The sequence below is a fragment of the Meles meles genome, chromosome 1 (genome assembly GCF_922984935.1).
Source record: "Meles meles chromosome 1, mMelMel3.1 paternal haplotype, whole genome shotgun sequence".
Lineage (NCBI taxonomy): Eukaryota > Metazoa > Chordata > Mammalia > Carnivora > Mustelidae > Meles > Meles meles.
Genome location: NC_060066.1, coordinates 120,913,472 through 120,985,560, shown reverse-complemented (window position 1 = coordinate 120,985,560; position 72,089 = coordinate 120,913,472). Strand labels below are relative to the sequence as shown.

At 42.9% G+C, this 72,089-nt stretch overlaps 1 protein-coding gene across 4 annotated transcripts; it reads right to left on the bottom strand.

Moving 5' to 3' along the window:
- Positions 1-26,936: 26,936 nt before the first annotated feature.
- Positions 26,937-47,833, bottom strand: KCNA3 (potassium voltage-gated channel subfamily A member 3). Of its 4 annotated transcripts, none has more exons than XM_046010494.1 (3): positions 44,378-47,833; positions 41,067-41,193; positions 26,937-32,541 (listed from the first exon to the last, which is right to left on the bottom strand). In XM_046010494.1, the coding sequence occupies exon 1, from the start codon at positions 47,703-47,705 to the stop codon at positions 45,969-45,971; it is 1,737 nt and encodes a 578-aa protein (XP_045866450.1). In that variant the 5' UTR covers positions 47,706-47,833; the 3' UTR covers positions 26,937-32,541; positions 41,067-41,193; positions 44,378-45,968. The 4 variants fall into 4 exon arrangements, with proteins under 4 accessions (XP_045866450.1, XP_045866451.1, XP_045866449.1 ...); XM_046010495.1 differs by having other exon boundaries at positions 41,067-41,190; XM_046010497.1 differs by lacking the exon at positions 26,937-32,541 and adding an exon at positions 40,521-40,888.
- Positions 47,834-72,089: the final 24,256 nt, after the last annotated feature.

The window sequence follows — 72,089 nt, the reverse complement described above, 5'->3', positions numbered from 1 at the left end:
TTTGACAGAGAGAGGTCATAAGCAGGCAGAGAGGCAGGCAGAGAGAGAGGAGGAAGCAGGCTCCCTGCTGAGCAGAGAGCCCAATGTGGGGCTCCATCCTAGGACCCTGGAATCATGATCCGAGCTGAAGGCAGAGGCTTTAACCCACTGAGACACCCAGGCACCTCCGGCCCCACCCACCTTTTAAAGTTTGCTGCAAAGGATCCTTCAAGATGTCGGAGCTGACCTGGCCATCCTCCATGTTCCACAGCTTGTTTTTCTACTCTGTGACAGGGTTTACCCCAAACTGTTTCCTGTGAGAGGAATGAAAGAGAAAGACTTTTCTCTCTCGTCTGTGAACACTTTGAGGGGAGGAATCTATCCTCTTCATCCTTGTACTGCCTCAGGGACCTCATCCCCTGCCTGGCATCCCCTGTATATTTGTATGGGTCGAGTTCTCTCTGTAGAGGGCTGGAAAATAGCGGATGATGTAAAGGACAGGGAGCCCAGATTAGATGCCCCACCATAGTATCCCTGTGGCACCCTGGACATCCAGGATCTTTTCAGCAATCATACAAGATTCTCTTGTATGTTTTAGAGCCATGTCCCCACACCAGATCCTTGAGAGCAGAGATGGACTGGCTTGGGCTCAAGGCAGCACCAGGTGAGTGAAGAATGACCGTTGAATGATTGCTCAATGTTGGACATCCAATGACTTAGAGCCCAGCAGAGCCGCTTCCTCTGGGAGTCGTGGTCCTGCCCTTCAACCCAGGAATGAGTCCCTGGCAGCAGGACCTCACTGGCTCTCCTCAGACTCCCATCTCATTTCATCCACCTTCCAGGCCAGATCCATGTCGACCTGCAAGAGTGGTTCCCAAACTTGTGTACTGGAACCTCCTGGGGGAGTTTTAAAAATTCCTGGTATCTCAGCTGCATTTCAGATCAACTAAATAAGAATGTTTGGGATGGGGGCACCTGGGTGGCTCAGTGGGTTAAAGCCTCTGCCTTTGGCTTAGGTCATGATCTCAGGGTCCTGGGATCGAGCCCCACGTCAGGCTCTCTGCTCAATAGGAAGCCTGCATCCTCCTCTCTCTGCCTGCCTCTCTGCCTACTTGTGATCTCTGTCAAATAAATAAATAAAATCTTTTTTTTAAAAGATTTTATTTATTTATTTATTTGACAGCCAGAGAGAGAGAGATCACAAGTAGGCAGAGAGGCAGGCAGAGAGAGAGAGAGAGAGAGGGAAGCAGGCTCCCTGCCGAGCAGAGAGCCCGATGTGGGACTCGATCCCAGGACCCCTAAGATCATGACCTGAGCCAAAGGCAGTGGCTTAACCCACTGAGCCACCCAGGCGCCCCAATAAATAAAATCTTAAAAAAAAAAAAAAGAATGTTTGGGATGGGTAAGAGTCTGGCATCAGTGATTTTTAAAGATTCCCAGGTGATCTCAAGTGCCTCTAAATTTTGGAACCACTTGTTTGGGAGGTATTTCTGTAAAGTAGAAAGTTAAATTAAGAAGGACACCCAGACCTCTGGCACAACATAAATGGGTAACCATCCTAGGACATTTATCAAAGAGGAAAGCATCTGCTATGACAGCCAGAAATTACAGATCACTAGAGAAGGCTCAGGCACCTCAGCTGCTCTCTTTTTCCTGCGTTCTTATTTAGTCCTGTGATTGTTTCTTGCCATGTTTTTGCTGTCACTCGATCGTGAGCAACTCGAGAGCAGGACCCATGTCTTTATAAGCACACCAAGCGCCTGACCCGTGTTGGATGAGTGAAACGTGTTTGTGCAATCATCATGTCCTTGAGCTCATTCATTAATTCATTGACTAATTCATTCATTTATGCAGGCACACAGTCACCAAATGGTAATAATGACAGACAGAAGGTATAGCATGGGCAGAGAAGTGGATTTAATTAGGAAGGGAGAGAGAAAACAATACAGATTCCATGAGGAGTAGGGGAGCAAGAGCCAAAGAAGAAAGAAGAAAAGAGCATTCATTCATGTAACGCAGCAGCCTGCAAGCCAGGCGTGAAGACGCTTACATTTTTTAATCAAATGGACTCAAAAGTTAGTTACCATCTGAAAGTACTCTGTACTTTTTCTCCTTTTTAGTCTATTAATCACAGTAACATCTATTAATTACTATGGTGCTATTTGCATAATGTCTTTTTCCTCCTCCAGGCTGTTAACTTCAGGAAGGCAGACCTTACACATGGCACTCAACCCCGTGTCCCCAGTGCCTAGCTCAGTATGACTACGGCGGTGCTCAGTAAATATTTACCAAGTGACTCAGCAGATTGGTCATGGCTTCAGTTCTTTCTTCTATTAAAAAAATCATAATATACTCACCTCAGGATTGTTAAAAGGAATCATTAAGATAATAATATATCTAAGTGTCTGGTGCATGGTAGAATTCCATAATTGTTAATTCATAATTATTATTAAGAAATAGAAAATGCCTACTCTGTGCCAGCCACTGTGCTAAATAATGGCCAGAAAGAGATAACTCAAAGAGCAAAGCAATTGCACCTTTTAGAAAGAGTAAGGATTTGAGGACCCCTATGTCACCACCTTCATAGCTCAAAGAACATCAGCAAACTCCAGCATCAACACCTTCCCTGGCCCCCCCCCCGCCCCCCCCCCGCCCCCCCCCCCCGCCCCCCCCCCCCCGCCCCCCGACTCCAGGAACCACGGAGACTGTTCTTCCACTCCACCACCACCAGATGGCAGCACAAAACCCACTGACTGCTGGGCCCAAGGCAGGCCAGGTATGGGTCCACGCCTGCACATGGTCTCCTTCTGAAACCCCGGAGAAGGAGGGGACTAACCCTTGCCCCTCTGTTCTTGCCGCTCTGTTTGGGAGTTACAATCGAGGCTGTGGTATTGGCCTCTTCCTTTCAATTTTCAATCCCCAAATCCCAGCCTATTGCCCTGAGGTCACCTTTTATCTGTAGGATCTTTATTCAGAACCCCTCCCAGAGCTCATTCCTTTCACCTTCATTCCACTACAAGTCCACATAATGATTTTCATGAAGGCTCAGAAAACCCTTTTTGGCCCTGAAGATGTGTCCCCGTCAAAGTTCGTTATCTTATGCCTTTCGCTCTTCAATATGGCTCCTGAGGCCTCTCCCATCCTCTCTGTACTTGCTCATATCGTTCCTTGTTTGTTAATACGCACCTGTCATGCTCATATTTGCTGCCCCATCAGCATTTCCTTTCTTGGTAAGTGCCCTCTGGGTTTCAGGTTTGGTGGTTTGACCCGGTTGCATGATATTTTACCAACAATCTCCAGGTGTTTCCTGTCACCTGGAGGGCAAGAGTAAGTCATTCTCCTCAAAGGAAAACAAGTCCTTTTACCCTCCTCTGGCCTGTTCCCTGCATTCATCAAGCCCTTAATCATCACAGATGAGCTGATGAGAGAAAGAAGGAGGTCTGTGAATGATGTGTGGGAGATGAGAGCAGAGGGTACCCTGGAAAGAAGCTTTGGGGAAACCATCCAGATCCCCTGGGATCCCAAAGCTCCTTGGTGAACAGGATGGGAAGGACACTGTAGAAGCAAAGAATCCCAGGGAAACTGGATTTTTTTCTTCTTGGAAATCTAGTACCTTCTGAGGCTCACTGAGAAAATGCCATCTCCTCGTTCATTGATTCATTTATTCAGAACAACGTGTTGTGCACGGACTGGCCTGTAGGTACTAGGAACACACAGATAAGACCCAGTGACTGTCCTGAAAACTCTCAAAGACTAAGGGGGACACAGGCTAGTGAACAGCGAATTACTGTGGAGCAGAAGTGCCTTGAGGGAAGAAAGTGCAGGGTGCTGTGGGAGCACAGAAAGTGAGGGGCTGGGTGAGGCCATGGAAGGTTCAGTGACTAGGCGTTGAGCACCAAAGGGCTAGTAGGAGCTAGTTAGCCAGGGGAAGAATCAGGAAGATGAATCAGCACTTGGGAAACCACGAGGGGAGACAATACGGAAGGGCCAGGGATCTATAAGCAATTCATTATGACCAGACTATCCCATGCAGGAAATCACAGAGAGGCGCACGGAGAGGGTAGCAGGAGCCAGATCTCACTGTGTCTGTCTGGAAGGCTCTGCAAAGGCCATTGGGACTTTTCATTGGAGGTAGATAGCCTGGAGGGATTTTAAGCGGAGGGGTGACACGATTGGATTTTCCTGTTAAGGACATTCGCTCTGGCTGCAGACAGACAGACGGGAATGAGTGGTGCAGGGGTGGGGAGGTCAGTGGGGAAGCTACTGCTTATCCCCACAGACACCATGTGGGCATGAACTGACAGGTGCAGAGGTGGGTCACTGGCTCAGTGACCTGGGTGGACCTTGCCGAGTCTGAGGGGTCCATGGCAGGCCGGAGTGGGGCTTGCAGTGGGATTTAGAGGTTGGCTGGAGCTTGGGGGCCGGATCCCCAGAGATCTGGAGTCTTCACGGATGAGGCCTCCGGTATGGATGAGAAGACATTAGGAGCAGTGGTGCCCTAGCGAGGGAAGCAGGGACATTCAGAGATCTGGAAGAGGAGCTGCCGGGGGAATGGAGAAGGCAGGTCCAGAGATTCGGAAGGTAAGTTGGGGGCAGTGATGATGGAGAAGACAGGCATGGAAATTTGGACAGCAAAGTCAAAAGCGGCTGAGCTGAGTCATTTGGAGACAGTAACACAGAGGTGGTGGTTTCAGTGGGACCGTGTGGGGCAGAGGCCTCGGCGGTGGGCCAGGGGCTGAGTGGGCTATGTGGAGGCAGGGAAAAGGACTCAGAGCTACCCTTGCAAGAAACCTGAATATAAAAGAAAAAATTTAAATGGCAGTGGTAGAAGGGGATGTCAGAGTCAAGAGGAGTCTTGTTTGTTTGAGGCTTTTGGGTTGGGATGGAAGAAATGTATGGAGGGAAATGGCTACAGAATGAGCAGTTAGGAGTGCAGGAGAATAAGGAGAGAAAATTCCCAGAGGGAGGCCAAGGGGAGGGAGAGCCATCAGGTGAGGCCGGGGGCACTTGCTGAGAGAGAGAGGGCGGTGGGCTTTGTTGAGAGGCAGGCTGGATGGAGTCAGGATCTGGAGCCTGGAGCTGAAAGCTGTTCACTGAGGCAGACTCAGTTCTGTCCATAGCATGGTTGGAGGGAAGTCCTCTACCCTCATGGTGACATCTTTTAGTCTGGGGAAAGGAGTCAGGAAGCCTCCGTGGCCTCCATTCAGTTCCAGCGTGTGATTTGCTGGGGAGGGAGGGCGAGAGCAGTACAATGAGGGTGCTTAGAGTTGACAGTTCAGCAAGAAAGTACTTAAAGCAATGATCAAGGGCTCTGGGCCACCTCTTGGTGGGAGTGAAGACAGGAGGAGGTGGGTAGGATGGGGGAAAAGAGAGTGATCAAAGGTGGGAGGTGCGGGTGAGGTGTCCAAGCCAAGCAGAGGGAGTCGGGAGAGCTTGAAGCCTGGGTGAGATGAGGTGTGAGAGTTTAAAATTCCCAAGAAGTAGCAGGTCTCACCAAAGTCCTGGATGTGACCCTGGGTGGGAACCCAAGTGGAATCAGGATGTGGGATCTTGGAGTGGAAGAGGGAGAGGAGCTGGATGGACAGAGCACAGGAGGCTGATGTCAAGGAGAGGGGCCATGTTGTTGACAGACACCAATGAGGAGGGGAAACTGGTGCTGCAGTCAGGTCCTAGGATCCTCATAGAGCAGGGATTTTATAGAAGGGTAGGGGTAGTGGCTTTGAGAAGAGGGGCATGGGGGACAATGAACCATCGCTATCTGAAAGGGCTGCAGACTACGTGGCCACAGGGGAGAGTGAGGTTTCCTTCAGGTGAGGAGTGCAGGCAGCGCTGGATCTAGCCGCAGCCTCAGGCCTGCTGAGATGCAGTGTCTTGCCTGAGGACAGGCAGCTAGAAAGTGGCTGAGACAAAATTAAAATGAACCTAAAATGATGTGTGTATTCACTTACTTTTCCCACCCGCACGAGCGGTCCATTTGTACAGCTGTTTTGATTCACTGAAAGCGTGGTCTGGCTGAATTTGTAACATGGATCTACCATGTGACCTTGGGAAATGCATGACATGCTCTGTGGACCTCTGTACAATGAGGGCTTGAACCACGGGTTCTCAGCTATGTCATGTGGAGCCCCAGTGACTCAGTGGAGGAGGCTGAGGGGCCCCCAGGCACAGGATTGCAGGGAGTCTGAGTGGGGATGGGCTCTACCCTGGTGTCCAACCATGCAGTTAACCATGGATCTGCCTGAATACTGTGGTTCTTGCATGAGATTTTGTTCAGAGTGAGGATTCAGCTGTGCAAAATCATGTTAAGATCCATGATCTCACTTGGGCCTTACCCTGCAGGAACCTTTCACAGTCTGGTGCTGTAGGGCATGTCCTTGGTCATGTACCCTTATCTTGGGGCCATTGTCAGTTTGAGTGGTGGGCAACTGGGCAGCTCCTTGACCTCTGCACCGAGCTCACTGAAAAGCCAGTGCTCTTCTTCGGTGGTCGTGATGCCCTTCCAGAAATCTGGTTTTACTAAAGTATTTGTGTTGGCCTGAGGGCTTGAGAGCTTCACAGTAAGCTCGATGATGAATTACATCCTGAGTCGAGCAAGTGGGACAGACAGGTCCCATAGCCAAGGGACAAAGCCTGGACCTGTTCTTCGTCACCTAGCACCAGCTGGAATCCCTTGTCGCCAAGCTGGCAGCTGTGAGGGATCACTTGGCCACCAGGAAAACTTCCCAGCTGGGACCTTTGCGAGAGTCTGTGCCAGACAAATGACATCTGAGTCACTGCTCGGGGGAGGTGGGGGGAACCCAGCTGCTCTCTTCAGTTCCGGCCCCAGTGGCCATGGGGAAGGGCCAGCAGGCAGAGCAAGAGTAGAAGATGGGCCCCTTTGCTTTCCTCAGTTTTCTCAGCAGACTGCCGGATTTGCATTTCCCGATCTCAGAAGGGAAGTTGGGAGGTGGGACTAGAAGCAAAGAGGCCCCCCACCCTGTGGTGGATGGGAAAGCCCACAGCTATTGAGGGAGGAGGGTTTGGGCAGAGCTGTTGGAATTATTCCTCGGACCCACGGGCTTCTCACCGTGGACTCACCCACTTGTTTCTGACTGCATGTGGTATGTTCTGGACAGTGAGTGTCAGGAAATGGGGGTGCATCTTGGGGTGGGCATGCTGAGTCATGCAAAAGTCCCCCCAGATATCAGGGGAGAGGAACTGGGAAGGAGGGGGAGGTTTGCATCACAACACAGAGGGATGGATTCTTGGTGCCGTGCACAGTTTTCGCTGAAAGGAAAGTCATCCTGGTGTGGGCCCGACAGCCAGAGGCGTTAGCTTGGCAACCCTGGAGCAGACCCTGCAAGGACTGAGGTCTTGTTTAGGACCTGGTTAATCCCCTGTCATCTGGGAGACTGAGAATCCCTTCACAGGCATGAGGACCGGAGTCTCTTCACTTGAGGCAAATCCTTAGCTCCCAACAAGCCAAGGGGCCTTGGGTTCCATTCTTGGATGAGTCTTCATGGGGTAAGGAGCCTGCCTTGCTCTACAGGGCACACATAGACCTCAAACACAGGGCTCGGTTCCAAGCAGTGGATCTGGGGAGTCGTGTGAGGGGGTGGGAATGGCCCTGGGGCATGCCTGGAGGAGCAGCCAGCGTGCAAAGATCCTGCAAACCAACCGGGAGGGGAATGCTTGAAGCTTTGGGGGACATTTAGTCTAGAGAGGAGGACAGGAGAAGAGTGCAAACCAAAAGGAATCCCTGTTGCTTCAGATGGCAGAACTGAGGCCAGCAGATGGAAATAACAGGATGAAATGCTGCAAATCACCAGGAATAGACCAATTTAATCATTTTAACACAGTAAAGCCCAGGGGTTAAGACCCTGGGCTCAATGGGCATGGTCATGAACATGCTCACAAATGTGGTTACAGGATCCATTCAGTGTTGAACTGCACCGTGATTTTTAAAAAGTTGCATTGGTAACCAATACAAAGTGGGAACTTGTGCTTATAAATCTACATTTATAACCTCTCTTGAAAAAGCTGAAGGGCTAATCCCCCATATTTTGTCCTGGAACAATAAACTGGAATAAGGCGGTTGCACTCCAGCTCATCATAGGTGCCACCTGCTCCCACCTTCCTTACACCTGTATGGCTTCACTGATCCACTGGGGCCCAGCCCCTTGGAGGGACTTAACCCTGTTCTAGTTGAGAGCTCAGGGTTTGAATCCTGCCTTTGCCATTTTCAAGCATTCGTGATCTTAAACAAGTGAGCCAACCTCTCCAAACCACCATTTCCTTTTCTGAATATGGGAGTCATAGCGATACTGACCTGGCCGAGTTAGAGACATGGAGTTAGGGACGTGGACTAACACAGTGGCTAACACAGTGGGACCCTTGGTGAGAGCTTGCCAACACTTAGTTGCCTGGGACCTCTCCAGCCATGGAGGGGACAGTCTCATAAAGCCTTGGGGCTCCATCCCCAACACCAGGCCTGCAGAAACCAAGGACTGCGGGAGGGGAAAGCCACCAAAGATCTCTGGAATAAATGGGTCATGCGTCAGTTCTCTCCTTCGGCCCTCCCCAAAGACCGAGTCAGAAACATTGGTTTAGGGCTGCCTTTGACGCTCATTCAAATCAGATTTTGTCTGAAAGGAACTTCGAGGAGCAGGAAAGAATGTGTTACCTTGGGACGCCTGGGTGACTCAGTCGGTTAAGCGTCTGCCTTCGGCACAGGTCATGGTCCCAGCGTCCTGGGATCGGGCTCCTTGCTTGGCAGGGAGCCTGCTTCTCCCTCTGCCTGCTGCTCCTCCTGCTCTTTCTCTCTCTCTCTCTCTGACAAATAAATAAATAAATTCTTTAGAAAAAAAAATGTGCTACCTTGAGAAACTTGCACCTGCTCGGGCGGCTGCGGAATGCTCCGAGTGAGGCAGGGTTCCGGCCTTGGCTGCCACTTCCTTTTCTGCTGCAGAATTACTTTGTATTCACTGGCAGCATTTCCTCCCTCAGTAGCTGGCACAGGCTCCTCAGTCAGCTCTGCAGACTGAGCTGTCCCAGAACAGCCAAACCCATCCATATCCCTTAGCTCTGTCACGGAGCTTTCAGGACATCAGGACCTGCCTGGGACCTGGTTCTGCCTCCGGGTTGCGCCTAAACACTACAGTTCAGGAGCACAGAAGTACAAGGGAGACATCCCACGTGTACCCCATACGTCTGGGCAGGAGCTTGGGAGAGATGGGGAGGGACCTCCAGGTCTGGAGCACACAGGAAGTCAGCCTGTCAGAATTAGAGGACGGCGGCTGCAGACCTGGGTGCCAGGGATGGCAGGTGAAGTGGGCTGAGTTGAAGGAGTGGGGCATTCAGTCTCTGAATCTCTTTCCTCCATTGCTTCTCCGCTCCTCCATTCTTCTTCCCCTCTCCTCTTCAGCACTCATGGTGGCCTCAAAACCTACAGATTGTTACAGCCAGAGAGTAGCCGTTGGGAACCTGCCAACTTGCTTCAGCCCTAGGGGGCCCTTCCTGTGCTAGGATCTCCCTTCTGGCTGGCCTGAAGGGCAGGGAGCAGCAGGAGACTGATGCTGGTCCAGAGCCTGGCCACCTGCAGAATCTTTAGGCCAAGCCCTGACCTGCAGCCCGACTTATCCCGGTGTCAGGACTCAGACTCTGGTTCCTGTGCTTGAGCTAATCGGTCTGGTTGGAGAAACATTTCAGACTCTGCCCTCTGGGCACACAGGGAAGCTGTCCCTCATTCCACCTTGGCCTTTGCACTGGGCCTCCATAGCTGCTGAGTTATCATTCTAAGCCACATCTGATGGCCTCTGGCTTGAAATTGAAAGGTGAAAATTTGTTCAGACAGTAGAGTCTAAATTACGTATTAGATCTGAGAGGGTTTCACATACTTCATAGCATGACCTCATTGGGGTATTTGTTTGCTGTTCTCCTGGTTCTCCCAAAGAAATAATTGTGTAAACTCCTGTTTGGACATCCAGAGCTGATTTGCTTGCATTCTGCTGAAGGGCACCTGCTCTGTCGAGAGGCTGTGTGTCAGGAGGCTGGGAGAAATGGGGGCAGACAACAGAAGCTTTAACAGAGATGCATGACGTGAGCATTTGATACCTAAAAATACAATTTGGCCCTAAAATTTTGGGTCACCTACTATATGACAAGCCCTAGATTAGACTCCAGTGGCAGAATAAAGACACGGATGGGACTCTCTTCTCTTAGGAAGTTTCTGTGGGACATACAATAGCAAATACACAGGCATCAGCCGAAAGCAGAATATGAGGACAGACATAGCCCTCCTTCCAGTGCACACACACTCATAATCAGCTACACATCTGTACATATTGGGCCACACATGGGAAGACCTCCCCCGGCTGTGGATTTTGAGATTTGGACCATCAAAACCTACAAGCAAAATCTCCCCTTTTTTTTTTTTTTTTTGTTTTTTTTTTCCATTTTATTTATTTTTTCAGCGTAACAGTATTCATTCTTTTTGCACAACACCCAGTGCTCCATGCAAAACGTGCCCTCCCCATTACCCACCACCTGTTCCCCCAACCTCCCACCCCTGACCCTTCAAAACCCTCAGGTTGTTTTTCAGAGTCCATAGTCTCTTATGGTTTGCCTCCCCTCCCCAATGTCCATAGCCCGCTCCCCCTCTCCCAATCCCACCTCCCCCCAGCAACCCCCAGTTTGTTTTGTGAGATTAAGAGTCATTTATGGTTTGTCTCCCTTCCAAATCGGCATTTCATTATAGGGTTGTGGTCTGAGATGGGCTCTGGAGACAGAGGGTTTGGATGAGAATCTGGCTCCCTCCATGCTAGCTGTTTGAATTTAGACACACCACACAACCTCTCTCTGCTTCAGGTTCCTTGTCTGTAAAATAGAGATTCCAGCGTCTACTCACAGGGCTGCTCAGAAGGTTAAAGGAGGGAAAACAGGAGCATGCTTAGAAAAGCAGGAGACACATGAGCAGTGCTCAGGCCATGGTGGGGAAAAAGGAGGTTCATTTCTAGGATGGGGACAACTCAGAGAATATTTGCCTTGTTTTAGGAGAGGAGAGGGTTCTGGCAACTTGGTGCTTTCCACATAGACACTGAGTCCCAACTCAGTTCCACTCATCCAACCTATATGGGAACCTCCCATGCATATGTTATGTAGGGTTGTGGGAAAACAGAGATAGTTGAGGCGTGGAATCCACAGTCTACTTTAGGACGTGAAACAAACAAACAGGTAAAAACAAAGAGTAGGGGGCACCTGGGTGGCTCAGTGGGTTAAAGCCTCTGCCTTCGACTCAGGTCATGATCCCAGGGTACTGGGATCGAGCCCCGCATTGGGCTCTCTGCTCCTTGGGGAGCCGCTTCCTCCTTTCTCTGACTGCCTCTCTGCCTAATTGTGATCTTTGTCTGTCAAATAAATAAAATCTTTAAAAAAAAACAAAAACGAAAACAAAGAGTAGGCCATGAAAAATTCCGCAGAAACTTAGGAAGACTCCTTAAGTGGTGGGGAGGGAGGTCAGGAAAGACTTGTTTGTATTGGAGAAAGCTGCTGCAGGTGTTAAGAACAGCAGAGATCAGAGGAGGCAGGAAAATTTGACATGTATTTAAGAACAGGGCAGAATCGAATTTGGTTCTGGAATAAGAAGGGTTGGTTTGGGCTACCCATGGAGAGAGAAAATGCAAAGCCGCGGTTGAGACTAGGCACTTTGTCAACAGGCAACAGAGGGCCATTCGACAGGGCAGTAATAAGAGATATTGGAGGTCGAGTCTTTCTCTATTTTAAAACTAATAGCATATAGTGGGTCAGGAAGATGAAAGAATCAAAGATTACAGCATAATTTTCTACCCGGGTGACTGAAGGGCATGGCGATATATGCTAGAAATGGGGAAGTCAGAAGAAGGCGCCGGTTTAGTAAAAGGCAGAAATGGCTCTGCATAGACAGTTTGGGTTGGAAGTGCTGGTGAGTCACCCCAGTGGCAGTGACCTCCAGAACCCTGGAAATGGAGGCACTGAAGAGAGAGCCTAAGGATAGGGAGATGGATTTGGGAGCTAGCTCCAAAGAGAGTCACACCCATGGGAATGAATTATGGCCCAGGAAAGGACTATAGGACAAGGAGAGGACTAAGGCTGGACCTTGATGACAGAACACTGATGGGACAGGTGGATGAAGAGAAGCCATGAGGAAGACTGCAGAGGGATAATCCTAATGAGGAGAAGCAAAGTGGTTCGGTGTATGGAAACAAACAAACAAACAAAAATGGAGAAGTCAAGGGGATAAGACCAGAGAAAATGCTCATTGGAGGCTGCTGCTGACCTCTGAGAGCCATCTACATACAGTTCTGGGAAGGGGCCATATTGACAGGGTCCGAATAATTGTTGGTTATTGAAAAAGAACAGACTCTGTGAGGACCGAACATTTAAGAGGAAGGGAAAGTGAGGAGTGAGAGAGTAAGGTAGTGCAAGGAAGAGTCGGTTCAAGGCGTTGTGGGAAACCTGAGAGGCTTTGTAGACTCAAGGAAGAAATGCACTGCTGAGCTCACCCTGTCCCACCTACCTTTCTAATACAGGAAATTAAGATCAGGAAAGAAAAAAGAGAAGATGGCTTGATGATTGCTGGACACCAGACTATGAAGAAATTGATGTGAGTGGCAGAAATGGAGAGTGGGAGACTGCGTTTACAAACTCATCATTGCGAAAATAGAGATTACGTACAAAATAGAATTGCCCAATTATGAACTGAATATTGAATCAGTTAGAATACTTTAATATAAACATTTATTCTGAAGGAACACAACTTAGATGATATCAAATATATTTAGAATGACAGACAGGCAAAGGGGAAGCATTTCATGTTTCTCCAACCCTGTCCTTGACCAGCGCTGTAATTTTGGGCTACCTATGGAGAGAGGAAATGCAAAGCCAAGGTTGAAACAGATTTTCATCCGTATAATAGAGAAGGTAACATTCCCCAAGGTCGTTGCATTGTTGTAAGGACTGGATGAGATATTCAGGAATCCAAATGTGTGAGAGCTATTACCCCCGTGCTTTCCACATTGTGAGCAGGTGCTCCATAAATACCGGTTATCATTACTGTAAGCTTTTCTTGGCAGTCTTGTAGGGAATAGTTGGGCAGTCGGGATCCTGGGGTTTAGCTGGACAGATGCTAACACTTGCCCTGGGTAGATAAATGCAGCTGATGTAGAGGGGAAAGATTGCATGTGACTTCACAGAAGGAAGAGAAGGGGGAGATTGGGGAAATAACAGAAGTACACGTGTGTGTGTGTGTGTGTGTGTGTGTGTGTGTGTGTGTGTGTGTGTTTAGATAGAGATGACAAAACTAGGGACAGGCAGCATTTCATGACTGGTAGAAATGGATTCCACTGCACCACTGCATGCCTGAATTTAGTACAGGCAACTCATCAAGTGGGGCTTCCCAGTTTGCACTTGTGAATATTGGTGCCCCTTTTCAACTCCCCAGCCAAGCCTGCAAATTTATGGTCCAGAGCTACAGGGTTCTCTCATTTTGACTTTGTAGCAATGCTGTTCTTATCAATGATTATCTATTTCCCTCCTCCCCAGTCCCTACCGTAAGAAATGAAAGGACTACTGAGAGTATCAGACCCAAAGATTTGGGTCTCCTCTCTGATGATGGCCTACTATGCACCATTTTGAATGTCTATGAACTTAACAACACTTAAGTCTCCAAGTATTTGGTTCAGGTGGGTGCTCTTCTAGGATATGGTGCTCAAGTGTGCATTGATGTCACCTAGAACCTTCGCTTTCATGCATCATTTTTTCTTTTTTAAAAAATTTCTATTTATTTATTTATTTATTTATTTATTCAACATAACAGTATTTATTGTTTTTGCACAACACCCAGTGCTCCATGCAATACGTGCCCTCCCTGTTACCCACCACCTGGTTCCCCCAACCTCCCACCCCCCGCCCCTTCAAAACTCTCAGGTTCTTTTTCAGAGTCCATAGTCTCTCATGGTTCACCTCCCCTTCCAATTTCCCTCAACTTCCTTCTCCTCTCCATCTCACAATGTCCTCCATGTCATTTGTTATGCTCCACAAATAAGTGAAACTATATGATACTTGACTCTGTCTGCTTGACTTATTTCACTCAGCATAATCTTTTCCAGTCCCTTCCATGTTGCTACAAAAGTTGGGTATTCATCCTTTCTGATGGAGGCATAATACTCCATCATGTTTATGGACCACATCTTCCTTATCCATTCATCCGTTGAAGGGCATCTTGGTTCTTTCCACAGTTTGGCAACCGTGGCCATTGCTGCTATAAACATTGGGGTACAGATGGTCCTTCTTTTCACTACATCTGTATCTTTGGGGTAAATACCCAGCAGTGCAATTGCAGGGTCATAGGGAAGCTCTATTTTTAATTTCTTAAGGAATCTCCACACTGTTCTCCAAAGTGGCTGCACCAACTTGCATTCCCACCAACAGTGTAAGAGGGTTCCCCTTTCCCCACATCCTCTCCAACACATGTTGTTTCCTGTCTTGCTAATTTTGGCTATTCTAACTGGTGTAAGGTGGTATCTCAATGTATCCAAATTGGCAATGAAGAAGTCAAACTATCTCTCTTCGCTGATGACATGATTCTTTATATGGAAAACCCAAAGGACTCCACCCCCAAACTACTAGAACTCATACAGCAATTCAGTAACGTGGCAGGATACAAAGTCAATGTACAGAAATCAGTGGCTTTCTTATACACTAACAATGAAAACACAGAAAGGGAAATTAGAGAATCGATTCCATTTACTATAGCACCAAGAACCATAAGATACCTGGGAATAAACCTAACCAAAGAGGTAAAGGATCTGTACTCAAGGAACTACAGAACACTCATGAAAGAAATTGAAGAAGACACAAAAAATGGAAGGCCATTCCATGCTCTTGGATTGGAAGAATAAACATTGTTAAAATGTCTATACTGCCTAGAGCAATCTATACTTTTAATGTGATTCTGATCAAAATTCCACTGGTATTTTTCAAAGAGCTGGAGCAAATAATCCTAAAATTTGTATGGAATCAGAAGAGACTCCGAATTGCTAAGGAAATGTTGAAAAACAAAAACAAAACTGGTGGCATCACGTTACCTGATTTCAAGCTTTACTACAAAGCTGTGATCACCAAGACAGTATGGTACTGGCATAAAAACAGACACATAGACCAGTGGAACAGAGTAGAGAGCCCAGATATGGACCCTCAACTCTATGGTGAAATAATCTTCGACAAAACAGGAAAAAATATGCAATGGAAAAAAGACAGTCTCTTCAATAAATGGTGCTGGGAAAACTGGACAGCGATATGTAGAAGAATGAAACTCGACCATTCTCTTATACCGTACACAAAGATAAACTCGAAATGGATAAAAGACCTCAACGTGAGACAGGAATCTATCAGAATCCTAGAGGAGAACATAGGCAGTAACCTCTTCGATATCAGCCACAGCAACTTCTCTCAAGATATGTCTCCAAAGGCCAAGGAAACAAAAGCAAAAATGAACTTTTGGGACTTCATCAAGATCAAAAGCTTCTGCACAGCAAAGGAAACAGTCAACAAAACAAAAAGGCAACCCATAGAATGGGAGAAGATATTTGCAAATGACAGTACAGACAAAAGGTGGATATCCAGGATCTATAAAGAACTCCTCAAACTCAACACACACAAAACAGATAATCATATCAAAAAATGGGCAGAAGATATGAACAGACACTTTTCCAATGAAGACTACAAATGGCTATCAGACACATGAAAAAATGTTCATCATCACTAGCCATCAGGGAGATTCAAATTAAAATCACATTAAGATACCACCTTACACCAGTGCATCATTTTTTCCAGTCTGAGGATCCCTTACTCTGTCTGGGGAGACAGCTTTACCGTCCCGCAACCTTCCTCCCTTCAGTCACAATATTGAAGTTCCTGAGCCCTGCCCCATGCATGCACGGGCTGACCAATGAGAAGGTGGTAGAATGAATACTGTACCCCAGTGGTATGTGGCATGGCTCGCTGCTCTGTAAGGCAATCTGTGGGGTATCTGGGCCCAGCTTTTAATCCCAGAGCACTCTCCCCTTAACCAGCTTCCTCTTGCTATCTCTTTCAGAGTGCCTGAGGGTGGGGGAGGGGGATGCAATCTCACTTATAAATTAACTCAAACATCTGCTGGTAGCCTCCACTACAATATATTTCAATATATTTTGAAGTCTTAAAAATGACTTTTGGACAATCTTTTGTTTATCTCCAGCATTGCTCCTCTCCAGGAACTGCTCGTATGTATCTACATGGACATCTCTCTCTCTCTCTGCTGACCCATTCCAGCCCCAACCCCACCATCCTCCAAAGCGGAAGGGTTAATTGGTGGTTCATGGTTCAAGCTGGTTCAAGTTGTCACAGTGTGCGATGAAGACAGAAGATGATGTAAGCCATCAGCATTAATTCCATTCTCTTGGAGATATGGGAAATTCTTGCATGCAAGAGAGTGTAACCACTTTATTTCAGCCTGTGCTGCACACCAAATTCCATGGGCTACTGTAGGGTTGAAGAATCCCAGATTGCTGGGGTTGCTCTCCCATGCATCAAACGAATGTGGGAGTCCTCGGTAACCTGTACAGTGCTGAATCAAAGTCATTCCTTTCTTCTAATTTCCTGCAATAATATATTTTGGATGCATTATAAGTGGATTTATCTAATGTCTAATGAATGAGTGGAGTCCTGGGCAGTCTTGATCTGCCTGGAGTCAATCAGTGATCTAGAACTAAGTGGTGGGGATGAGGCATGGTGGTTCCAGAGCCAGTATCTAAAAGTATGCACAGAATTCATAGGGGATAGTTCTCTGAAGGATGGCAGGAGAATTCCTGCTTCTAAGATCTATTCGCTTATCCATAAATCATCTATCTAGGGCCGTGTTGCTTGCTGACCTGTGTGGCCGAGCCGTGTGGTAAAGCTGATAACACAGATTTACCTCTGCTGGCCTCCTTGTACATCAAGGAAGGGGATCCCCTTGTGAGGCTCACCCTCTGCTTCCCAGCTCATCTCTCAGTCTGAAACTCGTCTCTGTCTCTCCCAATCTGTCTCATTCCGCTTGTGATCACGTGCCCCCCAGACTTCCTCTAGTTCCTTTTCTCTATTTACTATTCCTTAGTCTTCCTTGCTCTTTGAAAACTGAGGGGGGTTGAGTTGCCGTGGCAACCCCTTACCCCCACCTCTTTTCTGTTTCTCAACAACTTTGCCGCATTTTAATAAAATCACTATTTATAGTGCGCAAATCTTCATTCCCCTCCACCGCAGTTCTGCAAGTGAGGTCTCCTGTCTGACCAGAATACTAATGACTAAAACATGGCTTTCTAGTGAGGCAGCGAAGGGGCCCTCCTGGGTAAGCACTTTGGTAGATATGAGTGTTCTGCACCAGGGTTTGACCTGTATACAGGAAGAACCATGGGTGGGACAGGGCTGAACACTCAGGCTTGTGAAATATACCATGCTAGATGCATATAAAATATACACATTGTTACACTGACAGAGGGAACTGAAGTCTTGGGGTCTAATTGCACCAAGCTGACACAGAGCCAGCTTGTTTAGGAATGCTTGGGATTTGCAGAATGAAAGGTGGTTCAAAGCTAGAGTGGAAACATGAGGGAGGGGAACACAGAGACTTCATCATTTACCAGCTCTAAAACCTCAATGTTCTCTACTGTATACTATCTACCTTGTAGGACAGCTATGAGGGACAGAGATCTCCTACCCCAGGCATTTGGTGATTATAGGACTGTGTGGTTAAGCATCAGGGCTCTGGAGTGGGCTTCTGATTCCAGCTCTGCCAACCTCTCGCTTTATGACATGAGGCAAGTTACTTACCCTGTCCATCAATCAACTTCCTTATCTCTCATATAGGGACACTAATCATAGAATCTGTCTTTTAGGGTTGTTTTGAGAATTCACTAAGTTAATACAGTAAAGACTTGGAACACTACCTGGTAAAGTGTCTACTGTTGATTATTGGCATTTGCTACACAAGAACTACTGTTTTACCAGTTTATCAACACTCTTGAAACCCAGGACTTTACCAAGGGTAAACCCTTTACCTATCTGTTGAGGGATAGGTTTGGCAGAGGACCATTTCATTATGAAATGAAACATGTAGACTGCATTAAGAAGAATCTGATCATAAGTGGAAAAATATGGTAGCTTTTCTACTCCGAGTATTCACAAATGAAAATATCATTCTTCACCCTGGTGTTTCTGGACTTGCTAAAAGCAAATTTATATAGAAGCAAGGTGGATTATTTTAGCTTAAATCTGATTTGAATTTAAGATATTGTTCAACCACTCTGATGGCTCACAGGTGGAAAGTCTCCGAGCGAGGTGTTGTAGAAGCACTCTGAGAGTAGTGCTTCTTAAACTCTCAGGTGCCTATGATTTTATTAAAATTCTAATTCTAATTCAGTAGGTTTGGGGTGGAGTCTGAGATTCTGCATTTCCAACAAGCTCTTCGGTGATGCTGATGCCACTGGTCTTCGGGGACCATTTAGTACTGAGATGATGAGGTTTTTGAGTCCAGCTCTTCCCAAAGATGACTTTTTAAAATTTTCTTTCCCCAAAGATGACTTTAAACAGAGGTGTAGGTTTAAAGGAAGGGATTCCTCCCTTTTCTTATCTAACATACAAAGCTGAAATCACCCCATATTTCTAGATTTCTTCATAAAATCTCATGAAGGAATGAGATTAAGAATGACCAGTAGAAGCTAGAAGTCTCTTTTTTTTATTTTTTATTTTTTTTAAGAGCGACTATACGTTTTATTTATTTATTTTTATTTGTTTATTTTCAGCGTAACAGTGTTCATTGTTTTTGCACCACACCCAGTGCTCCCTGCAGTACGTACCCTCCCTATTACCCACCACCTGGTTCCTCAACCTCCCACAACCCCCCCCCCCCCCGCCCCTTCAAAACCCTCTGGTTGTTTTTCAGAGTCCATAGTCTCTCATGATTCATCTCCCCTCCAGTTTCCCTCAACTCCCTCTCCTCTCCACCTCCCCATGTCCACCGTGTTCTTTGTTATGCTCCACAAATAAGTGAGACCATATGATACTTGACTCTCTCTGCTTGAATTATTTCGCTCAGCATAATCTCTTCCAGTCCCGTCCATGTTGCTACAAAAGTTGGGTATTCATCCTTTCTGATGGAGGCATAATACTCCATTCTGTATATGTACCACATCTTCCTTATCCATTCATCCGTTGAAGGGCATCTCTGTTCTTTCCACAGTTTGGCGACCATGGCCATTGCTGCAATAAACATTGGGGTACAGATGGCTCTTCTTTTCACTACATCTGTATCTTTGGGGTAAATACCCAGCAGTGCAATTACAGGGTCATAGGAAAGCTCATTTTAAACTGAGATCTTTTTGACAAAAGAAGTCAAGTAAAGCTGTGTGCAATTATCTGGCTTTTTGGCCAGAAAGCTCAGAGGTGCCCTGGACTGCATTGTTTAAGTGCTTTCCTCTTGTGTTACAAGTGTGATGACTCCCTTCGTTTTGTTCTTGAAGTCTTTTCAGAATCCAATAAAGCCCATCATTTTTTAGGGTGACATTTTAGGATGGAGGGGGCATTGCTTGATATTTTAGATTTTATTTTATTTTTTATTTTTTTCTATTTCTTTTCAGAGTTCCAGAATTCATTGTTTAAGCACCACACCAGTGCTCCATGCAATACGTGTCTCCGTAATACCCACCACCAGCTTGATTCAGAATATTTTGAAGAGATGATTGTTGGACTGAAACCCAAGTGAAATTGAGTCAAATAAAAACATAATTATTAAAACATTAACTTGAAATTTTGACTCCTGCTTAAAAGCACAGCTTTCCTACTATAAATCTCTAGCAATCTGTTATTTCAGTTTAAGCTTTATTTAAAAAAAAAAACAACACCTCAAAACAAAACTCTTGACATGCTTGTAACAAGTAACAATAATGGTGATATGTAACAGCTGCAAGCTGGCTTCTGAATTACCAGTGGAGGAATTAAAGGTCCGTCGTATAAGATGAGAGGTTTAGCTACTTTATAAGATGAATCAGCCAGTGACTCACAATTACCCGTTGTGTGATTTAAAAATCCCAGTAGCTGTGAGCTTCCCTTTGGAGATGGGCAATCTTTGAAGAAATACGTGACATTAGGGAAAGAAATGTGAAGTATACTTTAAATTCAAGATTGACCATAATTCAAAAGATCATGGTAAGACTACATATGCTCCTTTCATTATAAAATTCATCTTAACCAGATGTAGGCTTTTAGCCATGTGATCTACCCCTACTAGGTCATTAAACAAGGTCTGCCTCATCTCTCCAAAAGCCCACAGAGTGGGGCCTCTGGTGATGCAGTTGGTTGAGTGCCAGACTCTTGGTTTTGGCTCAGGTCATAATCTCAGGGTGGTAATATTGAGCCCTGCATCAGGCTCTGCACTCAGCAGGGAGTCTGCTTGAGTTTCTCTCTCCCTCTTCCTCTGCCTCTCTCCATTTACCTATCCCTCTCTAAAACAAATAAATAAATCTTTTAAAAAAATCCCACAGATCAAGAGATGTTGATGCCAACCAAGGACAAATTGTTCCTTTGATGTCAGATGTAACTCTTGCAAGTGCCAACCCGGTCAGGAGATGGGCAAATATGGCAGAAATGGACAATAATATATATTTCAAAATACAAAGGGTTTTTTTTTTTCAGCATTAAATGTTAAGTCTTTTCAAACAGAAACCACACAAATAGGAATTCCAGATTAAAGTCTCCTCAGTTGCATATAACCACCGGGAAAAATGAAATGAGATTTATCTGAGAATTGCTATTATGACCCATCTTTAAAACAGAAGAGCTTTGTTCCTTCTGAGCTAGAGGGAACCTGTTACTGTAGCAGCCTTATAATTTGTCAGTGAATAAATCACCAACACCAAGTAACATTAATTATATCTTACTCTTTGGTTCCCTAAATTCCTCTTTAATAGGCCTGAAGGAGTTGCAATGAATAATATGGATTGGGACCCATTTGCAACCTTTAGAGTTAGTTTTTCCTTTCCAGTAAATCTATAGCCTTTCTCTTTTATCGCAAGCAGGAAAATCCATATTTTAAAGTTTTGTTAAGAAGTTTGCTTGGGATTATCAGTAACTAAACTCTTGCTTTAAGTGAATGGTGCTTAGTGATTGTAATGATCTGAAGTTTGGTGCCTTCTGTAGGCTTGTTTCCAGCAGATTCCACATGAATAAGAGAATGTGTATATCTTTTTGAACTGGGAATAATTTCTGACTGAGGGTTTATAGAGATATCAACAGGCAAATTCTGTACAGTTTAAACACAAGAGCTCTTGTCTAAGTGGAATACTTCAAAGGCTCGGAGATTGAAGTAGCCCTCTCATGAAGTCTAGAAACTACTGGAAATGTTTAAGTGCTAAGGTTAAAATTACCCTAGCGATAAAATCTGATTTCCTGTTTCTTAGTCTAAAAGCTTACAATAAGGACCTTGAAGGTTCCTGGAATAATAAACAGATCTTCTAAAACAGCAACAGGATGAGGTAAGTGTGGCTGACTTGAAAGTACAGATTAAGTTCCTCAACACGACTCATGTGTTTCAAAATTAAGAGGGAAAATTTCCAAGAGAGAGACGTATTTGGAGTTACATTGAATCCAAAATATTTTTAAGTACTGCAAAAGTTTGACATGTTTTTTAAGGTTTTTTTCACTGCTAAGACAACAATCTCATTTCCTCGGGGTGCATTTGTCTTACGAATCTGGAGTTGAGAGCCTCTCAACAGCGGTCTATCGATGTGTAGCAGCTTTTGCAACATGCACAGGACAAGTAACTTGACCAGGGCTGCAAGGACCTGAACACACTTCCCCCTCTTCATTTGCTTCACTCAGTTCTTTCCACTTACTTATCAGCCCTGAACTTCTGTTTTCCAGAAAGCCCGGGAGCTGAGCTAATGGTCCTTTTCTTCTTTCTCCTAGTACCCAGAGCCTACCTGGTATAGAACTTGTCACCATGCCTTAATCATAGGCTTTCTCATTTCCCACTAATACTGTGAGGTCTTTGAGGACAAAAATTCCATCTTCTCAACAAATGTTTATTAAGCAGTCACTGGATATACAGTGATGACTGGGACACAGAGTTGTCTTTCCAGGGGCTTGCAGTTTTGAGAAGCAGACAGAAGAGAGGACAGTTATAGTTTGTGTTAGGTTCTTTGACAGGGGTCAGTTGAAGGTACATCAGAAAGACACTTGCACCAGGTCTTCCAGAGGAGTTATCACTTAGTCAGTCTTGAAAGGTAAGTAGCGTTTGCCCTGCTGAGGAAAACAGCGTGGATGGGTGGTGTGGGGCAGAAAAACATGTGGGCAGAGGGAGCTGCAGATATGAGGGTATATAGAAGAGAGGGCATATTGCACACAAGGAATTCCCAGTAACTTGGGGTGACTGAAGCAGAGAGCACCTGTCACACAGTGAGAAAGGATGAGGTGAGAAAGGTCAACAGCAGCTAGACGATGAAGGGTCTTTGATGTCATGGTAAAAAGTTTGTGCTTTCTCCTAAAAGGCTAAGGGACAAGTCACTGTGTTTTAGCCAAGAGAGTCATCAGCATATTTTTGGTTTCCAGAGATCACTTGGGCTATAGTATGAAAAATGTACAAGGCTATGGGAACAAAATGGGCAAGAAATTACAAGACACAGAAGCAACTCAGAGATGGAGGGGGTGGAGAAAGTTGTGGCAAGAATTTATTGGCTGTAAAGAGTGACTATAAAGAGTGAGAAGGAGAAGTCTGAGATTAGATGATCTCAGAGTTCTAAATAATAGTATTAAGGAGAAGTGGTTCCATTCCCCGGATTATGAAATACAGTTAGGGAACAATGCGGTGCTGAGTGTGGGGAGTGAGTCACTCTGGGTTGGGCATGTTGACAGTGAGGTACATTGGATAGCCTGGAGACCACCCAATAAGATATTTTTAGCAAAGAGATTGGTGTACAAAAGAGAAATTGTGTGGGTCAGCAAACCGCATAAGGCTGGCAAACAAAATATTGTCTGTGGGAAGGTTGTAAAAGAATCTCTGAACCCAGGGACAGTGGCTAGAGTCGGGCTCCCACAGACTGGAAATTTGTCTGTAGCTACTATGTATCTTTCCCTGAGACAGTCCGATCATTATGCTCTCTCCATTTCATTCTCTTTGCTTCTCTACTAGGCTTAGTACTGCTTCGCTAGAATGTGGATTACATGGATTTAGGGTTGTCAAGAGACTGACCTTGGCTCAACTTCACAAGATCTAGATCTCTGCTTAATTGCTTCTAAGTCTTCAAGACTCAATTACAAATTCCAGGGAGAGAAAATCTACTGGCTCAGTGTGGGTTAGGTGATCACTGGTGGACAGAGAATGGGTTTATGTGGGTTCCAGGGCTGTCCCTTGTAGACTGTGGGTGGCGGGTTCTCAAAGTAGGGAATTTGGACAGGGAGAAAATGACTGGCTGGGAAAGCAACCGATACCTGGATACAGTAGGGATAGGACTCGGGAGCGAGATCTGGGCTGGAGAGAAGGATTTGGGGAAGCAGTTAAAACTAAGGGATTGGTTGAGATATCCTGGGGGAGAGTTTAGACTCTGATAGTTCAGAGCTGAGATCAGAACTTTGGGGAGTAGCAGGATTTGAGAAGTGATAAGAGAAAGACTGGTCAGTGAACGTGACTAGGAGGAGATGGAAAGAGAAGTAAGAAGAAGGACAGTGTCACAAACCTGAAGGAGGTAGGGGCCAAAGGCATCAAATTCTGCAGGGATCAGGTAGGATGAGAACTAAACGCCGACAAGGAAACTGGAGAGAGGGGCTATCCAGCGAGGAGGTGGAGACAGAAGCCAGATGACAGGGGATGACATGATAGTAGAATGTCAAAGAAATGTGGGGTGGGGAGCAGAGGCAAGTTCTGTCTAAAAAGATTGACTTTGAATGGAAAGGGGGCAAATAGAGCTGAGGATGGACACATGGCCTAGGAAGCATTTTTGTAGTAATCCCACATCCCAGCGTGCAGAGATACTGAGTCCACGGCCAAGCCAGACAACATTCGATGCAGGCAAGTCTGGGATGCAGTTGAACAGGGCATGAGCCAGAGCTCCAGAGTTCGAGACACCATTTTCACTGAAGTGAGAGGGGAAAATGGCATAGAAAAGGCACTGAATAAATATGCCTGCATCATAAATGAACAGACTCATGGAGTGGTGGTCTAGCTGGTTTGCAGAGCTTAGGGTTCTACTTCCCTTGGTGGTCTCACTTTCAGGCAAGAGGACTGGGTCTGGAGAGCACGCTGGGCAGCATGAGGCTTGCCAGCTGGAATGCATGTAGGACAAATACAGTGGAAAGCCTTCCTTCAGATACCCTGATGATGACCCCTTCAGCTGCCTCACTCTCAGGGCAGCCAGAATCTGAGCCAGCAGGGGTGGCGAGGGATGGGGAATGTGGCTGTGCATGAAAGCACCTTGGATCAGGAGTCGGAAAACTTCGGGTTCCAGTCACTTTCTGAAATGTACAGATCACGTGACTTTAGACAAATTGCATAACTATGCATCTAGTTTCCTCATTTGTAAGAAGTGCGACAGTACCTTCTCTGCTTATTTTACGGATTACGGATTTTGTAGATTGCTTTTAAACATAAATCGACCTATATCTACTTAAGATACGAATATTGTAAAGCCCAGAACCTCAGGAAGGCCCCATTACTTTATACTCCAGGCATGCAAATGTGGGTTGCCTGTGCGGCGAGCTGTCTAACGGTAGCTCCACATACATGTGGAGCATGGCCTCGGAGTACCATTTGCCATGTTCCTTCCGGGAGACTACACGTGTTGAGAGCTCGGCCAGAGTGCAGTGCCTTCCTCTCTTTGGGTGTAGAGAGTGCCTGGAGGGAGAAGTATATTAAAATCACAAACTCATTACTTTCTCAAGAGCAGACACATAAAGTTTAAACAGCTTTATAAATTGCTTCCAGAGATTCTAAGGCAAATAACTCGGCCTCAAAAATTTGCATCTGCGTTACAAACGTCACTTCCTCCTCTCTCCTAATGATATCCATCTCCATCACCAGAAACCAAAAGGCAGTACAAGCATTGTCCTCTGAGGAGCTCCTCAGCATCTCTGGAGAGACACATGAAAGCTAAAGACATCAGGTATGCTTATCATCGAGCCTGGCTTCCAGATTCCTATTGGGCCCTCAGATTAACTTCCCTCTCACAGTTCCTGATTGCTTTCAGATTCAGGTCATGTGGAAATGATTGTTTTTGTAGCAGGCATAATAGGTATAAATTAAACCAGTAGAACCTGGCATCTACTTCTCACCAACATTGTAAAGGTTAATGAGATGTGCCTAGGAATCAACTCGTATTCTCCATCTTCATCGAAAAGCATTTATTTTGCCAAATTGGACCAGACATGGGTGAGAGACTATTTACATACACTCATTTCCTTGTCAGTGGTATGCTTTGAAATCAGATTTCTGGGTTACTTGCCTTGTTTCTCCTCTTGTGTCTTCATTTCCAAAACAGTGATTTCACTGACCTTAAATTTTAAAAGACAGTGTCATTCCCAGAAGGTTTAGATCTTCATTTGGCTTTTTCTCTTCTGCCATGACTCAAGTCATCAGGTACCATTTAGAGAGAATGAAGAAGGATTGAAAAAAAAAATAATGTGAACCATTTGGCTGTGATAAATGAACTTATAAGTGCCTGATAAATGGGCCTAAGGGAGAGAAAGGCACAATATTTATAAAGGTTATAATACAAAAGAAAGTACAGGAAAGGGAACTGAGGACTGAGTGGGCCCTAAACCACAGAAGGTATGCAGCAGTAATAATTACGTAGTAATTTGCTCCTGCTAAGTCCAATAGAAAAGTGACAATTCTCTTGGAGGAAGGCATAGTTCAAAGAGGGTATTTGTAATCCTACATCTCTTAATTCACCCCATAAATGTTGGCGAAGGATTTAAACATTTAGTTCCTTAACATGAAATACAAATTATGGCTCATGGAGTCCACCAACAAAACTGCACGACCAGAAAGCTTAAAAACAGTTCTTTCTTGTATTAACCAGAGGCTTAGAAAAATATGCTTTGCTCTTTAATAGCTAATTACTACATGTGTAAGGCAGCCTAAATCTGCACTTTTTTTTTTTTTTTTTAAAGACAAAGTAAGATTCCAGATGGAAACAAGAGAGCCTCTGTTTTGGTGATGTAGCGTGTGTTGACATTCCGAAAGCACAAACACGTTTGAGTAACTAGCTGCTATTAGGAAAAAGAATTAAGATCCACATTGCTAAGCACAAAATAAGAACAATGGGTATGCACAGGCTGATTAGTAGAAATTATAGTCTGTCACGGTGCAAAAAAATACCGGACATGATAGCGAATACACATCGCAAACAACATGTCCTTATTTAACACTTTCTCATTGTCTCATCGAGACTGTTCTCGATCTAATAGTGAGAATCCTAACCTACGGGCATAGAAATATGTCCATACGTCACCTATCAGACTCGAAGCTGTCTGAGAGCAGGGGCACTGCTGTATCTACCTTCATACATTTGCTTTGCTTCAATTTTCTCATATAACAGACACAAAGTATGAAGGTACAGGCTTATTACAAATACTTTTTTTCTTCCATGAGATTCCTCTGGGACCCCAACAATGTATATGATAGGGAGCAAGGGAAGAAACCCAGGCAATGTTGGCATCCCCAAGACTCGGTAGGTGTAATGCCCAGAAGTCCTCCCAAGACTCACGGGGGAAGACACAGAACAGTCCGAAGAGACTGGTGATGCTTACGCTACTGACAGTAGTCTCCATTTTGATGTTTCCTCTTTTGCAAAAGTAAAACGGGAAAAGGCAGATAGGCAGACAGAGAGAGAAAAGAAAGAGTTTGGAACTAATTCATAGGAATGATGGGATTTTTTTTAAATTTTATTGAATTCTGCACATAACATTTGCAATGAAAACACTTTAAAGCCAATGACAAGTTTTTAAAATGGATCAGATAAAAATATCACATAATCAACTCACAGATATTTACTATATTTACTTAACAGAAGGCTCAAATTTATTATGACAAGAACATTAGAGAACACGGCATAAGAACTTACTTAAGCTTTACATTAATAAGTGATAAACTAACATAAGTCAATATTGAAAGAATATAGAAAAAAGTGTTTGATTTTACATTTTATTCAGAATTCCATTATTTATTATGCCATTATTTGAGAATGACTATTATTTCATTCCATACAAAATAATACTTGTTTGACTTAACTGTTTGATAAAGAGAACTAAATTTAAGGTGAGAAAATTGTAAATTCCGACATCATATACCATATGCTCCACTTAATTATGCACAGTAACACTGCATTGCTAATCAGTAAGGGTACAGAACGTATCACAGACTGTTGATTTACAAGGGAAAGCAGCAACAGTGCCTCTCTGTTGTTTAAAAAAAAGAATTGAACTGTGGTATTCTGTCACGACTTAACACATGAACCTTCTCCACGTTCAAACTGAGCAGTCGTCAGATTTTAATTTTATCTGGGAAATTACCTAATTTTTAAATATGTGGATGAACTTTACTGCATATTCGAACTATGGCTAAATGGTACTAATACAGTTATCTAATATTTGATAACCAATTCTTTTTTAATAGTTTTAAGAAATAAGGAGTTTATTAAAAATGAGGACAGTTTTTCTGCCCGCTCCACCCCCACCTGTCCTCTGCTCATTACAGAACACGTGGGATGGGCAACAACAAGCTGAGAGTCGGAGCCACTGGTCAGAATGTGTGCTGTTTCTTGGGTTATTGCTTCTTTCAACTGTTCCGTCATTAGGGTAGGTTTTATAAAAAGGAAGTTAACATCAGTGACGAAGATAACTTTTCAGTCTAGAATTTTGACATCACATGGCTTTGGTGTCTGTGGTCAGGGTTTGCGGACTTAATATGTCCTGTCTTCTGGAAGTATCTAAGAAGGGCTGACAAGAGCAAAAAATACCTTGTCCTCCAAACCTGAAATTTCCCAACATATCATTTAGAATAGATTTTAGTTAAAGTTTTAAAGATATGGCAGTTATGGGGGCAAAAGAATATGACAGAAGGAGAACAGGGTAAAAAAATGAGATTTGGAGCCATTTGTTGGCCATATGATCTTGGGCAAGTCACTTGATCTTTCTATCTGTTGTTTAATTTCTAAACCTCAGATCGTATTATCACTTTATATGCCTATTTAAAGATTAAATAAGATATGGAGGATCTTTACAAAGTCTGACATAATAAACAAATGTAAGACACCGCTATTGAAAAAAACTGTATTTGGATATCTGCATAATTACTATCTAAGATCTCAAAAATGGACTACTGTTCTTATTACATTAACATACGACATAGAAATACTACATACACTGTTTGCTTTCCCTTGTAGGAACTTTTAACTGAAATTATACCATATTATGGGGTAGTTCCAAAAATGGCCTATACTGAAAAAAACGAAGAGTATATTACTATTTGGTTTATAATCATACAATTTTCTGGCATATAGGAAAAACACTTGGACAATTAGTTTTAAATAAACTACTTAACCTTCCCACCCAAACCCAGTATTAAGAGATCACATCATGGATACAGTTTACTGGAAGAGATACTACTGTGGTTTGTTTCTGTACGGTCAGTTCACAAACTGTTGCAAGATACAATATTAACACAATTTGCTAGAATCACCATTGAGCAAATTTCATCAACTTTAAAAAAATAGATAACTACTTTTCACAAATATCACTAACACGAATATATAAGAGACTCAATTACACCTAAACTGAATTCACAAAACCAAAAATCATCAGATTAAATGTTTTAATGAACTTCTCGGCTAGTTAAAATATACATTTCCTATTATGATAGAGGCCTTTAAAAGCTGCCCCCTTTTCTGAATGGAAGGATATAAGACTAAAACCTCTGGACAAATAATCTCATTATGACAAAATATTTCTGTATTACTCAAATGGACGATCATTTTAACAATTTCCCTAGTGTCCATATTTTAGCATCTTTCTATCCTTATCTCTTTCTACCATAAAACCAGCAACCAGAATATACTCTTGTTTTTCAATGGGTATAATTATCTCTTATCTATGTTGTACAAAAGCTATAACCGTTCTTTTCCCAACTGTCCACAAAAGCCAAACAGAAGTGTTTGGGTTATCCCTGAATTTTGTTTCTCACTCCTGAGCAAAATTAATTACAATATGGCTCTATCAGGCCTCTTTTGTATTCATGAAAATTTACAAAATTTTGTGAATGTTATTTCAAATTATAGCCATTGATTCTGGGACTAAAACAGCATTACCTTCTTAATGTGACAAAAATGCACCTTGCAATCGGCTACAGTTCATTGGCAAGCCTAATATACTTAATTCTGGTTTGCTAAGTGTTTATTAAACTACAAAAATTTAAACGGAAGGTTCACTGGAACAGAAATTTTGTTTCAATTAACTCAACATGCAAAGATGAAATGGTAAGTCATAATAGGTAAGCCACGGTCAAAATTAGAAGTTACTTTTTTTATGTCTTGCTGAGGGTCCATTAGAAATAGGAACAGCTGGATTTGCAGTCTGTTCCGTCATGTAAGCAGAGATCTGTGGCATCTTAGTGCCTGGAGAGGAGCAACATGTCCACATATATGTATATCAGGACATTCTGAAAATGTTACAGAATTTTCAAAGATGTAGAGAAACAGACAAATTACTAAAGTCTTCATTGTACAGATAAAGAAACTAGGGGTCAGAGAGGTCAAAGGGACTTTCCCTAGGACACCTGAGTTATCAGCAGAGTGAGCACTAAGGCACAGGCACCTGCTTAAACTCTAACAAACTGCCTCTCGTGCAAAAAAAAAATCAAGAGATCATAAGGTAAACACTCCCATCCCTCTAACCTTTCCCCACGCTTCTGCTCTGGGGTTATGTTGAGTGTGTAGTAAAGCTCTGGCACTGATTTTAGCATTTCATATACAATTTCAAATCATATTGACATCTAATTAAATTCAACAAATAATCTCCCCTCCTTTCCAGCAATTTCATTAATCTGTTTCTATTCTGCTGAGTGGACTTTCTACTTTTTCGTGATCCCATTAGAGGCCAGTGACAATTCTCGGAGGAGGAAAAAGACTCTTCTCACACTCAATTTGAAGGATGGTGTATTTATGACAGTTTCAAGGTTTAAATCTCATTTCAATGTAGTCTTTCCTTCTGAGATGCATAAGAAAATCTGAGTACTTTAAGTATTCTTCAAAGCCTTTTCAAATGTATATAAATGAGGATTTGGAGGCTGGGAAAGGGCTTTGGGGATTATTTAACCCAGCACACCCACCTTGCAATTCAGGAAACTGTAGCCTAGCAAAGGTGAGTGACTTATCTAGCATCCCACGGGTAGAAAGTGGGTAAGTACTCTGGTCTCATGATATCTAGACCAATGCTATATTTTTGCTACACATTCGGGTGAACCATACTGGATATGACAGTCTACTCATCTGGTGCCATTCTGTGCTTTTATTGCAAAGTCCAGGCTTTGTCTTTGTTTGAAACTGTGGCCTGTAATAATAATAATAATGCAGACATGAAGTATACATAATGCTTAAAGTTGTGTCATTGGTGTTTCCTGAAGGTGGTACTTATGTCTATATTTGTAATGCCTACTGATCCTTACTGAAACATCTGAATGTCAAAGACCTCTTATAGGACAGTTAATTGGTTTGTTTCAATCATGCCAATAGCTGATGTGAATTACTTTACTGTTGACCAGTCTGGGATCATCAGTTATGAGTATTAGGTGGCTAGAATGGATTGACAATTCTCTGGGCCAGTGTCTCTCGTACGTGGGCTAACACAGAACAAAAACATGATGGTGGCTTTGGCTATGTTTTCACTTGAATCACAAATCACCCAGATGGGAGGTTCACATAGCTCAAATCTGAGATACTTACCACTCTTTTACTTCACTTTTTCCTAGAGAGATCTGGTCTCGAAATTTTGACCATAGGAAAAATACCAGCAGATTTTACAGAATTCATTGTAGACATTGCCTCAAAGAAAGTTACCTGGATTATATCTCCTACCCATCTGTTGCTGCTAATAGCTATAAAACTGTTTCAGTTACCTATTCTTTCCTATTAACAATGTAATTCATCACCATATTTCCTTCTACATGGCATCAGAAAGTATTATAATCTTGGCTTTGCTACTGGAATACTTCAGTGGTAATGGAAATTCTACAAGCCCTCTTATTATAACTTAGCATCCTTATGCACTTGAATAACAGGAAATTGGTTATTTATGCATTTGTTCAGGTATGTTTCAAAAATAAAATATGAAAATGAAAAAAAGTCTTCAGTATACCAAATGTTCACAGTTTGACTTTCCATAAGGCTTATTAAATAATATACAAATAGCTACCATTCTGCTGAAATGTCACAGTAAATACATTAATAATGGCACAGAAGTGAAATATCCCCAAATGGGAAATCATCTTCATGACCTCCTAAATCTCTTTTCCAACTAAAACTTTGCTTTTTTTATTGAAAAAGTTCCATTTCTAAAGGAATAAAATACAAAAATAGAAAATGAGTCAAGAAACATTTACAGATATAATCTGAAGGAAATTCTATAAACATTAGATGAAATATTCTATCTTTAAGAATGTGCTTTGTCTCACCACACCAAACATCACATGAAAACTAACTTGAATGAGTATATTATACATGAACTGCTGAAAACTATAACTAAATATTAAAATTTCAGTTAAAATAGATAAACATATAAGAACTAACGTATCTTTAAATTTATGTTCAAGCTAAAAGCTACCTATGAGACTAATTGCAAATCTATCATTTTGAATCAAAAAATAAAAGGATGTTTAATCAAGCAAGGCACATTTCTTTTAGGCCAGTCTGTTTAATACCATTCATCTGGGCACAGTGTAGACTTCACTTATTTACGTGTAAAATGGGCCAATCTATGCAGGAGAGCCTTTGGTACAAAACACACCTTCACAAATAAGGTTGCACATAACCCAGAACACAGAAGATAACTTTGCTGTATCTCAGGATTCAACATAGTCCAGTGATTAACTTAAAGAGGAAAACAGTACCAGTTGGCTTGTTACAAACAGACATTTAGGTTTTCTTTATCGGCAGTACTGATTAGTTTTTGAGTGAAATGATTTCATCAAGATGTCAAAAGGCTGAAATGATCCCTTCATATTTTTTGATATTCTTCTTTATCTCTTTATCATTATCTTTAATACTGCATACAAGTTGAAGAGAATCCTCGAGCTTTAGAGCCGTTTCCTTTATATAAAGCATTTATCAGAGACAGGTTTAATGTCAGCTAAAACAAAACATGTGCAGGCAGACAGATCACCACTCGTCAGCAATAGAACCAACACTGCATTCTTGATGGAGGCAATCTGAAAATGAGAATCCTACTTGTCAGTGCAGCTCTACAGTTCTCTATGTGGGATTCTTCAGGTATCTGTTGGGCAAAGCACAGTAATTTACTATATATTTAGCATTTTAAAAAATTGTAGACTTCATGTCAATATAAAATATTCTAGTCACTATACTTTTCATAACTTTGGGTTTTTTTTTTTTACTGGTACCCTGAAAGTTCAACCAATTTAATTTTCTGAGCTTATCAGCCACATATCAAAGCTCTTAGTTTTATAAATTAGAAAAAGTTTCTGAGTATGCTTAAAGTATGAACTTTTTGTCCTTATTAATACCCACTTCCAAATGTAGTCCAAACCAATGTGATTGCTTTTTGAACATAAAACTTTATCTTCACCTTTAGAACCATCTGAAACATTCTGAGTGTGTATTGTTTTTTAGATAGATATGTGTGTTAATCTTCTCAATGTATTTCCAAGGGCTGATTTCTTTCCTGGCAGTACATCCCACCGTGGTGACTTAAGATGAGAACTCTTTTGAAGTGAACAGAAATCCCATGCTCAGATAAGTGTTATGGAGAAGTGGAGAGGGAAGGAGTGGTGGGTGGGCACAGGGGCGGGGGTGGGGAGTGAAGGAGAGGGGCAAAAAGAGAGAGAGTGAGAGAGAGGGAGAAACAGTCTCAAAATGAATATGGTGAAAACTGTATTTTAGTTATCATGCCTGTACTTTATCTTGTCATTACACAAATAACATTCAATCAGTTGGTCCTTTAAAATATAAACTCTGCATAGTTATGCACCACTTCAAGAAATCACAAATTAAGATAGTAACTGCTTAACCAGGGTCTGTGGAGAACCAAGAAATAAAAGTTCAAGGCTTGATGCTTTCCTCTGTCAACTATGACTATCTTGTTTCACTACCATGTCTAGAGTCTAGAATAGTGGCTGGACAGAGTAGACAATCTGTACGTTGAATGAATGAATACATCCCTGTCACTGTGCACCATGACTGACACATAGCAAGTACTCAGTAAATATCCACTGAGTGAATAAGCAGATATGTAAAAATCAGATTAATGTATTTTAGAGATTTACTAACAGTAGTAGAAAGGAGACTTCTAAATACACAAATAGCAAATGCTAAACTCAGTTCCAGGTTTCAAGATGTGAATACTATCCATCATAATACATAGAGAAGACTGTTTCCTATACAGTTCTGGTTTTGGCAGGTATCTGAAATTCAGTGGTAAATGTCTACCGGTGGTGATCTGGAACTTGAATGTGCTTTTTGTAGAAGAATCATCCACTTACTAAACCTAATGTTGTATCCCTACTGTTTGCTGGGCAATCATCTAGTAAAAAGTTTTCCTTATTGGCCTGGAGGATACTTGATCGTCCTTTATGAAAGATACAACTTCTTAACACTAATACAGCAGGGGTATACTTTTGCATCACAGTGTTCTGAATTTTCATTATGAGAATTTGAAAGTTACAGTGGTCGAGTAGCTAGTAATGACTACCGATTACAAGAAATTACAAGTAACATGAATGATCTGGCACCCATTTCATTTCCTAAGTGCCTAGCTGCTGCTCAGTGCTACTGTAGCTTTGGTTATCTTGAGATGGTTTTATTAAGCTGTCCTTCTCTTGCTACTATTACATCCTTCTTCTATAAGAAGCTGAGCCTTTTTTTAAACCTTGTGTGTCAGCCCCTGCCTCAAGGCTCTTGGGACTATTAAATAAGTATGGTAGAGCTCGGCATCCTAATGGACTGTGGGTGTGGAGGGAGTTGCAGTTTAACAAAACAAGAAATCAAAGTGACATCTGAATGGTAATCATAATGTTTATATTAGCGGTTAGGAAACGAGCTGAAGGGCTTAGAAGAATGGACACTGACTTAAGTTTGGAAATCAACTCTACAAAAACAGAGGGTGAAGTGTAATAGAAAATGGTGAGACCTATAATTGAAGATATTTGACCAAATACATTTTCTAACATATGAAGCAAGAAAAGAGCATAAGAACGGTCAAAATTCTGTAATTATGAAGCTTGTGAAGAAGTAAGTGGCACCTCCGCCAAGGCCTGAGCAAAAGAGGTACAGACACCCAGCTTACTTAACTTCGTATTTGGTGAGGGAAGGGGTTACAATCATTCCACAACATGGAGTTTTATGGGAACTTTGTTTTGATGTGTCTGTACTTCGACATCTATTAAACAGCTTAGAGTTGGCTGCACACCAACAACCTCTATCATTTCTGCCAACAAAATGGTAATGCATTAGCCCAAGGACTAGAAAAATTTCTCATTCAATTATGTACACTTTCCTGATTGGCCTCTTGGAAATTATGTACTCTTGGCAAGCAAAAAAAAAAAAAAGTTTAAATTCACTCAGTAATTAAAGTTGCTAATGTGTTAAGATATGAGCTTTGTCAAAAATGTAGAAAGTCATGGAAAAATGAGCTTGAGTTGTAATCACTCCTACTTTGAGCAGTATTTAGGTCTATTAATAATAAATATCCTTAATTCACATTATAGTCTGATAAAATAAACTGATCTTTTGAGATAAGTGAGGGAGACAAACCATAAATGACTCTTAATCTCACAAAACAAACTGGGGGTTGCTGGGGGGAGGTGGGATTGGGAGAGGGGGAGCGGGCTATGGACATTGGGGAGGGGAGGTGAACCATAAGAGACTATGGACTCTGAAAAACAACCTGAGGGTTTTGAAGGGTCAGGGGTGGGAGGTTGGGGGAACAGGTGGTGGGTGATGGGGAGGGCACGTTTTGCATGGAGCACTGGGTGTTGTGCAAAAAGAATGAATACTGTTACGCTGAAAAAATTAATAAAAAGGAAAAAAAAATGTTGCAGGTAAAAGATTTTTAGAATATAGGTATAAGGCAATTCAAACACAGTTCTTACTTAGAGATAATATTCTGTCTGTGGTTTTTAGTCACCCACTACATTTTGAAATCCAGCATAGAGTCACTCTTGTTTAACATGCTTTTTATTATAATTTCTTATAGAGGTAATCTATTGGTGAATAACTGAATTTTTTTTGTCCTATAGTCATACATGAGGTAAATATAAAATGTAATGGCATGTGAGGCTGCCTGTTATAATTTCTAATACCTTGAATACTCCAGTTTATAACAGAAAATCCAGTAAAATCCATATGGGTTAAATAACAAAAATAAACAATGTAATGATTCTGCATTCCAAATCAGAAAAAAAAACATGAAAAAATAAGAAATGAAAATTATTAATTTCAATTCTCTATTTTGTGACATTCCTTTAAAAAGTCCTGACAATGTGTCCTCAGAAGAGAAATGATCTCTGTCCTATGTGGGCTTAACTGTATGAAGTGATGGAAGGCAAAAAGAGTTTCTAACTTCTTTTTTTTTTTTTTTTTTAAAGATTTTATTTATTTATTTGACAGATAGAGATCACAAGTAGGGAGAGAGGCAGGCAGAGAGAGAGAGAGGAGGAAGCAGGCTCCCTGCCAAGCAGAGAGCCCGATGCGGGGCTCGATCCCAGAACCCTGGGATCATGACCTGAGCGAAAGGCAGAGGCTTTAACCCACTGAGCCACCCAGGCGCCCCGAGTTTCTAACTTCTGTTGGTCTATATATGTAATCCCAAGCACATGCTTCAGGTTTTTTTTAAAATTTGGTGGCATGTTTCGTAAGGAAATTGTTCCACTTAGATGTACAGAGGCAACACCCAGTCAAGTCTGGTCTGATGTGCCTGAGAAACCCAGGGAAAGGAGAAAACTCAGAAGTGGTATAGAAAAGGTTCCTTTCTGTTCATATGTGGAGTACCTGCATTTTCTGCTGCACTGTTACAATATTACCTAAAGTGCATCTATTATGATATTACCTAAAATCACAGCAGTATCTGCAGTCTTCTTTCATATCAATACTTCAGTTTAGTCTCAGTAGTTCCCGTACTACACATGTCAGTTTTTCAAAGCTTCTGGAAATTTCCCTATACCAACATATACCAACATATGTTCCCTATACCAACATAGGTGCCCCTCACCTATTTTATTTAGAAGTGACCTAAGTTTTGCCATTATAAAAGTCACTCTGAGAATCTGCTCTTACTGCTTGTGGGTTCAATGTCCCCCTCTTCTTTTATACATGAAAAAGTCACTTTAAAAAAATTACCATTTTTTGTGATCTTCCCATATATCTTGATGATTACATAAACAATTAAGTTATTTTAGGGGTGCCTGGGCGGCTCAGTTGGTTAAGTAGCTGCCTTCAGCTCAGGTCATTATCTCAGTATCCTGGGATTGAGCCCTGCCTCGGGTTCCCTGCTCAGCGGGGAGCCTGCTTCTCCCTCTCCCTCTGCCCTTCCACCCTGCTTGTGCTCTCTCTCTCTCAAATAAATAAACTCTTTTAAAAAATTAAGTTATTTTGTAAAAGAATCATTTTATTGGGTAAGGCCATATCTATAGCAATATAATTCTTTAAGGTGATTCACTGATGAAATATCTAATGCCTTATTCAATCAGTGTCCATAGTAATGAAAACCCCATGGATATTTTAGGACTCACCATTAATTAAAACCAAGACTGTACTTACAGCAAAGTTCCTTAGAATGTCTGCTAGATAGGTAAATTCCTGGAGATATCACTTATTTGTTCTGATTTTTGCTGTCCTATGTAAGCCAGTCAGTCAACAAGTGTATATTGAGTATCATTTACAAATAGTGCTTATTAGCTGCTAGGTAGGAAGCAGTCTCTGTGAAGCATTCCAACTCCAGGTAGCCATGGTGATTAGGAGTGATATATAATGTTATTTTTAAAATTATTTATGTTAAGGAATTCCACCCCCATAATTGGATAGCACTTTGTGGGGGAAAACCTGCTGCAGCATGTTTTACCAAATGGAAACCTTCTCCAGCAAACCAGGTACAAGAAATTTTACCCATAACAGCAATGATGAAGAGTATAAGCCTCATAGTGAAAGAATGAAGCATAGATACATGACATGAAAATTTTGCTTATAGTTTAAAAACATCCAAGTCGGAATTTCCTTCCTCTCATCTCTTCCTTGAATAAATAGTTACAAAACACCAACTTTACTCCAGGTCTTGAGGGATATAATAACAAAGAATAGACAAAAATTCTTTATTCTCATGGAAGGGAAGGGAAGATGGACAATAAACAAAATATCTCATGTTAGAGGAGAAAACAAAACAGAGACAGGATAAAGGTGAGTGCCGTGGGGGCTGCTCATTTAAACAGAATAGCGAGGGAAGGCTTCAATGAGATGGTGACACCTAAGGAGGTGATGGGGCGAGCCATGCAGGTAGCAGATGTTAGAGCATTCCAGGCAGGTGGAACAGCAAGTGCAAAGCCCTGAGGTAGTGCACGCTTGGTCTCTTTGAGAAAGATCAAGGAAGCTGGAACAGCAGCTGTACAGGGTCAAACGGGAGAGGAATCAGAAAGGAGGTCAGAAGGGTAAGGTGAGGTTGAGTAGGTCGGGCCTTGCAGGCCATGTGAGGCCTTTAGTGTGTAGCCTGTGTGAAATGGAGTGCCAAACAGGGGTTTTGTTGCAAAGAAGTGACATGACCTGACAAGTGTTTTAAAGGGTTTTCTCTGGCTGTTGAGAATAGACTTAAGCAGGGGAAAGGATGGAAGTTGGTGGACCAGTCAGGAGGGTACTCTAATAATCCAGGTGAGAGATAATGATAGCTTAGAACTGGTGTTTGCAGAACTAAGACTGGAAACATTTTGAGAGAGGAGCCAACAGGATTTGACAATAGCCTGGATAAGGGGTATGATAGAAAGAGAGGAATCTAGGAAAATTCCAAGGATTTTAGCTAGAGCAACCAGAAAATTGAAGTTACAGTGATAGAAAGTGGGAAAGGGGCAAGAGACGTAGGTTTGGTGGCAAGGGTTGGAGAGGAGAGGGAAGCTCAGTTTCGGACATATTAAGCTCAAGATACCCACCTAATATCTAAGTAGAGATGTCAAGCAGGTAGTTGGAAATTCAAACTGAAGTTCAGGGGAGAAGTCCAGGTAGGAGAGAGAAATTTACATATAGATAGTCTAATGCTATGAGAATAAGACCTAATGCAGAAAGCAAAGAGGGCTAAGGACTATGCTATGACCCATGGGGCTCTCAAACATTAAGACTCAGGGGAGATGAGAAAGACCCAGTAGAAGAGATTGAGAAGGAGGAGCCAGGGAGGTAGTAAGAAAATACAGAGTGTCATGCCCTGAAGTGAAATGAAGAACTTCTTCCCAGGAGGGTAGGAAGTATGTCAAAGCACCAAATGCTTCTGATGGGTCAAATGAAATGACCACTGGGGTGAGCTACAGGAGGTCACCAGTGACTTTGAAACGTATACTCTTGGTGAGGCGATGGGGTGAAAGTCCGTTTGGAGCAGATTTAGGAGGAAATGGGAAGGCATTCAGTGATGAACAAAGAGTGATAGAGTCCCTACTCTCATAGAAGAGACAGACATTAATCATATAACACAAATAAATATAAAACGACAGCTATCTCAAGAGCACATACTATATTCAGTTCATTCTAAGACATACTTTTTCAGACTTAAACATCTATGAAATTGGGATGTACCTTAAAATCCCTGGTACTATCCCTTAAAATTAGCAGCTTCCCCGCCCCCCCCCCCCCCAGTGGCACATAGAATAACAGTTTTCCCTATAATGGAAGGCTCCTTAAATTTGATGAAATGTACCATAACAGGGAACTGATAAAACCAGTCATGAGAGATATCCTGGAGGGAATACTGAAGTAAAGTATAAGGTAACAAAGTGAAGAGGGGGCTGACAGGAGGAACATCTACAAGGATCCCCCACAGATTAAGGGCGAAGGGTAGCTTAACCCCTAACTAGAAGATCAGGGCCTAGATAGACCATGCAGGGCCCTGAAGGCTGTGTTAAACATTTGCGTCTCTATCCAAAAAACAAGGTAAAGACCTTAAAAGAATTTAAAGCAGGGGCAGGTGATGCAATTAGGTTTGAGTCTCAAAATGATGCTTTTGGTTATCAGGTGGAGAATGGGTCAAATGGGCCATAGGAAATGTAGCAAGGCCATGTGAAGAGACTTTCATACCTATTTGGGATAGAGATGACAGTAGCGTAGATTAAAGTGGTGATGGCAGTGATGCTGAAAAGTAGATAATTTTCAGGGATATTTAGGAGGTGAAATGACTAAGCTCAGTGATAGATTGGACGTATTTACTACTTTATAAATCTATGACATTAATAAATACACTGATAACACTAGGCAATAAATCTGCATTTTAAGCAAGGTTTTGAAAAAATAAAAATGCTTTGTAAATGTCTATGCACCACATATGAATGAAAACACATACTTTGGAAATTCACCAATTTTAGACTCTTTAGATCTGTAGACAGAAAGTAAATATATCTTAGGATAGAAAATAACAGGTGAGGGGTGTGTGTGTGTGTGTGTGTGTGTGTGTGTGTGTAACAAATTACCCTCATTGGTTTCTCTTCCAAATTAAGTCATATGTTTTAATTTAAGGAACATGTTTAAATGTATAAAAATAAGAACCTTAGGATTCAGAGAATTTCCATAAAGAACAGGAGTTTAAAATAAACTTTAACAAAAAAACAGTGAAATAGAAGTGATGATTGACATATAACATGTAAGTGCAATGTTAACTTTCATTCTAAAAAGTTAGTGGGAATCTCAATAAAGATTTCCAAGAGCCTTTGTGTTCTGATGAAAGGGGTGGGGGTTATGTTGGGGGCTCACTGGAAAAGAAAAAGCTTCTCTCCATTCTTTATCACCAGGCTGGAGGTATGATCCCTGTATCTGCAAAGTCAGAGCCCTATATGCACAAATTTATTCTTAATGTTCTTCAGATACAACAAAACACAATTTTTTTCTCATTTAATGCTAACTTACTAACAACCAGAATCCCAGGAATTACTTTTCAGGCTAGAGCTCCTATTCTGCACTACTTAGATTGCAACAGTAATAAAATGGCTTCCAAGAAAATGATGGAGCCGATTTTCCAGATCTCCTCTTTAATGTATTTGATAGTTAATGGTGCAAAATTTGAAATGCAAGGAAAAACACATTCAGTACAAAAAGGCGGGGGGGTGGGGAGAAGAACCATGAAAATGTTTCTTTGTAAAATGCTTTTTTCTTTATAATTCCAAAGACAGAATTAGTTTACAGCACAATGAAAACAAAGACAAATATTTGAAAACTTTCTAACCTGTCTGAATCATTTAAATTAAATTTGCAAGGTGAGCATGAACATATAAAGAATATTATTATCATATACTCTATAGCAATGGCCATTTTCTGGCAGGAGGTTAGGAGCTGAGTCATGATAGCACACGGTTTGGGCTCTGCATGGCTTCCCTCCCTTCTTCCTGCCTCCTCTGATCTGCCCTCTCTCAAAGGTTTTCAACCATTCCCTGCAAGTTACAGAAAACAAATGACTATTAAAATACTGTCAAATGAAATACAGGAAATTAGTAGCATGGAAATAATAGTCTTACTCTCATTTAAAAGGTAAAATAAAAGACAGAAGGAAAAGCCCCACCCTAAAACGCAAGCCCTAAATATCCTCTGCCCCATTCTTCTGTTCCTCACCTCTATCTCAGTGTTTCCATAAGTCTTCAGACTGGGGGGAGGGGGGCACTTGTGCTTCTTTGCATTTCTTAGTGGGAGGGGTTATCACTTCTATTCACAGCTGAGAGGTGGGAAGGACTTGGAACTGCTAGAGAAAATGTTGAAATTTTAAATGTATGGAAGTCATTAAATTATAGTTATGGTTCTTAAAGGAAAAAATTATTGGTATTAGATACACTGAATTTATATACTTTGACCAGAGCAGTTGCTTGAGTACGTTTTATGCCAAAAAGGTAAATAACAAATTTTATGTCAATAAACCATAACTTTAAATTTCTTCATATTCTGCATTTAAAATTTCAATCCCAGAAATTTTGTCTCAAAATTCAGAAATCACTGATATAATGCTGACTCTTATGAGTAGCTGTTTGTGATTATGTCACCATAGTTGGTGGGTACTAAAATTTGATATAAAATCAGTTTAAAGCACCATAAAAGAAATAAATAACAACGTTATTTTCACCTCTGGATTCACCAGCTCTAGGGTAAATACATTTTCCCCAGGGTTTTGACAGACATGCACTGCACCAGTCACACCTCCTCCCATGAATCTTTTGTACCCACAGACATATGTATACCTTTCAACATCCAAGATGTACAGTTGAGCTCAACAGTGAAGTCTTTGTTTTGGCAAAGCTAAATGATATGTGTACACTTAGGCTCATTTGCATTTTGCTGTAAGCCCAAATCACTATGCATTTTAGTTTTCTGAATGATTTAGGACCTTAGAGAAGGGGCTACAGCCATTATAAGGGACAGAAGTATATTCTAATGTGTTTTTGAGCACAGATGCTCTTCAAGATCCATGGAGTGACTGGGTAAGGCAATAATGTCACAAATTTCAATGAGGTAGCAATCTCCTTCTGCTTTCAATCCTTTTGTTCTAAGTAATTTCTCCTTTCTTAATAAGGGGGAGTCAAAATATTTACACTATTTGCTGGCATGGTTATTGGGTAACCTAAGCAAAGTATAAAGAGATGGAAAAATAACAATTTGCATAATACTATCATCTACTGTAGATTAAACACATGAAAATAGGAAATTAATCTTAAAACTGAAAAATATCTATTGTTCTAGCAGGTATCACTACTATGACTGATTATGCTTTCTGGGTATAATATTAAATGCAGAAAAATCAATCATATAGGAAAATAATCTTTTATTAGTAGGAAAGTTGATCTCTTTGCGCAACTTAAATACCTTATATTTAATCCCTATGGTTAAAAATCCCTGATGATTAAGAAAGGGTTAATTCTCAATATACTACCTAAGGTAGGTTTCTGGAAATATATTCACTACAGGAATTCATTATTTAGTAACATGGGCTGAAGTCAAACCTTAAAGCATAAGAGATTTATTATTTCAATCTCTTTCAAGTCACACAATTAAAGGAACATAAGTTTGGGGGCCAGAATGACCTGGCTTTAAATCAGAGCTGGGTTTCTTGCTAGCTGTGAAGTCTCTGGAAATCACTTAACCAAAACTATCTATTTATTACCCTCCTGAAGTGGGTGAATACCACTTACCTTGCAGAGTTGAGACGTGTCCAGGACACGGTAATTACATGGTAATTATTATAGTTACACAGACAGTAAATAGGAAGACACTGATTACTTATGTATTTCATATCATTCACAAAGTTCAGTGTTAATTACACAATACTTGTAAGTAAGGATCACAATAATAATGTAATCTCTTGGCAAAATCTCTGCTGCATAGTATGCAAGTATTTTTTCTAAGTATTATACCTGTATCAACATTCAACATTCACCACAACTCTATAAGATACTATTTATTATTCTCTTGTACCAATAAGGAAACTGAGGCACAGAGAGGTAAGTAATTTGCTCATGGAGAAGAGTATGGATTCAAACCCTGGCAGTATGACTGCAGAGCTAAAAAACCTGAAAATAACATTAATGTAAGATTATTGCCATTCACTCATCAAGTATTTCTGAATACATACAAAGTGCTACATTTTGTGCTAGGTGTTGGGTCCAAAATCTGTATTTGTCAAAATACAGAACCTACAACCTGTAGGGAGCTTATAATTTGGCAACGGAGGCAATTATACCACCTCAAAGTGATGACTCAAAAAGGTGTACTTCTCTGGATTGAAAAAAAAAAAAAGTCTTCTTCATATTACTATTAATAACCATACAATTCTAAAAATTATGGTACAACCATAATTTACTTATAGAACTAAGCAGGGTTTCTATATCTTCTAAATAAAAGTGAATAAAAGTGTCACTGTACTTTGTTCATCTTCACATCAAGATCTTTTAGGAACAGATACAAAAATTATTCTTAACATTATTACTATAGTGTGTCTAACATATTACCACCAAAATGGGTTACAAAAAGAACGGTCATTAAGAATACCAAGAATTTGATCAAAAGGTAGATCAATGGTAAAAGTAACTCAAACAAGTAGCAAAGGACTACAGATAAAGGAGTGCTATTTTGATGCACATAGAGATATAAAAGCAGGGACCCCATGACCAGGTATACAGATCTCCTGCCTCCATTACTTTTTTGTTTTTTCTTTCCTCTCCCCTCGCTAGAAGTCTTCAATATTCTTTTAAATTGTATTAACTACACAAATAATAAAACAAGTAGGCTTCTGATTACCTGAAAAAACTTTATGAGCTTTAGAATTAGGGTTACTCTCACTTCCTTTAGGATAGAATAGTTATACCCTATCAAAATCAAAAAACAGCTGTGCATAATGTATAACTGTGAAAAACATAGTATAATACCTATAACGTATATAAAATAAAATGATTTCATTAAAATAGTGTTACCCTTGCAAGTCTAACCATTTCTGTTTAAAACGACTGTACTACTGCATACTAGTAATTATGTAAATTAAAATTGGGCCAATAATCTAATAGTAGTAGGTTCTGCCTTTTATCCTTTTTTTTTTTTTTTCTGTTTTTAAAGGGGAAACAGGTTGTTCAGAAGCTAAGAGGGTTAGTAAAAGGAATAGAATCATTTTCAGTTCCGTTTTGGTGAAGGTTATTCTAAAGAGCAATGACTCCCCCCACACACCCACACTTTTGTCATTAAACAATAGAAACCAAAGGTCAGTAAACAACACGGAAATCAAAATGAAAAGATGTTGTAAATGATCTTTAAAAGGCACCTGCATGTAATTAATATAAAACTATTGGTTTTGCAAGTATCGCCAATCTAGACAGCAACAGCATTTTCCTAGTTCTGAGTCCAAAGAGGGAGAGCAAGAGCTCTCAGTACCCCCAAACAGTGCTCACCTGATTCTGTTTGTCTTCTGGCAACCCCTGGTATATGGCTGAAACTTGCAGGAATTTTCCCAAAATGTGGTTACTTCCCGTCCCTCCTTTTTATTGATTGTCTGCAATTCCCTCAGTTAAAAAACAGGCATCCTTTATATTTTTAAAGTTTATTTAGCTTTTCAAGTGCTGTTTTTGGGATCTGGAACTTTTTTAAAGAGGAAGTCTGAAGGTTCCTTGTAGTAAAGTTTCAGGTACATCGACTGAATCTTTCATTTGCTTACGTACAGAACACTTATACATTTGCTTTTAAATTTCACTGGTTGGCTTGAAACTTCTTAGAGGAAGAAAACAGTATCCTTTGAAGTTATTGCCTAATTTTTGGCATTTAATTCAAATCATGCCTCACTGGATTTTATTTCTAACATTCCAAAGGTGGTATTTTCCTTCCCGATTCAGTCATTATGAGATGATATCAGTGACTTTCTGTAGTAAAAAAATATGCATTTTGTGATTCATTTCACCACCTCAGATTCTCAGACATAATCTTATTTGTGCGGTTTATTCAAACAGTGGTTTTCCTTATGAAATCCTGTAAGGAAGAACCATCTGGAAAGGTTACTGTGGAAACCACAGGGGCTAGGGGGTGGGGCTAGAGAGCAAGAGATGCCATGACAACCTTTTTCGGGTTTCCCAGGAAACAGGGGTTGCTATGGGAACTGCATCAGTCAGGTCCGAATTAGTAACTTCCGCTGGAAGGAGTGTCTGCCACTTTAATCTTCTTGTGATACTGCAGAAGCTTATCTCGCAGACGCATTAGGAATTCTGTTTGTTTGTTTCTCTCAGCAGCACTGAATACATCTGTTTCTACACTTTGATAGATGTTGCCAGGAACACACACACAGAACTTCAGAGGAATCTGCCTGTCTGCCCCCGTTTCAAAATGCTTAACAAGCCCCAATGAGTTCAACTGATTTAGTCAGATCAGGACACCTTGGGCATTTCCCTTTGTTCAAAATGGTAGAAATGTTTAAAATTCCGGGAGGGGTTCCGAATAGAAATTCCAGTCAAAAAACCAAATAAACTTACAGTGGGTTTACAAGTCATTGTTCTAATTAGACTTCTCATACACGTATCCACAGCGAAGGCAACTGAACTAAATATTCAATAATGTTAAAGCGTCCAGCAAACAGAAGCATCCTTTAAGTATGTGCCTTCTTTACTTAGTAAAGAAACAACTGTCTTTTCAATTCTGAGGTTAGGCAGTTATTCTAACTGTTCTTTAGTTTCATTTCCTCCCAGGATGTACTTTTTTTTTTTTTTTTTAAAGAGGGTGTGTACTAGAAATGAAGTTTAAAGTAAGTTTGTTCTTTGCAATATTGCAGAAGGGGGAGAGAAAAAAAATGGAGAGCTGAGAGAATGCAGCCCACTTGCAAAACTGACACCTGTTTCAGTATGAAGCAGTAGGGAGAGGGAAAATGAAGTGTGCTTTCCACTTCTTCACGTCCTTTCCTTGATGAATGGTCTGGAAATGTATAAAACAAGGGCATACACAGACCAAGGGGGCACGTTCCACACAATACTGAGCACAGCATGTCACTTGTAGCATATATTAAACATCAGTAAATATCTTTTTGATGTTGACACAGGAGTTGGGATTATTGTTCGTGGTGCAGGTGGCCGTGGAATTGCCCGTTTTGAAAGGGGTCTGGGGGAACGCGCTATGGTTCATGCCCCCCTCTTCGATCACCATATACTCCGACTTACTCAGAGTCGAGTTACTCCTTGCTTTTCGGAGCTCCTCGGCCGAAGAGGAGAGGTGCTGGCAACTTCCCACGTGCATGTACTGGGCTTGCTCTTCCCCTTCTGTCTCCCGGTGGTAGAAGTAATTGAAGTTGGAAACAATCACAGGGACTGGCAAAGCAATGGTCAAGACACCAGCGATGGCACAGAGCGACCCCACAATCTTGCCCCCTATGGTCACCGGGTGCATATCCCCATAACCTACGGTTGTCATGGTTACCACTGCCCACCAGAAGGCATCCGGGATACTGCTAAAACCAGAAGTGGGGTCATCTGCCTCGGCAAAGTAGACCGCGCTGGAGAAGAGGATGACCCCAATGAAGAGGAAGAAGATGAGCAGCCCCAGCTCGCGCATGGAAGCCTTCAGCGTCTGGCCCAGGATCTGCAGCCCCTTGGAGTGCCGGGAGAGCTTGAAGATGCGGAAGACCCGCACCAGCCGGATAACCCTCAGGATGGCCAGGGACATGGCCTGCTGTCCATTGCCCTGTCGCTCAGCCAGCTCGGTGCCCAGAGTGATGAAATAAGGGATGATGGCCACGATGTCTATCAGGTTCATGATATTTCGCGAGAAGGTGGCTTTGCTGGGGCAAGCGAAGAAACGCACGAGCAGCTCAAAGGAGAACCAGATGATGCACAGGGTCTCCACGACGAAGAAGGGATCCGAGAAGCTGGAGGCTCCGGCCGGGGCCCCCGACGTGCTGTTGCTGGCCGCCTCGAACTGCTCCTGCGACGACGCGGCGGGGTAGTCCTTCTCGTCGCGGAACTCGGGCAGCGTCTCCAGGCAGAAGATGACAATGGAGATGAGGATGACGAGCACGGACACGATGGCGATGCCCCGCGCCGGCCCGGAGCTCTCGGGGTACTCGAAGAGCAGCCACACCTGGCGCTGGAAGTCGCGGCGGGGCAGTGGCCGCTCTTCCTCCCGCAGGAAGCCCTCGTCCTCGCGGAACTTCTCCATGGCCTCCTCGCCCAGCTGGTAGAAGCGGATCTCCTCGGAGAAGATGTCGATGGGCACGTTGACCGGCCGGCGGATGCGGCCGCCCGACTGGTAGTAGTAGAGGATGGCGTCGAAGCTGGGCCGGTTGCGGTCGAAGAAGTACTCGTTGCGGAGCGGGTCGAAGTACCTCATGCGCCGCTTGGGGTCGCCCAGCAGCGTCTCCGGGAACTGGCAGAGGGTCTTGAGCTGCGTCTCGAAGCGCAGCCCGGAGATGTTGATGACCACGCGCTCCCCGCAGCAGTCCTGCTCCCCGGCGGCCGGCAGCGCGGGCGGCAGCGGCTCGTAGCGGTCGCGGTCGCAGCCGCCGCCGCCGCCACAGCCGCCCTGAGGCGGGCCCCCGCCGCCGTCGGCAGCCTCCGGCTCCAGCAGGTGGTCCCCCGGCACCACCGTCATGTCGGGCGGCAGCGCGGGGCCTGCGGCGGGCTCGGCGTAGCCGGGGTTCACCAGGTTGTGGGCGCCGCCGCCGCTCGCGGGGCGCTGAGGAGGGTGGGCGCGGTGGCGGGCGGAGGGCGGCGGCGGCGAGCGCAGCAGGCTGAGGTGCTCGTCCATGCGGCGGGAAGAGGCGGCGGCGCGGGCCGCGTCGCTCCTCCTCGCGTTCCCCGCCCCTCTGCCGCCTCCGCCCCCCCCTCCCCGAGCCCGGCCCGCCGCCTGTTGCTGCCGCCGCGGCGGGTTCCGCGGCCGCCGCGAGGCTCGGAGCGGATCTGGCGCGGCCCGCCGGGCTCCTCAGGGGCGACGCCTCCTCGCCCGCCCCCGCGCTGCCCCGCCCCTCCCCCGCGGAGCGCGCGCCCGCCCGCCCCTCCGCGGCCCCTCAGGATGCCCGCCCACCGCGCGGGTGCGCGCCCTGCTCTGCCGCCCCGCGGCTCACGGGGGCCGCCGAGCCCGGGCCCCCGTCTCCCGACCTCCCGACCCCCGCCTTCCGCCGCCGCGCCCCTCTGGGCAGCCCAGGGGCCCTCGCTTTACACTTCGGTGTCCCCCGCGAGCCCCCGCCCGGCCGAGACGGCCCTCGTGGAATGCGGACCCCGGACCCCCGCCACCGCTGGTCAGCCCCTCCCTCCCGGCCCGCGATGCTGCGTCCCGGCCCCGGGGCTTCTGGCTGGGCCTGGGCCACCCTGCCGCCCGGAGAACGGCGGCCGCCTCGCCCTGCACGCGCCGCCACCCGGACCCGCCCGGGGAGGAAGGCTCAGCCGGGGCCGGGACTGGCGAGGAGAGAGGATGGGGATGCGCTCTGGACAGGGAGCTTGGTCGCAGGAGGGAGCGACTGGCCGGGTGGGCGTCCTGGAGAAGGGACCCTGAGTCCCCTGAGGCTGGGCGACCGCCGGGGCGGGAGCGCTCTGAGCGCTTCAGCCCCCGTGCGCAGGAGAAGCCCAACGCAGTAATGGGTTCCGAAGACTTTGGCACCCGGGGTCTGAAGAAGATGGGTCATGAAAGGCATTCAGGGACTTTGCTTCTGTAGCGAAGAGTTCTCACTAACGTTCGTGGCGGAGATTCGGGGCGCGGGGGTGTGGGGGGCGGATATCAAGGACCGATTTTCTGGTTGGGGTGGGCGAGGGCAGCCTGGTCTTTTCAGAAGAGCGAGGTTTCCCGTCGGTGGGAACAGGAGAGGGAGATGAGAAGGGAAATGCTCATCTTGTCTCAAGTCTGTCGTGGAAGGGACTGGAGAGCGGCTGGCACCCAGACCCTGAACGTTCCACTGCTAGCTTTGTGGTAAGGTTTGCCATGCTCCAGTTGGGAACCCGGGAGAACATTCAGCCGGCAGCTTGTACCTCTCTTGCTTGACCTGGGCCTGGAGATAACATTATCCCCTTGGATTCTAAACGGTTTCTTCAAATTGTGGTCATTTTGAACCCGATTTCTGTGTCTGGACATTTTAGCAACTCCAATTTAGAGCCAACCCTAGACTTTATAATGCATTTCCTACTGTATCATTCAAATCATTCACAAAAGAGGAACTGTTGTCTGGGCTACTCCCTCACCCATCGTCCCTTAGCTGACAATTCAACAGGCAAAGTAACTGCGATTTGTGGTCACTGCTTCCCCCCAGCACTGGCAACCAAGGCTCTCTAGGGCAGAGTCCAGCTCTTACCCAGTTTATATCCCCGGAAAGTACCAAGGTGCCTGATAAGTGTTAGGAACTCAGTATGTTTGTTGAACTGAGTTCCCCAACAAGGGAATCTTTGCATTTCTATCTGCTCTCTGGTGTCAGGCATTTCTCCTTTCTGAACCTGGGACCACTGGGAGTCCTGGGATAGAGTGAGTGGAAGCAGCTCACAGTATGTACCTTGCTCTTTACTCAGATATTCCACCTCGCCCTTTTGTGGGTACAACAAGCACTTACATTCTTTAATGTCCATTTATCTTTCACTTCACCTCTAGGTCGGTGCCAGGCACTGCAGACGGTAGCATGTGTTGTAAGATGGAAAAAGTAGACAACGATGTAAAACACTCTCACAAAACTGACTGTTTTTGAGCTGATGATTAGGGTAGCAGTATAATCCATCATTCATACATTTAAACCTAAGAATAAGACCGTCGGCTTGCTGCAAGTTTGGTGCATAGAAAGGCAAAGACCCTATTTTTAAAGACCAAATGTTTCGTGCACTTCTGTGACTGACCTAGAAAGTGATTTATTTCTCCATTTGCAGGAATTAGTACTGGAATTAATATTAATCAATGGCAAGGAAGAGCAGAACAGAGGATGGTCCTGTGATGGATGGTCCTGTGAAGTATCTTTCCTTCAGAAATGACTCTTTCCATTCCTTTCATGTATTTGCCTTGTCTAGAAGACTGATTATGAACTTCTTAGGACAGCCTTCACTTTAGATTTGAGGCCCAGAGAAGTTTAGCAATATTTTCAAGCCCACACAGCTGGTTAGTGGCAGAGCTGGGCCTAAAATCTTGGACCATTTCCAAATCCAATGTTCACTCTACTGTATCACACTGTGAAACTCTTATGTTGATCACTGTGAGTGCTTAATAAATATTAGATTTCTAACAGCAGCCCATTTGCTTCTGATTGCTGACTAGTTCACTTCAATTCATATTTATTTTAACTGAAAATCATTGCCTTCTGACAGCTAGTCTATTGTTTATAAGAAATGAGTTGGTGGGCAAATTCCAGCCCTGTTGGACAGCAGAACCCATCACAACAAATCAATGTCAAAAATGGTACTTCAGGAGGAACACATACCATTTATTTAGTACCCCCAGTGGAGTAGCTCAAAGTAATTTGAAAATATCTCATTAATCCTCATGACACCCCTGTGGGATAATAATAATATTATTATAATGTTTAAGCATAGAACTGTGGCAAAGCCAACAGCTTCTATGAGTATGTGCAGATTTTGTTCGTATTTCAAGTCTTCACTGTTGGAGCGTAAGTCAAACCATCAGCTTTGTAAACAGCAAGGGTAAATCTTGGTTTGGGCATTCTGTGTTGCTCTGGACATCGCCTGAGTTTTTTACTGATCCCAACAGACTTAGAAGTAGCTTGCCAATGACTTGCCAGATGCTTTGCAGCTCCTGGAATAGGTCCAGAAGTGCTTGATAGTGGGACAAGGCAGGTCTAGAAGTTACCACTATTTATAATGATAGATAAATGAGTGAAAAAAAAACCCATCTACCATGTACAAAATATTGCTCTAGGTGCTGTGGGAGTATGGAGTCTGAACGTAGACCTACCCCTCAATAAACTTGCATGGAGCTGGGAAGACAGGATACAAGTCTGTGAAAATCTTTACCACACATTAGTTAACAAATCAGGGAATGGTTCCAGAAATGTCACAAGATGCCCCGTGACTCTCTGGTCTATTCTAGCCAAGCTGCTACCTGCTGTTTCTCAATCATACTAAACTGGTTCCTACCTCTGGGACTTTGTGCTTGTTCTTTCCTCTGCCTGAAACACACTTTCTCCAGAGTCTCACGTGGCTTTCTCCATCACTTTAGGTCTCTGTTTTTTTGTTTTGTTTTGCTTTAAGATTTTATTTATTTATTTGACAGAGAGAGACACAACAAGAGAGGGAACACAACCAGAGGGAGTGGGAGAAGGAGAAGCAGGCTTCCAGCTGAGCAGGGAACCCGATCTGGGGCTCGATCCTAGGATCCTGGGATCATGACCTAAGCCAAAGGCAGATGCTTAACGACTGAGCCACCCAGGTGCCCCTAGGTCTCTGTTTAAAATGTCCCATCATCAGAGAAACTTCCCAGACTGCAACCACCTGATTTCAAAGAATTTCCCTTTCTCTCCCCTTGGTAACTTTCTAAACTCTGACCTCCTTTATTTTTCCTTATTGTGTTTATTTACTTGAAATTACATTTTACATTTATTTGGTTACTTGTTTACTGTCTCCTGCATTAAAACATAAACTCCCCGATGGCAGGGTTGAACTTTTTTACTTGTATGTCACCAAAATCTAAGACTAATACTTGGTTTAATCAGTATGTGGTGAATGGTGGAAAGGGAAGATGTGGTGTGAACATACATGGCATATTAAAGTACGGTGAGTGAACCAGTTTGCTGGTGTAGAGGGGTTATTCTGGAGAGGTCTCTGTCCAGTTCTGATTCTGTCTCCTAGAACCAGCTAGGCTGTGCAGATAGGCATAAGTTGTTTTTTATAGTGTCACTTCCTCTTTCTCTACTTGCCTTTCCCCCCACCCTCCTGAATGGGTCTCTCCTACACTCAGGAATTTTACTCTCAACTGGCCACTGGGATATTCTTCCTCAAGAGACCCCGAACTTAATATTTATAACACTGAACTCATTATCTTTATCTCTAACATTGCTTCTCTTCCTGTTTCTCCTATTTCATGCTAGAATACAAAGTCATTCCTGAATCACTCCTCTGCCCCCCACATCCAGTCAGTCACCAAGTGCCTGACAGTCCCTCTCAGTTCTGTCCTCACCACTTCATTTTTGCTGCCTCTACCCCAGTTCAGGTGTCATGACCGTGTCATAACAGGCTCCCTGCTTTCAGTCTCTCTTTTATGTATTGGATCCTCCAGGAAGTAGCTGAATTATTTCTGTAAAACATCGATTTGATCACATTGCTCTCTGGTGCTGCCATGATGGTTGAACCCTGGTGCTGACTTGACCTTCTGGCAGCAGCTTCTGTGTTCTTCCCACACCACTTACTGGTCCCCAAGCCACGCATTTGCAGACTGTTATGCCTCTGCTCGGGCTAGCCACTCATGCTCTAGCTCACTGGACACCCCTTCTACTTTCTTCCCCCTGGAGAATTCAATCTTCAATGCCTAGCTTAGATGTCACCTCTTCTGAGACCCGCCCCCACCCCATGACTGTCAGCCATGATTACCACTGCAAAGAAAACTCAATAAAACTGATTGTAAATGATTTCATGATTTTTCCCCCCATCGGAAGTCCTATAGCATTTTGTTCAGATCTCCATAAGAGGGCTTTACTGTACTATATTTAGTGTGAATGATACGATCTGTTTCCTAATGAGACTGTGAACTACTTAATACCAAGAGCTAACATATTGAGTAGTGAACACGCTGTGCTCAGCCAGGACTGTGGTAAGTACTTCACATGCAGTAACCTCCAACCTACCTACCAACCTGTAGGTAGGTAATGCTACTACTATACTACTTCACTCCTGGAGAAACATTGGAGGGCGGGAAAAGTCACTCCTGCAATCACGTAGGATTAGGACATGGCAGAAACAGGATTCCAACCAAGAAGTCCACATTCTCAAGTCCTTCCTTAGACTACTTTTGCGAGTGTCAGAGGGCTTGTTTCATTCATCTGTGTATTTCCAGTCTCCAATATCGTGCTGGTCAATGTGAAGTGATTTTTGAAGAGTATAACTGAAGAAAACCAATTATGAAGCATGAATTCGTGGCTCACTAAAAACTGATGGATAGACCACAATGATGGTGTTGGTCCTGGATCTCAACACAAAGGTTGTTGTTATCCATGGGATTTCTTGAATATCTAAATTTCAAAATTCTTTCCTGAATTTCTTCTTGAATTTCTTCCAGAAATAGACACAGATATGGGGTTAAGATGGCTCTCAGAATGAACCAGTAGTCCAGTCCGTGTTCTCATATGGCAGGGTGATTTCAAGAAAAAAAAAAAAAATTCTATTCGGTAAAGATTGGAATTCTGTCAGCAAGGATGGCAGCCAAAGAGATGAAAGTATTATGTTAGGTCAAGCATTTAAATAAGTCTCGTGTTTCTTCTTGAGCTTCTGTGCGAGAGAGTAGAGACACTGGAATACCTGTGTGGCCTTTTCTGGTTCTGGTTAATTTACTGGAAAATCAGGCACAATCCCACCTCTAATCATAGACGAGATGTGCAGTTAATGACAGGATGAGCAGTGGAGCCCTCTGGTATGTACCAATTATTTATTTGCAGATGGGAAACTTAACATCTGTAGAAACCATCGGATGGTTTTAGATCAACACTACCAAGCACAGTAACTTTCTTTTGGGAAGATGTACAGTACAAATAATACTTTCACGGTGTTTTTCCTCTAAGTTGATCTGACGAAGAATATTTTAAAATATCTAGAAAGTTCCTTCTGTTTCCTCATGTTCCTTTTGTGGGGCACTTGTTGTGAGGCTATGGGTGAAACACAATAAAATTAATTTTGAGAGATAAAAGGAATTTATTTTAGTCACATGACTGCATTGAAATGAATATGAACTGTTAACATAAATTAGCATGAAACTGTAAAGCCTTAGCAACATTTGTGGGAATCTATTGAAATACTATAAGGCCAAGGGTGAATTCCAATTGCGGTTTTTTGTATCACAGTCTGGTGAAAACCAAAACATATTTTATTAATCTACAGACAAAGTGTTACAGTGTTATTACTTTGTCACTAGGTTTTGCAATGATCTTGACATAACAACTCAACATGTCTGTACAACAGGATTACAATTTTATTGGGTTTTCATTACAATGGTAATAATGTTAATGGAAGTATATAAAGGCCCACAATGATCCAATTAATACCGAGTAGTATAATGACAAAAGAATATGAATGCAATTCTTTGGGGATTTCATCATACCGAAGATAAAATGCAACAGATACATTACTCGGGTTATAAAATGGATGCAAATAAAACTAAACCATGTTGTGATGTATCAGTCCCTTGCCGACCCAAACACAGCTGCAAGTACTGAAAATCTTATTTATAGCCTCCATTCAGGACAACTCAGTTCTTGAGCCAATTCTAAGCAAACTTATTCAGATATATTAGGAAAGCTCATCTTTACCCCTGCTCATTGTGGGGGGTCCGTCATAATCCCTGGGCACCTGGGCTGGGCCCCCCGTTGCCTATAAAGCTTCAGCCTCCTTTTGGACCCTTGCTATGTTTTATATGACAATGGGACCAAGCCTCTACCTTAGCTTGCTACTGTTTTCTCCAGTTTAAGACTGTTTGGTGAGGCTGGTGGTGGGTATAAAGGAGGACATGTATTGGGGCGCCTGGGTGGCTCAGTGGGTTAAAGCCTCTGCCTTCAGCTCAGGTCATGATTCTGGGTTCCTGGGATGGAGCCCCACATTGGGCTCTCTGCTCAGCAGGGAGCCTGCTTCCTCCTCTCTCTCTGCCTGCCTCTCTGCCTACTTGTGATCTCTGTGTGTCAAATAAATAAATCAAATCTTTAAAAAAAAAAAAAAAGAAGGACATGTATTGCATGGAGCACTGGGTGTGGTGCATAAATAATGAATCTTGGAACACTGAAAAAATAAAGTTAAATTTAAAAAAATATTAAATATAATATATGATGATAATACTAAAAGTGTAGTAACATGAAATACAATAAATAAAATATTAAAAAAAAAAAAGACTGAAGCCTTACCCTGAAATCCAACTGGCTTATTTAGATTTTCTTTCTCTTTTCAGCCCTTTGTAGGCTCTTCCAAAGCTGCAACCTGCCATAGGCTAGAGTTCTTACTTATGCTTTAAGGACCTCTTGGAGCTACATAGCTTCTCCCACCACCTGATTACCAGGATTGCCATCACCTATCCTGTGTCCCTGCATCTTCCTCCAGTTTGGGCCCCAGACTAATGAGGCCTTCTCAGCTTCCACTCAGATTTCATCCTTTCCCCTAGAACTTTATTATTGTAGAAGTTGACCACTTCTGGGACTTGTCCTAAAGCTGAATTTAGTCCCCTAGCTTCAAATCTCATCATTTCCAGCTTCCTTCTATATCCTTACCAGCCTATTGAAGTCCTAGAATGCCTCAGGACTGAGTTACATAGGTTGATATGCACAGCTGGAAATGCTAAAATAATTCCAGCTGAAGTACATTGTTTATACAGTCCTTTAGATGAACTGGTGTATAATCAAATATACTATATATCAGTTTATTCAAATATATATGAAACATATATCAGTTCATGTAAATGTAAATTAGGGATATAGAATAGAATAGGATAGAACAGAATAGAAGTGAATAGAATATAGATAGATAAATTGTCCTGATTTCCCACCCCATCATGCTCCATTTGAATTTAGGAATCCACCTGTAGGATACCATCCTCAACATGCATGTCGACAGAACTTTCTGCCAAATGCTTTTATGTCAAAGATTAGCTTTCAGAAAAAGCCTACTATTTGACCATATTTGTCAATTACATCATTCAGAACCAGTTAATTTTTTAAAGATTTTATTCATTTATTTGAGGGAGAGAGAGAGAGAGAGATAGCAAGAGAGAGCACAAATGGGGAGGAGAGGAAGAAGCAGGCTCCCTGCCCAGCAGGGAGCCCCATGTGGGGCTCAATCCCAGGACCCTGAGATCACGAACTGAACTATCTGCCTGACCAACTGAGCCACCCAGGCTCCAGATGTGCTATACTGTAGCAGAAAATGTTCTAGTCTGGGATTCAGATGATGCGGAATTAAAGTACACTTAATGAACCCACGTCACCTCCGTCTCAGTTTCTCACCGGAAAAATGTAAAAAATAATATCTGAACCACTTGCTAGGAGAGTTAAGCGAGATTCTATACATGAAAAGTACTCAGTTACTGATCTTGCATACAGTAGGTGCTCAGCTGTTTGTTCAGTCATACTATCCACGCCACACAAATGCCTAAGGGGGAAGGGTGTGAGATGTTCTAAACTGTTCATACTTCTGATTGCAAAAAGTCACATGTGATACAAGTCTTTTATCTGTTGTATCCCAAAATAGGACAGGCCTCTCACCTCTGGTTTTAACTAAATGTGGTCCAAGAGCACCCACTCATAGCAGGTCTTACAAAACTAGTCAGAGAACAAAGGGCTTCCTTTAGAATCAGAACTGTGGTATTTCCTGGTTACTAGTATTACCCTCTGTTTCTTCAAAACTCAGTGAGTGGCACTCAGTAGTCACTCAAAATATATTCCTTTAGGTGAACTTTTAAAAAAAGAGAATCTAACCGAGCACATTCACTTTACTGACAGAATGACGATGGCCTCGAGATATAAATAACTTTCACCTAAAGTCTGGCGTTTGATTAGTGACGGAGTCAGAACAGAATCAAATGTTACTAATTTCCAGCCAAGTTCAGTGGACTTCCTTTTTTTTTTTCCAATTCATTTTGTTCCTCTCTCCTTTCCTTTCCGTCATACCGATACTCACCATCCACCCGACACTGGACATGAACAGGACACGTACACTGCTCCTCACCCACCTCCATGGACCCACCTTCTGTCCTGACCTATAGCACCTGCTGGGATCCTTTTTGTACTGCTGACTTCTCTGCCTAGATCTCAGGTTCCCTCTCTTTCCTTTCAGCCTCTTCACTCCTACAAATTTTGTGCAGCTTCCTGACCTGTCAGTCAGCCCATAAAGCAGGATTTCTTTTTCTTTTTCAAGTTTTTATTTATTTATTTGACAGAGAAACAGTGAGAGAGGGAACACAAGCAGGGGGAGTGGAAGAGGGAAAAGCAGGCTTCGTGCTAAGCAGAGAGCCCGATGCGGGGCTGGATCCCAGGACCCTGGAATCATGACCCGAGCTGAAGGCGGATGCTTAAAGCCTGAGCCATCCAGGCACCCCTAAAGTGGGATTTCCTACCTCGAACTCCTCTCCTTTGGATCCTAAATCCTGGGGCAGGGAGAGGCCTAGATGGAGCTTGAGATCCTGCCCTTTTGGTGACACCCCCCACCCCCACCGCTCTGGGGAGAACATGCTAACCTCTGCTTTTAACCACCACGCTGAAGAGTCTACACTTGACAAAATCTATGCTACATGATTTTTGAACTCATTCCCATTGGGGCAGCCACCTCAACAATACCAGTTTTGTGGGACCTGGAGTAGGTCACAAACCCTAATTCTGATAGGCTGTTTGAGTCCTAAAGTGTCTGCATGTCTACCGAATTGCTGTCTGCCCCACCTGCTGTCCTACCCACCCAGTTCTTAAGACTGGAGCTCTGCCTCATTTTCCTTTTGTTACAACTGGACTCCTTCCCTACCATTCCTACCAGGCTTCTCCTTGAGAGACCAGCCCTGCTACTTGTGTCACCAACTGCTGCCTGAATCCTCTCCAAGGGCCACCCTCCCCAAAGCCACCACACCATTGCCTAGCCAAGGTCAAGCTGCTTGGATTTGCGCTGCTACGTCAGTCCCACTGTGAATATGGCTGGACACAGCTCTTCATGCCACGGATGTGGTTGAGCCCCCTTCCTCTGCAGCTGTGTTGAGGACCTGCCCTTAAAGGCCAGGCCCTTACAGGGCGACAGGCTTCAGAGACAGGCCCCTCGGAACATTGCTTTCTTGCAACAAGGAGAATTAAACTGCAAAATCTGAAAAGAGAGATTTAATTTCCAAATATCAATATCTGAGAGATGTAGGAAGTGGATGTGCTGTGGTAATATCTATTACTAATGGATACAAGGGCCCCTTTGTGCCCAGAAAACCCTGACTGCATAGATGATGCACGCTGAGTACTCCTGACATCCTACTGTAAGCTTGATTTCTAAACAAATGGGCTGAAACTCAATTGCCCCAAATTCTGAGGCACAAGAGCTCTGGCCCCCACCTCCCTCAGCATGAAGAATAGAATCAAAGGTGCCAACTAAAAAGAATATTCCAGATGCTTATCTTCAACTATGTAATCTGAGAGGGTTACAAGTGCATCCAAGTACTTTAGTGCTTTGTAAATGGTCCAGCTACATTATCAACCCCAGATATTGAGAAAGCAAATAGTTCTTACTTTTTCTAATGCTGTGGGCCTGAGTCAGAGGAAAAGCTGAGGCCGATTAGAATACTGGAAGATTCCTTTTTGGATCAGTTGTTACTTTTAATACAATTGTGACTGTATCCAGATAGACTTTGGAGATTTAAAAAAAAAAACAACTTAACTGTATGTCATGCAAAATATATTGTAAATGGGGTCTTTCGAGTTTCTAAAGATAATAGACATGGTCACAGAAAATTGACGGCAAGGCCAAGAAACGTCGTATACTCAGCATGCCAGGTTTTCTTAGTTCACCCGATGAATAATTTCTTGGTTCAGTAAAGTAACATGTTTAGGAAACTCCAAAATAGACTGGTTTTATCTATCTAGATGACAGGAGCGGAAGCCATGTCTTCTTTATCATTACCTTTCTCAGTATCCAGTAGCGTGCTTTCTACATAGTAGACCTCCACAGATATTCCTAGAATGAATTATTCATTTCCTATATGGACCAAAGGGACTCACTGATAAATTTTAACATCATTTTTTGCCGCCTAAATGCAGGCCTGGTCATCCGCAACCACTTATGTAATCTCCTCCCATATTAACTGGCTTATTAATTTGTCCAGTTGCTAAGACAGACTGTGATATGCCAGGCTAATGCCGCTTTTACACCCACATAGAACCCTCAGGAGAATAAGGTAACAGATTTCAAGCCATACATTTCAATATGACGATAATACCGAGACAGACTGATACATATTTTTAATCATTTTCCCTACAGCTTTATCCCCACCCACCCTTTCCCCAAGGCCTCATAGCAGCTTCAGGAAGATGTTCACTAATTTAGATGCCCCTTATACACAGTATGGAATTTGCACAAATGCAACAAAATCCGTAATACTCCTGTATAATACAGAACAGAGGAAAGCAGGGCCCTTCTGCTCCAGGGCTGGAATATAAAGCAGTTCCAGTTGCTAAGACTGATTAATTCTTTAGAGTCAGAAAAGAGTCTTCAACCCCCATCAGCCCAGTTTCTGCCAAATGACCAGAAAGATAAATGCATCATTCTTTGAGGATAGAAGACATGTTGGAAATCAGGTAACTTAATTTCAAATATGAAATATGTCTAATTGATTTGCAATACTGTCCCTGGTGTGCTGCCCATTGAGGATGTAATATTCTGAGGTTTCTGGGCCTGTGACACTGGATAGAAAAAACATCGGCTGCCACTCCTGCTTAGGGGACAAGTAGACATAGAGGAAACATGAAGGACAATGATGCATGACCACTAACTCCTGTCGGCTGCTGCCTTTTATCAACCAGATACTAGCAGCACACAAACGTATTATGTAGCCAATTTTGCCTTCAACTCCATCATCAACTAGTGTATGTGAAATCTCCTGGCTCTTAATGGGAACCCTTCTATACAGTTAAGAACAGAATTTAGATTAGGATGTGAGCAGGCCAAAGAGGCTGTCTCTGGCAGGAGATAAACGTGTCTTTTAGCCTGTCCTTATCTGCCTTATGAAATAATATTACCAAATAGTGATTTCTCTTCTTTTTGTGGTCTGACTTCAGTCATTTTTTTTTCCTCCTAGAAACTGCATTAAGCTGAAGGAATGGAACTTCAATTAATATTATAATAATCTTCATTGCTGATAGTGCTTTCCAAGCTCATTGCCATTAAATTTCTGCATGATGTTTTAAAAGATGCTCAAGAGATTAAAAAATCCTGATTAAATATTTCCAGTTCTTACTAATATAAATCTGTACAGCTTAAATGTATTAACATGATAACTGCCAAGAATAGCAACATCATAATAAATATGTTGGATCACTGTAAATTGCTCTATTTATCGGATTTATTCTCCTAAATGTTGCCTCTGGCTCCAAAAACAAGACTATTGGAGAGTTCTGCCTGATATAAAGGCTGTCAGAAATAATTTTGGCTAGCTGCATGAGGACCGATTTATATGCCCATTACACATTGCCAAGTACTTAGCATAACAAATTCTATACAAAATAGAATGTGAGAAGAAGTATATTGTTACAAAAGGAAAAACTAAGATCATACTTAAATTATTGGTTGATTAGAATGTGATCTTTGTTACGTTTCCTGAAAGTTGAACAATCAGCAAAAAATACTGGTACATTTTAGGATTTACCGTTTTGTTTGGTTTTGTTTTGTTCCACTTAAAAGCTGTGATGATGGCTTATGGGGATACTTGCTTTTTGAGAAAGGTTGAAGTTCTATCTTATGAATGGAGAAACTGACCTACCTTTAGAGCTCCCTTTGGAAGAGGTTGGTTTGATCAAATCCTCAGCTAGCTGTTTAAAATGTAAAAGATTAGAAATAATATGCTTGAAACATCAAAGCACATAATACAATACAGCTTTACATCTATCTGAGTATCTATCTATCTACAGTATATATGCACATGTATATACTTACATATAACACAGTTACATGTCTGTACATACTATATTTAAATATATGTTTTTATGTATATATAGAGATACATATATGCTCTTTTGAAAGATTATTACTAATAATATTAATACTATTTTCTGGAGCTCCTAAATCATTTTTATACATGGTTCCTGTTAGCCAAGTGTGATTATAGTATTCTATTTTGGCACAAACCTTTCCTAAAGATATAAGTGTATGATTTTCTGAATTGACCCCGAAGCTGTGCAGAGTCTCCGTCCCCAGGCATGGAACAGGACATGGTAAGACATGCCAGTTTTAGAGACAATGGGCTTCTCTTTGATGTTTCTAAGTTTCCATGGTTGTTCCAGGCTTTTGGCCGGAGCACCACACTTATTTTTCTGCATATATGTTTGTGACATTTCTACTCTGGAAATAACCAACGCCATTCTGTTATTTTTTATGAAAAGGTGCAGAGTCTGGACTGGGAAGCCCATTTGTATGTGTTCTAGTACATTTCCTTACAGCTAAGTTCTAAAATGTTCTCAGGCCCTCTTTCTACTACAGCACTATAAATCCATCCTCAAATACACACTGGAGATTATGGGCTAGGGCATTATTTTAGCATTATCACTTGCAATTACATATTGTGTTTGTTGGTTTTTTGGTGTTCTTTTTTTTTTATAAGCCCATGTTCACTAGGCCATTTAAAAACCATCTTCTTTCATAAAATCTTCAAAAAAAATACTATAAACTGTAAACAAAAGTATCCACAACCTTCGTTGCTAATACCCATAACATACTCTCATTTTACTGCTGATGTAAATTGCTTAAAACAAAAATAGAATTTTATATTCTCAGCTTTGCCTACTGTGACAGAATAAGGTATTCCAATTCCAAGCTTTTATAGTCTGAAGCCTACTCAGTGTATGTGCAGGTAGAACTCTGGAGGAACTCTTGGACAGTAGGAAATGCTGGGGACTCTAAGTCCAGAGACAAGGGTTTGAATCTTAGCTCCTGGGGTCCTAAACCTCTCCAAGCCTTTAATTTCCTCATCTGTTATAAGAAGATGATAACAACCAGTTTATATGGTGATTGTGAGGACTGAAATGAACTAAGACCTTTAAAGTCCCTAGCACAATGCCTCTTACATATCTAACCTGACATGCTCTAAAAGTATTTGCCCATTTTTGCTAGAAGTAAAATCACTTCTTACTGGAGAGAATGAACCAGCTGCTGGACAGAGATAGTGGCATATCAACCTTTCGGCCCTGGGGCAGTCTAATTCCCTAATAAGTGTCCACGTGGTGCTATGTCCATTATCCACGTATGTATATAGTCCTCACTTCCATAGCAGCACCCCGGACTCCTGTGTCCCTGGATTTGCCGAGCTACACAATTTCACCTAGACCCTGTTCTGCCTGGGTTGAAGAGCCTCCCAACTGGCAGGAACTGATTGGGAAAACTTTTTCATCCCATCTGAGGTCACTGCCACGCAAACAGTGCTGGCTGCTGAGAAGGATGCCATCAGAAGAACACGAAAAGTGATTTGACAATTAGGGCTTGTCTGGAGAGAGGAGATCACAAATTCCCCAGCAAACCAGGTGAGGAAAATCATGAAGCCCAGAAATAAGATTGGAGCATCCTGGAGGATTGCTCTGTACTGATGGCCCACTCGAGCTGGTTAGTTCTGTTCTTTCCCAAAGATGATGTGTTCCGCAGACTCCCTAGCTGGATAATAAGAGTGAAGTCTGTCTTGCCTGCCTTTTCCCTTGTCATCAAAGCTGGTGGCCTTCTAAGAATGTGACACACAGGGGAGAAGACAGGTAAAGGAGAAATCGAAGAGGTCTCGGGAGGACAGCTGACGGGGGCTGGGAGATGGGGCCAATTCTAGCATCACACCAGGTTGACTCATTGCCAAGGAACTCACAATTGACAAGTGTGAGATACTGCTGAGGTTCTGAGTGGCAACTGTTGCTGGTTTAGCAAAAGAGCAATGCTCTGGGAGCCAGATTTGGAGAGCAGATTTTGTGAAAAATCTAGGATTCTGCAGCCTCCCAGGACTTGATTCTAATTTTGGTTTTGGGCTGTCCTCAATGCTCCCACCTCTCACGCATCTATTCTATTTGGGGGCTTATTGTGGAGGAAGCCAGCTAATGCTACGGCCAGAAAGAGAAAAAAAAAATCCAAGTACATAAAAAAATATATTTATATATTTATATATGTATGTATATGTGTATATATATGTAGATATATATATATATAATTTTTTCTTTTTGAAACAGAAAAACAAACTCCAAATTATCTGGGTTTTCTAAGTATGTTTACAGCTGTCCTTAGTCACCAACAGAGCTCATCAATCTCCTCGGCTCTGCCTCCTGGGAGCAGAGATCTCACTGACAATTTTTTTCTCCCTTGTAAAAGTAAATCTCTCTACAGCCCAGCACTGGTTCCCCACCTTTCACCCTCCTTGGACTCTGCTCTAATCCTCTGCCTTCCCAGGCTTCCTGGGGCTAATGTATGGACAAAGGAGGAATCCAGGAGTCTAACAAGAGGCAGCTTCTGATATCCACAGATGTTCCTCAGTGGGAGGGATGGCAGTGGGGGACTGGCAGCGAGGGGGAGCACCACTACGCTCCCTGCAGGCATGGCTCCTCCCTTGAGCTTAGCATGCATCCCCCATGAGCCTGTGCTGGACCTTCCAGGGGCCCATCCCTTATCCTCAGAACCTCCTCAGTTGCTAGCACTCCTAAGATCTTTAGGAGTGAGGTCTAAGGCAAGGGTGAGCCTGAGATTCCTGATGGCAGATCACTTCCAGGTCCAATCTGGTCCACGGGACAAGCTAGTATGCAAGACAATAGGTTGCACCCCCACCCCCACCCCAAGTCTTTGGAGACTCCGGCTCCTTTAGCATGTGGGTATGTGCTGGGTTAGGCTCCCAGGATTCCCTGCCTGCCCAGTGAAATGTATTCTATCTTAAGGTCAAGGAAGACCTTGCAAGGCACTACACATGACCTAATGGTGGCTGGTGGAATTGTCTGCAATAGCCTTTTCCAGACCATGTGATTACTCTGTGAATTAGAGTATCAAAGCAGATTAAACACAGCTCTGCTCTGTGGGTCTAAAGTGATGTGCAGGGCTTCTCCCTGCTTTCTGAATTGCTTCCCAACACCTCCTTTTCCTTCCGAACACCTCACCTTCTCAAGGATCTAGGGACCCCTTTCCTGATCAGGACATCATCTAGGGATTTATTCTAGATTTCTTTCTGTCTTTATCTCTGGAGCCATGAGCATCTTGGCTTGGAGTGCCTGGGCACTGGGTCTTGACTGGGCTTTCCCCAGGCCCTGCAGTGTGCAGCTGGCTTTGGCTGGGTCTGGAGGTTCTCCAGTCAATTCCCACCCTTAGAGATGGTGCCGGGGCTCCAGCCATTAGAGAGGCAGTTGGAAACTACAGTAGCAGCAGAGTTCTCAGCCTCCACAGAAGACCAGGACAGGGGCAGGCAAAACAGAGAGAAGGAAAGGTCTCCTTTTTCAACAAGCGGTTCCATTGTCTAGACCACATTCCCCCAATCTTGGTGTACCTACACAGCTGCTTTTGAGGCTCACATCTGATTCTGACCCATCTGGAAAAATGTCCGCTGGAATTATTTACCACTGCATTCTCTTGATGTTGCTTCTCTAGCCATTTGAGAATGAGAAACAAAGGCCATCATCTGGAGAGTGCCAGCTGGTTCTCATCCAGCCCTTGGAAGATAGCCTTGACCCATGGTTCTCAACCTTTGGCTTACAACAGAGTTAGCTGTGGATAGAGTTCTAAGAAACAGAGATTCCTAGGACCTATTAAAAACCTCCCAAATCAAATGCTCCAAAGATAGGTCTTAGAATCTCATATATTTTTTTAAAGATTAATTTTTTTTGAGAGAGAGAGAGAGAGCAGGCACACACACACATGGGGGGGAGGGGCAGGAGAGGGGGAGCAAGCCTCAAGCACACTCCAAATTGAACATGGAGCCCAATGAGGGGCTTGATCCCATAAGCCCGAGACAATGACCTGAACTGAAACCAAGAGTCTGATGCTTAACTAACTACACCACCCAGGTCCTTCAGAAACTCAAATTAAAAAAAAAAACACAAAACAACTTCTTGCTCAGATGATACTGTTGGGCAGCAAATTTGGGAACCTCAGTCTGGGGTTGATCTCTATTTTAGGTCTTAGATATAAAAGATACAATATACTTGATACGCTTTGCCCTTTTCTAGTTAAAATCCAACCCAAATGCCCATAGCTAGCAAGAGTTTTAGAGAAACACGGTTTTCTACTTGACTTGTTACCAGGAAATTATTCATAATCTTTCTGGAGGACCTTTTAGCACCAAGTGTTAAGTATCTACAAGGATGTTTCTTGGCACTATAAACGATACTGAAAAATTGGAAGCAAACTTGATGTCCAATGGAGGTAAATAAACTCACTGTTACAGATGCACACATACAATGAAATGCTACGTAGTCATGTTTTAGAATAATATTTAAGTACATAAAAGTATTCATAATATACTAAATGAAAAGACATACTTATAAACAATAGGTACAAATTCTTGTGTATGTGAAAGAAGATACACTAAAATGTTAACATTATTTTCTCTGGATGCTTGGATTATAAATTATTTTTTTTTACTTATCTACATATTTGTATTTTACATTTACTACATTTTACTATCTATATATTTTTAAAATTTATCTTAAGAATATATATTGATTTTATTTTAAGAGGAATCAAATAAACATTATTATAAAAGTCCCAGTCCAGGTGAGTCTGTCTGAAGTTGTATCAGGGAACCATAACTATATTACAGGTGGTCTTTAAATACAGATTTGGGGGTTGTGTTATTCCTATAAATGGAGACCATTATCCATTACTGCTTGATCTGCCCTAATGCCATTCAAGGAGATAATCCTAATTTCAGTTTTAGTGTTTACAGCTCTCAACTCCTGCTCCTATGTACACAATTAAGCCACTGTGATGAGAACATTCATCTAATAAACATTTATTGAGGACTTTCTCTGGGCCAGACTTTGAGGATATGGGCTTGAATAATATATAGGTACTGCCTAAAGAGTCAGGCAGGGAGAGAAAGAAATGTGAAACAAATTATAAGTGATTTAATAGAGATGAGACTGTGAGAGCCCAGAGGAGGGAACATTTCATTTTCACTGGGAAAGTCAGGGAAGGCTTTATAGAGGAGCAACTTTTCTGGTTCGTCTTTAAGAATGAGTGGACATTTTCCAGGTGTAGAAGGAAAGGGAGATCATTTCCAGGCAGAGCAAGCAGCTGACACAGAGACACAAGGTTGAGAAAAGGCACAGTGGAGAATGTTGAGAAGCTTGGCCTGGCTAGGGCTTGGCATATTAGAGAGAAAGGAAGGGAAATGGGGCTGGAGTGCCAAAGCCAAAGTAAAGAGTGTCACAGACTATGGTGCAGAAATTTAATTTGATCTTTCAGGCAATGGAAATTGACAGAGGTTCGTAAGCAGGAAAGTGACATATTTTTCAGGACAAAACTCTGGGGACTATGTGAAAGATGGACTAGCGTGGGGGAGAGGCTGGCAGTAGGTGGTTGTTGAGAAGCTATTGCCCACTAAAGGAGAAGGATGGTAGGGTCTGGTCTGAGGCAGTGGCTGTGGGAATAGAGAGGGAAGGCTTGATGGTGGGGCACCTGGGTGGCTTGATGGTGGGGCACCTGGGTGGCTCAGTTAGCTAAGCGGCTACCTCTGGCTCAGGGTCTTGGGATTGAGTCCCGCATCAGGCTTCTTGCTCAATGGGCAACCTTCTTCTCCCTCTCCCTCTGCCTGCCACCCTGCCTCCTCATTCTCTCTCTCTCTCTGTCAAATAAATAAAATCTTTTAAAAGGGAGGGTCTCTGGTCAATAGGCAGAAAATCCCCCCATTCTCCTGTTGTATATTCTTCATGCATTCTAGAGATGTGAACCTCCATATTGAACATGACCTTGCTAACCCAGACTTGAAGCAGTGCATAAGCACCTGTGTTTGACAAAGCTAAGAGGATCCAAATCCAGTTTGCCTTGAGTGTTTCCCAAAAAATGAGTAACTGCTGCAGTTACAAAACAAAGCCTCCCCCCAACTCGTATGTGTTTCTGTGATTCTTTAAGATGCCGGAAGAAGATGAAAACAGTTACCAGTGTTGGTTTTTAAGAAATGTCAGATCCAAAACATTCAACCATGTTCTCCCTCTGACTCAACATGCCCGTAGTTTTCAGTGAGGCACCTTCAGAAATGATATATTTCTTTCACTTGAGAGCTCGTTGACTCATGAAAAGAATATAAACTTTGGGTCCAGAGAGATGTGGATCTGTAATAATTGTGTGACTTTGGGTAAGTTACTTAATTTCTTCCTTTACTCATTTGTGAAATGGCAGTGGTTATACCTACTTTTCTGGGTTGCTGTGAGCATTAGAGATAGTGTATCTAGGACATCTTTCCCATTCTTGGTCCACAAAAAAAAAAAAAAATACTCAGGAAATTGCTTTTTATTTAAGGCCAATTTCCTTTTTCATAAATCTATTCTAAGAAAACTGTATCCAAAAGGTTATGTTAATGTCTGTTTATGCAGTTCAGGGAAGACAACGTGAGCTAGAATGCTTTTAAAGAAAGATGATGAGAATAGTGAAGAGTCTAGATCAGCTTTTTGTATGTTTTCCTTGCTCTGATACTGAGAACTATGCAAACTCATCCTATTTCCCTTTTTGTCTTGCCCACCAGGAAACTCAGAACCATGTTCTATATCCAAAACCAGCAACTGTGTTAACTCTTTGGATTAGTGTACTTGCCTCATTTTTTTGTCTGCCACCCTAACTCTTTTTGGGAAGGAGGTAGTGCATAAGTAAATTAAGGAAATAAAAGAAAATGTGACATAACAACTTAGAGAAGTCGAGTGGCTTTAACATGCAAAATGGAAGTCTAAAAAGGAAGTCAATGATTGTCTTCAAGTATTTGAAAAACTGTCATATGGAATAGAAGGTAGGCTTACTTGCACTGTTCTAAACATCAAACACCTAAACAGTAGATGGAAAAGACAAGAGAATTATATAAGTCAAATCTAGGAAAGACTTTTTTTTTTTTTTTAAATAACTGCACTAATTGAATGGAATTTCTGTTGGGAAGATGAGTCCTCCATCACTGTAAGCACTCCACTTACCATATATATTCATGAACTTGACCTCTCAAAATCTGTCTGACCCCAAATCCCACGATGCTGTTTTCAAACAACCACTTTAGAGCACTTTGTAAAGATCACCCTCCATCGGTGGCCTAGGAAACTCTCCCCCAGGACTCTTCTGAATCTGTTGATCAGCTTTTTGGCAACCGTCATAGAAAATCAATGTTAAGTCTAACATGCCTTAAGGGAGGAGATCCCATTTTTAAATCTGGCAGCCCCATTGATTAGTTGGCAAATGTCTTTTGTGTCCCACAACAGTTAGGCACCCTGAAGAAACTGTCGGGTTCACCAAGAAAGAAGACTTCCTTGTAGCCCCATCACGTAGCCCTGGAGACTTCTCCACAGGGTGAGCCCACCTTGCATTAAACAAATGCCATTCGAACTGAGTGGCTCCTGCACCCAGAAGAGGACAAAATGACTTAGGGAATGATATTACACAATCCTCAAGGTATAATACATGATACTCAAAGTAACTTATTATTTTGAAGCAAGTTCAACTCTGGGATTTCACTTTGTCTTCTTTCAAGGTGGTTCGCTGTATTGGGGCTGGATGAGAAAGCTGGGTCATAAAAAGACTGTCTGTAGTAATTACTACTGCTGGCTGGAACAGACCAACTGCAATATATCAGTGACATAACACAATAAAAGCTTATTTTTCATGTCATGGGTAGACGTGATTCAGTGGTCTTTCTCCATCTTGTAGTCATGCCATACAGAACATGAGGTCTCCAAGGTCATGGCAGAGAGAGACTGAGTTTGCACACTCATTCTGAACTACCTCAGCCTGCAAGTGACATAGGCCACTTCAATTCACACTTCATTGGCGAATTCTAGTCACATGATACTAACCTGACTGCGAGGGGGGCTGGGGAAGTTAGAGGAGCCCATGGTCTATGGTGAGCACTACTCTGACATGGTGACTAAGGCCACTTAGCTAGGTTATGGCTTACCTAGAATTAGAAATCAGATCTTCTGACTTCCAATCTTTCATTCTCTGCCCTGAGCCCTACCGTCTGATCGTCCTGTTCAAATGGTATACAGTGTTTAGGGATCAGCCTAGAGTATTTGGGGGGCTGGAAACCTTGGAGCCATATCTTTGAGCACAGAGTTGTGGAGCCATGCTGTGGCATCTTATGGAGTCTTCAAATGCAACCATAAACTGACTGGATCAAGATTACCAAACCAAAAGGAGGGGAGGTGATGGCTGTCACAAATACCCAGAACCCCAGGGACCCATTGTGGTGGAAGGTGCTGAGTGGGAGGTAGGGAAAGATAATAAATCTAGAAAACTCCCTGCCTCGAGACATGCATGGGGCCAACCAGACTGCAGGCTAATAATGGGGCTCTTCTTCAAACCTATATTTGTTAAGTATTTGCTCATCATTTATTTAGAGGAGAGGATGAACGCCCCATGGAGAGAGGTGGAGAAAGAAGGTGTCTGATGGTGGACAGCATATATTCTCAATTGTCCGGAACAATTTAGCTCGGCCAAATTGACCCATCCTTCTTGCAGAACAAAAGCCCTGCTTCTACATGGACTGCCGCTTACAAAGCAGTTAGCAAAGGAGCACGACTCTTGAGACTCACTCCCTCGACTCCAGGTGAATTTACAAAGTGTTACAATTCCAGAAAGCCATCTTACTCCCTTCCCACAGATGATTTTGTGTCCTTCATTGTCTGGTGCTCTAAGTGTACTCTCTGTACACCAGCTTAGGATCCCCAGAGGCATTAGGGGAAAGGTCTGGGAGTAGACACCCATTGCCTTTCTCCATTTGGGACACCTATGTCCAATCCCTCTGACCTGGTGAGTATCATCTACAGTGAAGGGCAGCTTGGACATTGGCCTATTTGCTTTTGACCTTCTAAATTCTGCACATTCAGGGACAGCTGTGTGCCTCTGTTGGTTCAATGTCTGACTCTGGGTTTCAGCTCAGGTCACGGTCGCAGGTTCCTCAGATCTAGTGTCATGTTGGGCTCCACACTCACTATGGGGTCTGCTGGAGATTCTCTGCCTCCCTTTGCTCCCTCCCCCTACTCCCCCCCCCCCCCCCCGCTCATGCTCCCTCTAAAATAAATAAATAAAATCTAAACTCTGCACTTTCAAGTGGGCACAACTACCATTTCTACAATGTTTCAAGACACTCTGCTCTCAAATGGAGTGATCCTTAGACATCCAGGAAATGAAATATGGGAACCTGCAGTGATGAGGCTGAGTGGGAAATGTTTCTGCAAAAAGAGAAGTTAATACGGTTAGGAGAACTTTGATTTTTGCATTTCTTGACTTACTCAAAGAACCCTACTCAGCAATATAGTCATAATTCTTATATGGGAGTCATTTACTCACACACACACACATAGCCGTTTGTCTTGGTTACCAGTAGAGAAGGCAAGACAAAATACAGAATATTGTCTTTCACTTGTGTGTGTCAAAGAACCCTAAGCAAAAATATGTGCATTTAAGTGGGTTCTTTTCTGGTATAGGCTCTGCAATTGGAATTTGGTTTACTCAGGAAAAAATCAGCTACTTGTTTTTATCTCACACAGCTGTGAGAAAATGAGTCTACCAGACTATACAGAATGATTGAGAACATTTGTTTCTCAGCATTTCAGGCAGGCTGGTGGCAATGCAGAGTGAAATGGCCTTTAGACAGTACTTTTCCAAGCCTTCGTTTTCCTTAGGAGGCCCTAAGTAGATGGTGTAAATGTCTGAGATGCATTTACTTGATTTATTCACAGAGAAATGAATTTAGAGATGTCTCGGGGGGGGGGGGGGGATAGTAAAATATGCTGCTAGAGAACAGGGTACTTGCTCCACCATAGGACAGAACAAATCCCCACAAATAGATGAGTTTTTAATTCCCTTATTAATTAAATTAATTCATTCATGAATTCCCTCTTTCATTATTCAAATAGCTATTGAATTTCTACAATATGTTCTACCATTGCCTTGCTTTTTTAGTCCTGATACTGAATGGTAAGACATGGGAGAGAGTCACCATTAAACAATATACCCTCACCTTTTTTTTCTTCTCTGTTAGCATAGCCTCCCCACACTATTCACTGTAAAAATGGCAAGCAGTGGGTTCAAGAACACACCTGATCCATACTGTGTGAATGCATGTGAGAGAGGCAAGGTGAGGGGAAGGAAGGGAAAGAGAGAGAGAGAGAGAGATTCAAGAAACCCCTACAATCAGTTGGGGGGAAGACACAAATGAGCCTTCACATTATACAAGGATCTGGTCACAGGTTTGCAGCATTAAACAGCTCCTTTCAGGGATCATTCTCTCTCTTTAGTCCATTGGTATATCTTCTGGGCTCTGATTTTTGTGGCTGGGAAAATTTGGGCATTTTAGCCTATTTCGCCCTCCTGTTGGAGCCTGGATTATTGTTTTTTCTTTCTTTCTTATCATTGTTGCCCCTTCCACCAAATCTACCAAATCTGTCTGCACTGCTCTTGCCTCACTCCCCAGACCACACAGCTTTCTTTCATGCACCATTTTGTATATCTGTTTCCCCATCGCTAATCTTGGTCAGAGCCCTGGCGGGTTCTCAGATCTCTTGGACTCAAGATAAGCTGCCTTGGTGATGAGCTTGAGGAACCATTTTCCTAATGTTCTTGCCCAGCAAGACAGAAGACAGTAGGGGAGGCAGAGTGAAGAAAGAGAAAAGCGGGAACACCAGCAAGTGCCTCAGTACCATCCACTGATATTCACACTCAGAGAGTCAAGGCCACTGAGATGTTGGAGGTCCTCTGGCATGGCCATTTTGTTTCACAGAAAAGGAAACTGAAGACCATAGAATCGAGAGACTGACTCAAGTACTTACAGCTGGCAAGCACCTCAGTAGCCCCCATCTCTTGGCTCCCGGCTCAGGGCTCCTCTGCCACTCATAAGTACTTCAGTACCCCCTTGCCATTTTGCAGCCCAAACCTGAGACTGACTGAGAACTCTCCTTCTATTTCTACCAGGAGCAGACCAGGCATAACCTTCTACTCAGATCTGCTGACTTGAGGCTAATTCATCATCTGTATAACTCTGAAGCTGAGTGAAATCCCTCCAAAGTCAGGGAATTGGGAAGGGTCAGCACTGGAATTGCTAGGCTATACATCAAGATTTCCTCTAAGCCCAAGTGATTACCCTGGGATT

Coding starts and splice junctions, on each gene's coding strand:
- KCNA3 (XM_046010494.1), bottom strand. CDS start 47,705: ATGGACGAGCACCTCAGCCTGCTGCGCTCGCCGCCGCCGCCCTCCGCC.